Source organism: Triticum urartu, chromosome 2 (genome assembly GCF_003073215.2).
Source record: "Triticum urartu cultivar G1812 chromosome 2, Tu2.1, whole genome shotgun sequence".
Lineage (NCBI taxonomy): Eukaryota > Viridiplantae > Streptophyta > Magnoliopsida > Poales > Poaceae > Triticum > Triticum urartu.
This window is the reverse complement of record NC_053023.1, coordinates 731,689,290-731,761,378: the sequence shown is the minus strand read 5'-3', so window position 1 is coordinate 731,761,378 and position 72,089 is coordinate 731,689,290. Positions and strand designations below refer to the sequence as shown.

The 72,089-nt window shown below is 42.8% G+C and overlaps 1 protein-coding gene, 1 long non-coding RNA gene, 1 other non-coding gene and 1 pseudogene across 3 annotated transcripts in view; all 4 read left to right on the top strand.

Moving 5' to 3' along the window:
- LOC125534474 overlaps positions 1-1,147 on the top strand; it is a 1,922-nt gene extending 775 nt beyond the window's left edge. Inside the window, exon 3 of the long non-coding RNA XR_007294496.1 lies at positions 58-1,147. This is a non-coding gene — a long non-coding RNA (uncharacterized LOC125534474). The remainder of the gene's footprint in view (positions 1-57) is intronic.
- Positions 1,148-1,928: 781 nt separating this feature from the next.
- Positions 1,929-3,353, top strand: LOC125538330 (annotated as a pseudogene).
- A 19,646-nt stretch (positions 3,354-22,999) lies between these two features.
- LOC125540255 lies at positions 23,000-41,700 on the top strand. Its single transcript, XM_048703840.1, has 2 exons — positions 23,000-23,418; positions 39,795-41,700. The coding sequence occupies exons 1-2, from the start codon at positions 23,059-23,061 to the stop codon at positions 41,463-41,465; spliced, it is 2,031 nt and encodes a 676-aa protein (XP_048559797.1). The 5' UTR covers positions 23,000-23,058; the 3' UTR covers positions 41,466-41,700.
- A 796-nt stretch (positions 41,701-42,496) lies between these two features.
- TRNAA-CGC lies at positions 42,497-42,569 on the top strand. The gene has a single exon. It is a non-coding gene; the product is annotated as a tRNA-Ala (tRNA).
- The last annotated feature ends 29,520 nt before the right edge of the window (positions 42,570-72,089 follow it).

The following is a 72,089-nucleotide window of genomic DNA, read 5'->3' as shown; positions in this document are numbered from 1 at the left end:
CACTGCACATGGATTATTGTTCAACTAACTACCTTTATCACTGAAATTAAAATGCAGCACAGAGAGGGACAGGAGGCTGGGATAAGGAAGCGGCTCCGAGAAGTCAATTTTTTGCCATCTTGGTACTCACAATCATGGGTATCTATGGTGCTCTTGATGGGCTCCCAGCCTCAGGCTCCACGCTTCCCTTAGTGTTGAATGGATATTGCAAAACTAACAGGTTGATGGATCTTGGGGCGTCAACGAATTTGGCTTATCAGACAAAAAGACTATTCTCCTGTCCACATCAGGGGCGGAGCCAGAAAATTTGGCCAATGGGTTCACTTGTTAGCTCATTGTGAGGACTGGGTAAAGTCATTGTAACAAATAGAGATATGCTACTCACTCTGAGCCATATTAATTTTGAGAGTACCTAACCATATTAATTGACGCTGGTTTAGTACTCATTGAAGAGTGCAAGACGTACCAGTTTGATGAAATTATAAAGTCACTTGTTTAAATTTTATAAATAGAGTCACGAATATAGCTCCCTAGCTTTAGGACCAACTTCTCAACTTCCAGAAAAGATTAAAAAAAACACATTAGTTTGACAAGTTTCAAGTAAACTACCATGAAGTGAAAGCTGCATGTAAATTTACTCACATTTCAGAGTGCACCCTTCGGATCTTTCATCATCTGAAAAAAATAGTTTATCTATGCATAAAAGGCTTTGGGAGATCATATAAATTAATTCCTCAGAATAGAAGGTTTGGGGGATTAATCAACAGAATTTAACACACCTACATCTGGTGGGTAGGCTTGAAGTCCTTATACATCATTATCTGAATCCGATGATGATCAATTTCTATTTGATAAATATTCGCACCATAGCCTAGGTCAATCAAAGTTCAGATGAAATATAGTTAGAAAACTAGGGCAAAGGTTAATTTCGTGCTAGGATAAGACCTGCACAAGAAGGACGATGTGGTCTCATTACCTTCAGTTTGGATTTCAATTGCCGGTCGCTGCTGACGGCTGACCTGGTGTTCTCAGCTAGTCGGCTTGCCGCTGGCCGTCGGCGATCCGGCGCCGCCATGCGCGAACATAGAGACGAGAGACCAAGAGACGATGTAAATCGGGGAAACGTACTGCGGAAACGAGAGGCGCGTGTCGTGGGTTGCGTACATATTTTTTTTTTGAGACAAACGTGGGTTGCGTACATGATGACATGGAATTGATAGTTAGCCCATCCAGCCTGCTTCGTGGATGGTATGGTATCACATTTACTTACGGGCTTTTTTTAGCTGTACTTACAGGTTTTTTTTCCTATATAAGAAAAACAAGGTGTGAGCTTCTGGTTGGGCTACTGTTATATAAAACATTAATGGGCCAAAAGGCTTCTCGTTCGCATGTTCCAGTTTCGATGGGTTCAACCGTACATTCGTATTGGGTTCATACAAGCGATCGCATCTATACATGTACGTGACGTGAAAAACTCGTTGGGTTCAGTGAACCCAACGGCTACACGCTGGCTCCGCCCCTGGTCCACATTGACATGTGTTGTTGCACTTAAAGAAATGGATTTTTTGCCAGGAGCACATAAGGAGAGGTATAGAAAAATATTCGTTTATTTATTAATGCAGTTTTGCTGCCTTTATTTCAAGGGCTGAAATTCCTTAGTGCGCTGAAAATTATACTATGTAAGACTAAATTTTATTGGAAGAAATTTCTCCATTGTTACGGATGAGTAGATTGCGGCTCCTCTAAGCCTTAATATAATTTCCCCCAGTATGCTAAGCCTTGGCGATGGGATGGGATTCTTCACCTCAGGGGAGATGGAGTGAAAAGGTTTGTTGTCAATGGAAAATATTGCTATGAAATTATATTTCCTCCCTGATTGTGTATTAGGGACAATTACTTTGTAAAGTTAGTGTCTAATATGTATGGGAATGGAGATGTACTTTACGTTGACATTTTCCTTATGATTTTTTAATGCCGGCCAGAATTTTTATGTTAGTCATGTTATCTCTTTTGTTTACCAATAGAATCAGGATGAGAATTTGAGTAACCCTTGTGAGTGACATATCGAAAATCCTCATATTTGACTTAATTAGACAGGCTGGGGAGGAATCTTGTGGTAGAGAAGCATATATGGCATATGTTACCAAAGGGTTAGGAAACCTGCTCGTTTGGAATGCAGTTATGAAGTTCTACAGAAAGAACAGATCGTTTTTTAACTCTCCTTCCAAGACTGCTGCTGTGTTAGTCCACCACTCTGATGATAAAGCCTTCAAGTACCTAGATTTGCTTGCCAGTAAAGTTGTTAGTTCAGGTGGGTCTCTCATACTTTGGAAATAACAATTCTAAATACCATCGCAAAAAAAAACTGCTTCTAAATACTTAATACCAGTAGACGTTTTGTAGTACCAACAGTGTAACTACTAAATATATGCTACCCGCTTTCGGTGGTGGATTTGTTTGAAAATTTTTCTAGTGATATAAAGGGCATCGTAGACATGACATACAGGTTATGTCCGTGAGTAGAAAAATGACATCTGTTTTTAGTAGCTTGTAAACTTTACCGTGTCCTGTTTGTAGCTTCTGGTTACATAGAGACGAGGGAAATCATGCTGGATATTGCGACATGCGCAGTGGCATTTTGTCAGTTACGGATGAATGGATATGATGAATCGTCAGGCACTTAGGCAGGAATTCCCTGTCAATGTTTGATTGATCTTGATTTAACAGTTGAACTAACGATTTCTATTCTTAGCACAGATGCACTGTCTCATGTTGCTGAACACTCCAGTTTCCATAATTCACTTCTAGGATATTTAAGTGATACAAAATCCACATTGGAGTTATTCAAGGCTTCAAAAGAAAGTACATCAGAAAATGAATCAATCCCAGATAGCATTGGCTACTCGGCAGCATATTGACGAAAACGCTGTGCTCTGATGATTTGCAAAGTTTCTCAATCCATGGAGAGGTACGTGCATGAAATTCAATATTCCTACTTCACTTAGCAGTTAATTTGAAGTTCAATTCTGTACTTTCAAACTTTCAGATAGATTATGCTACGTATTAAGTTTCCTTTCTATGCCTCCTTAGAACGTCTAGATCACAAGCAGAACACTGAGTTTTTCTATGCTACCGGTTCTCACAAGCTGAAGACAGAATACATGTAAGATTCTGACTTCTTAAAAAAGAATGGTCCGCCAAATCATATTGTTTAAATGTCAATGCTAAATTGTCAAATATTTTGCTAAATCAGGCCATGCCTTGTCAACCAGGAACTTTTGTCTTTGGCTGTTGGAGATTTCACCTTTTCTCAATCTATTTACCAGGATGAACTACGTCATCTTGATAGGTAATCTGGCTGTTATGTTCACTTGTCACATAAACTTCATTTATTGAAGAGTTCTATTTTTTGTTGTTGCTACAGCTTGTTGGGTGAAAGAGAACAGGTTGGACCAGGATGAACATTGGGATCTAGCAATCAGGCTGGCTAGCAGTGCTGCCGCCACCAAGGTGATCATCAGCTAGGCGGTCTGGACAATGTGCGAGGAGTGGCTGCACTCTGTAGTCTGTAGGCAGTTCTCCTAAGGTAAGGCTGGCTGTATGAACCTGAGCTCCTCTCCTCCTCCTCTCTGAGATCTAATCTACACAATCTCCATCTTTTTGACCGGCCTTCTCGTCTCCTCCGGCCTCCATGATGGGGTAAGGTGAGGGGAACCTTGGATCTAGGGGCGTAGCTAGGCCCCAAGCTACAAGGGCCATGGCCTGGGCTCTGGCAGCTTGATGCTTGGTTTAATGTAGAAACAGTAACACTATTTGCAGGTGTTCATTACTGTAGCAACAAGGTTGGCCTGGCGCATGGCTATAACCTGGCTATCTCTTTTATCGTATCTGTCATTAACGGTTAATAGATAGTATCATAGTAACACGTATACTTCTGCAGACATAGGAAAAAGGAAGGGCATGTCTAGGGTATATCTAGATGTGTCCTAATTATTGCACATCTAAATGATTTAATCAAACTAGAAGCAAAAAAGAAAAAAGACAAAATAAAATGCCCACGCGAATCTTCGTGTAAAATCAATGACATTTTTATTTTTATTTTTTTAGAAATGGAGGAGGACCCCCGGCCTCTGTATCTGGACGATGCATGTAACCACTTTATTAATTATTCATACAAGACCTTACAAAGGCATACAATAGTAAGACTGAAGTCATCGTCTAGGCAACAAAAGTGTCGCTACTCCTATTCAATTGATGAAGGGATGCTGATAGTCTGGGCCTAATACCAAACAGACCACGCAGCCAAACCTAACATCTAAGACCTGAGGTCCCAACCAGGACGCCTGGCGGGTATGGGCACCCACCACTCCGGCGTGCTCCTCAACCAGGACGCCTGCCAGGTATGAGGCCGCCGCAGCCACCTGCCACCAATCCATCTTCAGAACTATACTGCTGCATGAACGTTGCCCGGTCTAGTTGTCGCCGACGCCACCACGACGCCAGACAGCGACGACCTCCTGCGCGAGTCCATCATCGCACATCAGACGCCTAATCTCCAGAGCGCCATGCCATCGAGATCCGACACCATCAATGTGTGTGATGAAGCACCGCTCCTCCTCTTGTCACCTCCAGCCATTACTTGCTCCAAAACGATGCCCCCATGAGGGAAAGCGTTACTAAGAACGTCATCATCGTCCGATCCGGGAGACCTAGATCTAGAGTTTCCCCCGGAGCATCCCGAGCCTGATGACGCCAACTGCAACAACGATGCCTCGACAAGGAGACGACATCAAAGACGCCGCCATCGTTCGCCATGACCATAGTCGGCGCGATTTTCATCGGCAGTTGCGCCACCGGGCGTACGACACCGGCCTCGCTGGTTCCTTCGACCGTAGCAAACTCCAAAACGATGCCCTGAAGAGGGGCTACGGCGCAAGAGCACCGCCATCGCTCGATCCCATGAAGATCTAGGGTTTCCCCCGGAGTTGCCCGGGTTGTCAAGGACCAGACAAAGATGCTGACGTGTCGCACTCGCCATCGCGCCGACCGTGACCTGGAGACCAAGCTCACGCCTAAGCCCAGATCCGGCCGCGCCGCCGCCGATCTGGTCACGCCGCCGTCGTCCCTGGCGACCGTGGCGCCCCAGATCTTGAAGCCGCCTGCCACGGGGAATGGGATCGCCGGAGCGCCGCCAGCCCCCGTCGTGACGTCCGGCCGCACGCCGCGCTCCAACCCGGGGGCGCCGGCCTGCGCCAGCTCCTCACGAGCAGGAGGGCACCTAGTCCCCGCCGCCGCCGGCGATGGCAAGGCTTTGCCTGGCCGCGCCCTTGGGCGGCGGCGAGGGAGGAGGAGGACGAGAGGGGGAGTCGGGGGCGACGGGATCTGGGAGCCTCCCCCAGCCGCCGCACGGGGGCGACTAGGGAGGGACGGGACTCCCTACTTATCATGGCGTATCTAGATGTGCTTTAGCAAAATGGTAGAAAAAAAAAAGGCTGTTGGCTCTATGGTATCCATCAGACTGGTAACATTGGTAACGAGCTGGTGGGGTTGGGTTCTCACAGGCACAAGAGAGTTACGACTTTGAAGTCTAATGGCCGGATACTAATGGCGATTAACAATAAAAAGCTCCCTACTTACCATGGCGTATTATTCTTGGCGTGCTGCTTTAATCGAGTCCATCATGCTAAAGTGTGTACATATGCATGCTTGTTCTCTTTGCGAATGTGTACGGATGCTTGTTGACGATTATTTAATGAATGATGATTTCCTGATGGTTGCTTCTTTATAGGCGATCTGCAGGTGGATGGGGAGAGAGCGAGAGAGAGGGAGATCGAGATGGCACAATGGTGGTGGGAGGGGCGGGAGCTGCGTATCCTCGTCCTAGCCAGCCTCAGCGCCCAATACTTCCTCGTATTATTTGCCGGCGTCCGTAAGTTCCATATCCCGCCATGGCTCCGAGTTTCATTCCGGCTGGCACACATCGGCAGCGACGCTCTGGCCATCTTCACCCTCGCCACGCTCTTCAGCCGCCAAAAGAATGGGCCGAGCTGCAGCTATGCGCGTGGCAGCCATGGTTTGGAGCTGTTATGGGCGCCGATCGTGCTGATGCACCTCGGTGGGCAGGTCGTCATAACCACCTATAAGATTGAAGACAATGAGCAGTGGAGCCGCCACATCCTAACCTCTCTATCCAAGGTCAGTAGGAAAAAAAATTCTAGCCCACTTTTCATTTAGTCATATATATGTCCCAAGAGTTCAGCCGGTGTCCGCATCGCAAACATGTTTTTCTTCGTATACCCTGTTAATTATCCAGGTTTACTAGTGTTCTCTACATACATCATAAATGTGTATATATCCGAACTCTCTCCTCTTGTCCTCTTAAGAGTTGTCGTTTTCGACACCACTCGGTCTCTAAAATACAACCTTGACCATTTTTTTCTTCTGTTAAAAGGCATTGCAAAAATCCAAATAATTATACGATGTGGAGGTACTTTTCGATATAAACTGATATGTATGATTTCCAAGTATCAAATCCAAATACTGGTAAATACATTAGTACTAAAACTCAAACTTGTACTCTATTAAAAGTTTAAAACCATAAATTCTTACAAAAATAATAATTAGGGTTACTTTATTCACTTCAAATATTATTTGTTCTTTACGGAATGCAAAGTACACTCGTGTATAAAGTTGGGCGAAAGCCTATTTAGAGAATGAAGGAGCTTAGGAGAAAGCAAAGTGATTGATCAGTAGTTTCTAAACTTTTCTTAAATTTAAGAATTTCATGATTTTTTTTGTTAGTGGTCGGACAAAACCCAAATGGAGGGAGTAATTTCATGCTTACAACACTAGTATTAATTGGTACTTTAGGAGAGTGGTGCAATTAGGTAGCATCTTGAAAATATGTACATCCTATTAATTGGGTTATATCCACCTTGTCAGGTCGTTGTCGCACTCTATGTGTTTTACAAGTCATGGTCGTCAAATGACAAAAGTTTGTTGGCTGCAACAATTTTGCTTTTCGTCATGGTGATTATCAGATGCTTCCAGAAGGCCCTGGACCTTAAGAGCAGTAGCTTTAATGCCCTACGGAAGGCCAGCTCGTCCGGGATTAGCATCATTCAGGACACCTATGTCACAGAAAAAAGCAGGCTTGACAAATTTATAAAAAAAGCAAGAAAGGTCGTGCACCGTGATGGACCGCGGGGATCATCGGCAGACCTCCCAAGGCTACCATACCAGCTATTTTTGGACTTTCCATGTCTCTACTCTGATCGTGTTGGAATCCTGAATTTCTGGTTGCTTGACCCAAAATCAGCTTATCAAGCAATAGAAGGCGCACTGTCTGCTATGACCAGTTTTCTCTACACCAAAGATGATACTGTCAAACCCTACCTTGGTTCCAAGGAAGCATCAGCAACGGCCGTCTTCCGTCGGTGCACACAAGTACTAGCTTATGCAACGGTAATCGTAGCCATCTGCCTGGTACAGACTAGTAGCCAGAAAAAAGATTATAACAGTGAAGATACCTGGGTTACACTAGTGCTGTTGTGGGGCACTTTTGTGCTGGAGCTGGTTTACTTGGGCGTACAAACAGCTTTCCGGGACAGGTTCTCTGGCAGAGTTCTCCAACATAGTCTTATTGGATTATTAGCCCATAACAGAAGGCACTCGAGGTTGAGGACGATTGCGGGATGGTTGCAATGCAAGGACTTCCTCGACGATTGTTGGCACATGAAGCCTATCTATTCGTGCGAGGAGATTACAGAACTGGTCCGTCAGCATGTCGAGTCATTGTGGAAGCACTGCATCTTGGACAAGGAGGCTTACAGGAGGCATAATGATACCAGAGGCGAATGGACGCTCACGAGTAAGCGATGCCTCGGAGAACTGGGTTGGAGCGTACGGAGGCCATTTGACGAGAGCATTATTCTCTGGCACCTGGCCACAGATCTGTGCTTCCAGGCCATAGATTTAATGTTTCATGGTGAGGTCACGTCTCCTGATGATCGTCAATGTGCCCGTAGGTGCAGAGAAATGTCCAACTACATGATGCATCTCTTGTTTGATAATCCTGAGATGCTAATGCCAGGCAGCAGAAAGAGTTTGTTCGCAAGGGCCTATCAAGAACTCGAAGACATGCTCCGCTATGAGGAGGAGGCACGGCTGAACGAGGACCAGATTACACTGTTAGTATTTGAGAGATGCCACAGAGGCATCACTGGTGATGCTTTGAGGCTTGCTGAAAGTTTGCTGGTTGATGCTTACCATGACGACGCGACCCGAATGTGGAAGGTGATCCAGGGCGTGTGGGTGGAGATGCTCTGCTTTTCTGCCGGCCGGTCTCGTGGATACATGCATGCAGAGACTCTGGGAACGGGGGTGGAGTACCTCTCCTATGTCTGGGCCCTCTTGGCACACGCCGGGATGGAGACATTTCCGGAAAAGCTTCAGAGGGAGGGTCTGTCGGTTGACGGCGATGATCGGGTTTAGCGCGTACCACATTTGTTCTCGAGGAGATTGTGATTGGTTTCGCCGTATGTGTTGTCTCCTTAATTGTTGGTTTTGCCTGCTAGCAGACTCCTCTACTTCTTAACTGAACTACTCCCTTCGTTTCAAATTACTTGTCGTAGATGTAGATGTATCTAGATGTATTTTAATGCTAGATACATTCATTTCTGCGACGAGTAATTTAAAACGGAGGGAGTAGTATATAAGCAGCACCATGTCATTCCATGTCATTCTCCGTGCCCTTCATGTCCGGCTCCGTAAAAATAAGTCGTCAAATGGGTGTGTGCCGCAACTCTCAAAGAGCAGATGATGTGTAAATAACCGACACTTCGGAGAGAACGCATGTCTGTTCGTACTCTTAAGGTACATTGAGCTTCTTGAAGGAAGGACACTGTCAGCATTCTTATGTAAGCACCTATACAAGCAGGTCATTTCTGTGTATGGCTGAGATCGATGCTGATGTTTAAGCACTAGTTTTTTTTTTAGAAGAATGTTGAAGCACTAGGTGGGCAAGACTAGTATAGGATCTGGGCTTTACCTGCGATCAAGTGATTCTGATATATGGTTGTTTAGATGGTATGCATCTAGAATTTTTGTTGTATTTAATTGGATCATCCACCATGTCGGGTTATGGTTGCGCTCTATGTGCTTTACAAGTCATGGTACGCAGATGACAAAAGGTAGCTGGCTGCACCAATTTTGCTTTTCATCCAGGTGAATATCAGATGTTTTCAAGAGGCTTTGGATCTTAAGAGCGGTAGCTTTATAATGCCCTAAGAAAGGCCAGCTCGTCTGACCTTATATAGACAACAATGAACTCAAGAAGTTGCACGGTAGCTCTGGCCTCTACATCAAGCAGTGCACACAACCATCTTTATTATATTATTCAACGAAGCCTTAATGCGCACCGGCACCCGCTCTATATTGGGAGCACCAACCGGTCTAGCATACCCTCAATACGCACCGGCACCCGCTTTATACTCAGTCGTCACTATCTTCCGCCGTCTCATCTTCAGAAGTGATAAATGCATTGACCTTGCCAAACCCTTTTATTGTCGACACCACCATAAGGCCAGACAATACCACCCTCCTATGTGTGCCCATCAACATGCGTCCAGTATCGAGACCCCACTGCACCACACCGCCGAGACCCGCTGCCGTCAACGCTAAAGATGCAACACCACTCCACCTCCTATCTCTTTTAGCCAGCACCTGCTTCAAAACGATGCCTTCGGAAGGGAGAACGACATCAAAGATGTCGTCATCGCCTGATCTGGGAGACCCAGATCTAAGGTTTTTCCTGAAACATCCCGAGTGTGGTAAGGCTGTTAGAATTTTGCTAGTAGGTCTTTGGCCCAAAGCCCAACTAAAATTCTGAAATTCTCTTGGCCCATTCATGCACACATGTGAGTGGAGTGAGTGAGACTAAAGTTTAGTCCCACTCTATGTGGTTTTGCTGCGCATCTGAAGCCGCCCGCCTTTAAGAGGCGCAATATAAGAGGTGGCGCACGAGAGCAGTCTACTGGTTTCAGACCATGGGCTGCTATGACGCCACCAAGGGCAAGCCTGAGGGCGATCTTAATCCATCACAACTGGAAGCTTTTGAGAAGATCGATACTCTCTTTAAAGCCGCTCTTCTGAGTGTTCTGGATGATTCCATTGTGGATTCGTATATGTCGTTTGAAAACGGTAAGGACATGTGGGCTGCGCTCGAGGCCAAGTTTGGTGCCTCGAACGCCGGCAGCGAGTTGTACGTCATGGAGCAATTCTATGACTACAAGATGACTGATGAGCGCTCTGTTGTACAGCAGGCTCATGAGATACAGTCGCTCGCAAAAGAACTTGAGTACTTCAAGTGTGTGTTGCCGGACAAATTTGTTGCCGGAGGCATCATTGCCAAACTTCCACCTTCGTGAAACAATTTTGCTACTTCCCTGAAACACAAGAGACAAGAGTTTTTCGTTGCGGATCTCATTGGTACTCTTGATGTTGAAGAGAAGGCGAGAGGAAAGGATACATGTGCTCGAGTTGCTGAGGGAGCTTCTAGTGCCCACATGGTACAGAAGAAGAACTCCCAGCCCAACAAGTTCAAAAACAACAAGAACAAAACTCAGGGCAAAGGCAAGTTTGATACAAAGAACAAGCCATCACATTCTAGCAACTTCAAGAAGAATTCTCATAAGAAGGGGAAGGGACCTTGCCATGTCTGCGGTGATCCTAATCACTGGGCTCCGAAGTGTCCTAACCGCTTTAAGGAGCGCGAACATGAGAAGAGCGGCAAGTCCGCTAATGTTGTCATCGGTGATATTGATATGAAGGAATCAGGATACGGTATTTTTCCTACCATCCTTTCAGTATTTCAATCCTCTGATTGGTTAATTGACACCGGTGCCAACGTACATGTTTGTGCTGACGCCTCCATGTTTTCTTCTTACCAGGCAACAGGGATTTCACCCGTGCTGATGGGGAACGGGTCACATGCCATCGTTCGAGGTGTTGGTACGGTCGATCTGAAGTTTACTTCGGGGAAGACTGTGCGTCTGAAGAACGTTCATCATGTGCCGTCCATAAATAAAAATCTCGTTAGCGGTTCCCGTTTATGTCAAGATGGTTTTAAGTTGGTTTTCGAATCCAATAAAGTTGTAATTTCTAAGTATGGACAATTTGTTGGAAAAGGCTATGAGAGCAGAGGCTTGTTTCGCCTGTCTTTGTCAGATATTTGCACTAAAGTTATTAATAATGTTTGCCACAATAATGATTCTGATATTTGGCATTCACGACTTTGTCATATTAACTTTGGTTGCATGACACGACTAGCCAATATGAATTTAATTCCGAAAATCTCTACTGTCAAAGGCTCCAAGTGCCAAGTATGCGTGCAAGCTAAGCAACCTCGCAAGTCCCATAAGACTGCAGAGGCAAGAGACTTGGCGCCACTAGAGCTTATACATTCTGATCTTTGTGAGATGAATGACGTGTTGACAAAAGGTGAAAAGAGATACTTCATGATGTTGATTGATGACTCCAGTAGATATTGTTATGTGTATCTTCTGAAATCAAAAGATGAGGCTTTAACTTCCTTCAAAAACTATAAAGCTGAGGCAGAGAACCAACTTGATCAAAAAATTAAACGACTTAGGTACGATCGTGGTGGAGAGCATTTTTCCAATGAATTTGATCTGTTTTGTGCGGAACATGGTATAATCCATGAGAGGACGCCTCCCTACTCACCTCAGTCAAATGGGGTAGCCGAAAGAAAGAACCAAATTCTAACTGATATGCTTAACACCATGTTAGGCACATCGGGTCTTTCCAAGGAATGATGGGGGGCGCTAATGACTGCGTGTCATGTCCTAAACCGAGTTCCCACAAAGTATAAGACCATGACTCCATTTGGGGAATGGGAAAGGAAAAGATTGAAACTCTCTTACCTATGTACTTGGGGCTGTTTGGCGAAAGTCAATATACCAATTCCCCAAAAGCGCAAGCTTGGACCAAAAACCGTGGATTGTGTTCTTCTGGGCTATGCTTTTCATAGCATCGGCTATAGATTTTTGATAATAAAATCTGAGGTATCCGACATGCATGTTGGTACAATTATGGAGTCGAATGATGCAACTTTCTTTGAGGACATATTTCCTATGAAGGATATGTCGAGTTCATCAAATCAGGAGATACCTACTCCATCTACTGAGGAATTCGCTGTAATTCCTGAACCCACCATTGCGATGGAACACATTGAGAATCCTGTTGAGGGTGACAATGGAACTCCTGTGAGGAGAAAGAGACAGAGGACTGCAAAGTCTTTTGGTGATGATTTCATTATGTACCTTGTGGATGACACACCCAGGACTATTTCAGAAGCCTATGCATCTTCTGATGCTGACTACTAGAAGGAAGCTATTCGTAGCGAGATGGATTCCATCTTAGCTAACGGTACCTGGGAAATCACTGACCGTCCTTATGGGTGCAAACCTGTAGGATGTAAGTGAGTGTCCAAGAAGAAGCTTATGCTTGATGGTACGATTGAAAAGTACAAGGCACGACTTGTGGCCAAGGGTTATACGCAGAAAGAAGGTGAAGACTTCTTTGATACTTACTCACCCGTGGCTAGACTGACCACAATTCGGGTGCTACTATCACTGGCTGCCTCACATGGTCTTCTTGTTCATCAAATGGACGTTAAGACAGCTTTCCTTAATGGAGAGTTGAAGGAGGAAATTTACATGGATCAGCCAGATGGTTTTGTAGTACCTGGTCAGGAAGGAAAGGTTTGCAAGTTATTAAAGTCTTTATATGGCCTTAAACAAGCCCCTAATGAGTGGCATGAGAAATTCGAAAGAACATCAACTGCTGCCGGCTTTATAGTAAACGATGGTGACAAGTGCATGTACTATCGCTATGGTGGGGGCGAAGGAGTTATTCTTTGTCTGTATGTCGATGACATACTGATCTTTGGAACCAAACTTGATTTAATCAAGGAGGTTAAGGATTTCTTATCTCGCTGCTTTAAGATGAAGGATCTAGGAGTAGCTGATGTTATCTTAAACATCAAGTTGTTGAGAGATGAGAATGGTGGGATCACACTGCTTCAGTCTCACTATGTGGAAAAGGTCTTGAGTTCTTTTGGGTATAGCCACTGCACGCCTTCTCCAACTCCATATGATGCTAGTGTGTTGCTTCGAAAGAACCGACGGATTGCTAGAGATCAATTGAGGTATTCTCAGATTATTGGCTCACTTATGTATTTGGTGAGTGCCACGATACCTGACATCTCTTTTGCTGTGAGCAAGCTGAGTCGGTTTGTGTCAAAACCGGGAGATGATCATTGGCATGCGCTTGAGAGAGTTATGCGCTACTTGAAAGGCACCGCGAGCTATGGGATTCACTACACCGGGTATCCAAGGGTACTGGAGGGTTATAGTGACTCAAACTGGATATCTGATACTGATGAGATTAAGGCCACAAGTGGTTATGTTTTTACACTTGGTGGTGGCGCTGTTTCCTGGAAGTCTTGCAAGCAGACCATCTTAACGAGGTCAACTATGAAAGCAGAACTCACAACATTAGACACCGCCACTGTTGAAGCAGAGTGGTTCGTGAGCTTTTGATGGACTTACCTATGGTTGAAAAACCAATACCCCCTATCCTGATGAACTGTGATAATCAAACTGTGATCGTCAAGATAAACAGTTCTAAGGACAATATGAAGTCCTCAAGGCATGTGAAGAGGAGACTAAAATCTGTCAGAAAATTGAGGAACTCCGGAGTTATAACGTTGGATTATATCCAAACGTCGAAAAATTTGGCAGATCCCTTCACAAAGGGTCTATCACGTAATATGATAGATAATGCATCGATGGATATGGGTTTGAGACGCACCGCATGATTTTTTCATAGTGGTAACCCACTCTATGTGATCGGAGATCCCGTGAAATAGAAGTGGCAGACAAGCTGGTGGTCAGCTGGGAGGAGAGTATTCCTATATTAACTATCCTACTCCATGAATATGCAATACTCTCCTGATCTGCATGGCAGATTGATACTTATCTTAATGTGTTTCAAGTGGCTTATTCGGGTAAGTAGAGATGTTGTCCTGCAGAACATCTTCTAAGAAACACACCTATATGAGTTTGACTGTTAACGTCGCAGTCTGTGAGAATTGGGTGTTCTCTAATAAATTCATGAAAAGGCCCTGGAGTACGACGTATACGCTCCACCCGCGGGGAAGCCTTGCGGCAGCCCAGTATCGATTAAGAATTTGTGTAAAACTAGTCTCGCAGAAAACTTGTAGTTCAAGGCATAGTCCACTATTCAAGTTGTGATCTAGTGTAGCATAAATCTCTAAGTGGAAGTTCAGCTTCACAGTCTCCGCTAAGCACCGATATATAAACAATGTTTTGGAACTAAATGATGAGATGTGCCAATGAGACTTTGTGGTGGATTGTTGAAATTTTGCTAGTAGGCCTTTGGCCCAAAGCCCAACTAAAATTCTGAAATTCTCTTGGCTCATTCATGCACACATGTGAGTGAAGTGAGTGAGACTAAAGTTTAGTCCCACCCCGAAAGTTGAGAGAGAGTTGCACCTCTTTATAAGGTGAGCTCTTCTACGACTTGTATGAGCATGAGAAGAGGAGACCTACACGCGCGCTCCTTCTCCTCGCTCGCCTCGCCACGCCACGCCCCGCCCCGCCCCGCCTCGAGGACAGAGCTATGCACGTTGTCTATATTTTTGCTGCTCGGAAAAATTAATGAGTCATTAATTAATAACTAAAGGACGCGTTTTCCGATTCTTTTGGATCGTGACGACTCGGATGTGGGGTTTACTCCCACGACCTACCCGCCCCGCACTATATAGTCAGGCAGACATCTACCCTAGCCGCCGCCGTTTCGTATGGTTTCTCACCACCGTTCCAGATCATTGCGCCGCCAAGCAAGTCTTCTGCATCCCTTCTTCCGGCGTGCACCGCGAGAAGGGACAACAGACCTCCAGAACCCCGCTTCTCGTGATCCTGTACGAGAGAGGGGCGATCAGGTTTTTGGGGAGCGCACTCGCGCGACTGCTGGCAGCGACGACTTCGCGAACGACGACTTCTTCCCCGACTTTGGTGACCTCATCCTCGACGACATGGACGACAACGTCAACGCCGGTGGTACTGCTCCCGCTGCACCATATGTGACTCTAGAATTCATGTTTCTAGTGTGCGCCCTAGATGTGATCTACTCATCTGCTATGCTAGTTCGCATGATTAATTTAATCTCTGCTGCTGTAGTCATGATTTGTCTTCTGTTTATCCGGATTAAATCTCGTATTAATTTGCTCATAATTCCAACAAAGGCAACTTGCAACGACGATGCCTCAACGAGAAAGCGATGTCGAAGACCCGTCATCGTCCGTCATTACCTAAGTCGGCACGCTTTTTATCAAAAGTCACACCTCCCCGATCTCGCTGCTGACTGCATCCGCGTGCAGCCCTGCCATGTAGACGTACGTGTCGCCGGAATGCCGGTAGAGAGCCTTCAGCCACCCCACATCGGTCCCATCACGCATCGTTGACGGTCGACCGGTCAAAGCCTCGTGGTGACGGATCTTTCTGGTACGCCAGATCCACGGCCGCCGCGGCCGCCCATCACTCAGCAGGGTAGCTTACCGGATCACCCAGCCGGTCATGCGATTACCCCGCCGTCCATTACACAAAGAAGCTTATAGCGGTGAAGATATTAGAGTCGTATTTGTGTTGTTGTATGGCACTCTTCTGCTGGAGCTGGTTTACTTGGCATACACTCAGCTTTCCAGGACATGTTCTCTGGCAAAATTCTGCAACATAGACTTATTGGATCACTAGTCCATAACAGAAGGAACTCGTGGTTGACGAGCATCGCTGGGTGGTTGCAATGCAAAGACTTGATCAATGATTTTTGGCGCATGGAGCCTATCTATTCATGTAGAGGAGATTACAGAATTGATTTGTTGCCATGTTGAATTTGGGTGGGCGAACTACATAGGGAGTAATGAGAATTACAGGAGGTTTAGGGTGTGTTTGTTTGAGCTTTTTTCGTAGCTTCTCTGACTTCTACCGCCCAAAAGTTGAAGCCCAAACAAAAAAGGCATTTTTTGGGCTGGCTTTCAAAGCATCTCCAACAGGCGCGCTATCTTAGCCGTGTGCTGGAAAAACTGCTTTGTTTGCGAGCGCGGAGCCGAAACGAATGCTCCAGCAGCCGTGGAAAAATCGTGCGCGCGGTATGATAGGTTCAGCTCGCGGAGGAAAACGACATCGCGCGCCGTTTATTTCGTGCGCCTGCTCCCGCGCGCTGGACATTCGAGCGCCCGTGACCAACTGCCGCCAACCTCTCTGGCCGCCCCGCCTTCGCCCCACCCCGAGCCCCCGCCGGCGAAATTCGACCGATGGAAGGCCGCACTGACATCCCCCAACCCCTCCCTACACCCGTGACCCCTCCGCCACCGCAAACCCTAACGCGGTGTTGATCTTCGGCTTCGCCGCCGGCGGCTCTCCTCCAAGCACCGGTCTCGTGCGCGGCCTTTTCATGGCGCCACGAACGACCTCACAGGGTGACGTCGCGCCGCCGCCCGCCGTGAAGCCACGGGCCTCCGTCTCCAAGGCGACCGAATGCGGCGGCGGCGACGGTGTCCCGAAAGAAGAACAAAGCTGCGGACGGCTCTTCTAGGCGCCCGAAGAAGAAACTTGCAAGGCATCCGGCCGCGTCTCCGCCAGCCAAAGCGCCGGAGAGCTCACAATTTGTTGCGCCGACGGCCGATGTGCACAAGGTGTTTGATGAAATGCCCACAAGGTATGATTTCGCCCCCCCCTTTTTTGTTGTTGTTTTTTACATGAATGGATACATATGGTTAGCTTAGTTTTCTTCTACATACTTTGTAGTTTCAGTGATAAGACATATATGTCAATTATGGGTGTTGGCTCCACAATTCTCATTGGTCTCAAACCAATTAAGTGCATGAAGATGATCATGAGTTGGAGGTGGATGAGGATGGTGAGGGTATCGTCGATGCATCGAAAGGAAGAGTGGGTAACTACACCATGGACGAAGACATCTTGCTACGCAATACATGGTTGCATGTGTCTATGGATGCCAACGTTGGAGGGGACCAAAGTAAAGATGCATATTGAAACTGGATAAAGGAACACTTTGATTTACACAACAAGAGTGGATTGACCGCACGGGTAGATCTCTTCGCTCCCGGTGGTCGACAATCAACAAAGATTGTCAAAGGTGGGCGGCGGCAATTAAGGCGGTTGACACGATAAGCCCAAGTAGCACTAATGATAGAGATAGGGTAGGTGTCATTTCTTTTATGTTCCTTCCATGTTCATGCTTCTTTTTTGGTGTTTGAAATGCTAAATTGTTCTTTTGTTTGTAGCTCACTATTGCACAAAACTTATTTCAAGGAGAAGAGAAGAAGACCAAGAAAGGGAGACCATTTGTGTTCACCCATTCCTACAATGTGTTGAAGGATGAAGAGAAATGGAAGCCCCGTGATGACCAAGAGGAGAGCAAGAAAAGCAAGGCAACTATTGATTTGGATGATGATGACGATGAGGTACCATCAAGTGATGGCGGCAAGAGAAGCCCTACACCAAACTCGGCTGCCTACTCCAAGCCAAAAAGACCAAATGGAGGCAAAGAAGAAGAAGAAGAAGAGATGATAAGGTGATTTAAAGAATGCTATGGAAGCTATTGTGAAGGCAAGAAAGGAAGCAAACGAGGTGAGGATGATGGCAAGGAGCCAAGATGTGGCGGCCGAGGAGATGAAGGTGGCATTGGAGGGAAGAAATTGGCAATGAAGGAGCGATCTAGATTGTTGGAATGGGAGAAGTACTTGTTATTCATGGACATATCTACCCTCGACGATAGGCAAAAGGAGTACGTCAATCTTTCCCATGAAGAAGTCTTGGTTCAAAAAAGAGCCATGGCCATGGAAAGCATGGGAGCTACCATGGGAGGCATGTGTGGCTTCGGAGCTACCATGAGAAGCATGAATTGGGTCGGAGCTACCATTGGAGGCATGGGAGACATGAGTTTTGGGTCTCTCATAGGAGGCATGGGGGCACCTCCGGGTGACATGGGTGGACGCGTGTCTTCTGGTGTCCCTCACATACATTCGTATGATGCCGTTGGAGATCTTGCGAACGCCATCCGAGCTCCCGATGACGATGCAGCGCTTCAAAATGAAGAGGAGGAGGACGAATCGTCTTCGGATGAGAAGGAAGAATCGGAGTAAGAAGAGGGCGATGATGATGTGGCGTGATTGTTGATGTGCCATTTGTGTGAACTTTTGTTTGTCATGAACTTGGTAAGGTGATTTTGAACAATGTCGGCAATTGAACTATGCTATATCTTTATTTTGCACATTTAATTAGTGTTGAAACATCAACATATTGTCAAATGGGCATGTTCACGCGTCGGTTGCTCGCGCGTGCTAAATATTAGCGCGCTTGCTGGAGCTGCTCGCGCGCGCTATATTTTGCAGTGACTGCTGGAGCCAGCGCCCTACTGCATGCAAAAAATGCTGCTTCGGCACTGTAAAAAAGTTTTAGCACGTCGCGGGGTTGCGCGCGTGTTGAAAATGCTTTCACGCAGCACATAGTAGGAGCGCGCCTTATAAAATGACCGGAAGCTCAGATTTTGGGCTTCTTCCGGCAGAAGCAGGCTCGAATCGTCAAAGACAAATTTGGAAGCTGTAAGGCGCCAACTAGGAGTTTGGGTGCCCACGCAGCCGCGCTCTTGGGCCGACCCAATACGAGGGCACACGCAAAAGGAAAATAAGGGAAAAAATTGGCGCCCGTAGAATGAATCGAACCTACGACCTCATGTTTCGTGCTAGGTGGGTGTGAATGTTTACATCTTTTCCCTTTCTATATTGTTTTCTTTTTTCCTTTCTTCCTTTTTCCATTTTTTGTTTTCTTTCTTCTTTCTTATTTGATGATTTTTTTTTTCAAATTCATGAACTCTTTTCAAAACGATGACCTTTTTTCATTTTTGATGAACATTTTTCAAATTCAATGAAACTTTGAAAAAAGTCAAATTTGAAGAAAAGTTCATTAGATTTGAAAAAAGTTCATTGGTTTTCAAAAAAAGGTTCATCAAATCTGAAAATTTCATTGAATTTGAAGAAAGTTCATTGAATCTGAAAAAAGTCCCTTTGATCTTGCATGAATATTCGTACAAATTCTTTTTTCAGTTTTTTCTTCTTATGCACTATATCACTTGATTGAGACTTGGTTAAGTCCCAGTCGACTGAGACCTAGACACATCCTACATATATCTGCAATATTCGCCAAGGAGTACAAAGGATCCAAACAACCCAGAAAATAGAGAAACGAAGAACAGAGCCGGTCCAATAACTCGATCGTCATCAGGCATCACTCGCCGTGATCCATTGTCGTTGCCTCCAGATCCAACACTGGTGAACTGCTGGAGCCCAATTCGCCACACAGGGCTACATACACCATAGCAGAAGCTCGCCTCAGGAGGCTAGACAAAAGCCCAGTGTTTAACAACCATCGGTCGGGGACACAGCCCCGAAGGCAACTCACCACAGAACCGTCGCCGGAGCACCGGAAAGCAAGGATTGGAGCACGAACCAGGAGCCCAACAAAGAAACAATCTGGATCCAACACCCCTCCACGCACCAAGCCATGTAAAGGATCAAAAGAGCAGCCACACCGTCGAAGACCAAAGCCGCGGATGCCAGGGCAAGTGAAACGGGCCCGGCTCGACACCACCACCACAGCCACAGCGACGAGTGCAGCGGAGGTCAACGGCGAGCCACAACTCGCAGGACCCATACGCCCAGATCCACGACACTAGAAGGCTCAAGGTCCCTCACCGCCGCCGAGGATGACGACCGACGGGCAAGACGGGACCAGGACCACTTTATTCCAAACGCTACCGCCTCAACACCAAGACGGCTTTCTATTACGGCCTTATTTGTTTGGTCTTTTGCTTTTGCTTTTACAGGTTTTCCACTTTTACCAAAAAGCCATAAAAGCTCCTAAGTAGGTGCTTTTGGAGTTTTTTTTGGCTTTTGACGAATCAATACAACCTATTTGAGCTCCAAAATCCATAAAAGCTCCAAAAGCACCTATTTCGGAGTTTTTATGGCTTTTTGGCCAAAGTGGAAAAGCTGCAACAGCAGAAGCAAAAGCCCAAACAAACAGGACCTACATGGTCAACATTATTTCTATACACATGTATATTTTTCAGATGCTTGATCAACATTTTTAAAATATTTTTAACATATTTTAAATGCTTGATTAACATTTTATACACGATATAAAACTTATGATTTTTTAACACAAGGTCCATATTTTTCTATACACATTTAATATTTTTCAAATACTTGATCAACATTATTTAAATAATTTTTTAAAAAATTCAAATGCTTGATTAGCATTTTTGTAATACATGAGCAATTTTTAATACATTTTCCGTACAGATAATAAACATTTTTAATGTACACATTGAACATTTTTTAATGCTTGGTCAATATTTTTTACAGAGTTTTTTTTGTAAAATATATATTTAGAATATTTTAAAGTATAAAAAATAAATACAGAAAATGTAAAACAAAAACAGAACATGTAAAATAACAGTAAAAGGCGTCAGTGGCCTCGACCGCTCCAGGGTCGGCCCATCTTGGTCTCACATCTCCAAGCCCAGCCATGTCTCAAGAAAAAACATCTCCGAGCCCAGCTAAGGCCCGTGCAAGCAACAGCCAGATGCTCTATTTGGCGCTTGAGGCGTCAAATAGAAGCTAATACTGTATCGGTTCTTCTAGCGTTTTTTTCCTGACGGCCGGTTCTTTGTGTTTTGTTTCTGTCCATTTTCGAAAATTAAAAAAATGATATTTTTTGAAAAATTATAGATGAAAAATGTTCAAATATTTGAATTTTTTCATGATTCCCAAAAATTATTCGTGAATTTAAATAAAAGTTTCACAACTTCAAAAAATGATGGTGATGTTAAAAGTTTTGAAAAATGCTCGTGAATTTTAAAAATATTCGTGAGTTCGAAAATGCTCATGGATGTTAAAAGGTTTGCATAGTCAAAATGTGTTCACTAATTCTGAAAATATACACGAATTTGAACATACAAATACAAAAGACATCCAAAAAAAGAACTAGAAAAAAAGGTGAAAAAAACGTGCCAGAGGAGATTTACACAGGAGATATCTACATGATTTTATTTAATTATTGTTGCAAATATTCATTAGTGTGGCATTATTTTGGGCTCCTTAGTTCATTATCCCAAATCCACCGTGATCTTTACATCTGCACATGCTTTTCCGACTGGACAGATAATTACCTTTTTTGTGGATGTCCTTGCCATTCCAAAGGCATCAGCTGAGCTCGCTTCGTTTTCTTTCAGCACATAGGTTTTTTTCTATGTTCACTTCAAAAACGACGGTTTCTCGGCAATTCTGTTTTGGGAAAAGCAATTCTGATTTCAGATTCATAAAACAATGAAAAGACGAATTCTTATGTTTCAAAATAACGGAAACAAACTCATGCATATAAAAAACGAATGGAAACGAATACAAATAAATTTTGATTACTTACTATGGAAGTATTTTCCGCATGAAAAAGTTACAATGGAACTAGCTGGCAGTGTTTGGAATGGAAGAGGAGCGGCGATGGTTTTGGAATGAACGAGGAACGGCGATAGTTTTGGTTGGAAGAGACGAAGAGGAGCGGTGGTGCGCTGGGAGAGGATAAATCATGATCCCTCCTAATGACTAATTTACCCCTCACTTAAGAAACGACCCCACATAAACTTGAGTATTGACCCCACGTTATGTACTCCCTCGTTCCATCTATATAGGGCTTAACACATTTTTCGAGGCTAACTTTGACCAAATGTTAGAGCAATAAAATATGACATGCAACTTACACAAAGCATACCGTTAAATTCGTATGTGAAAGGAGCTTTCGATGATATAATTTTCACATTATGCATGTCATGTACTATTAATCTTGTCAATAGTCAAAGGTTGTCTTAAAAAATGCATTAGACCCTATATAGATGAAAAGAGGGAGTAGCATTTTTGAGTACTTTCTTGCCAGTGCTATCTAGTACTACTCTTTTATCTACCATTAGATCGAGACCAACAGGCGGCTTATAAAAATGACAACTACCCTAAAACTTGTATTCAAAATAACGGGAAACAAATGCATGCATATAGAAAACAAATGGAAACGCGTACAAATAAATTTCGATTAGTTACAATGGACGTATGTCTACCATTTGGCAGGTAACATGCATTTGTAGTGGGCGCGCCCGGGCATGGGCTCTCGCACGCACGAGAGTTATAACTTTGAAGCCTAGTGACTGGATGCTAATTGCGATCAACAATAAACCGGGAGCACTGATGAGTATTACTAGCTTGTGCTCTTTTTGTCATGGCGCCGATGATTCTTGGCGTGCTGCTTTGATCGACTGCAACATGGCAAAGGTGGCTGTGGATTGTTGATCACGAACCATCGGAGCATATGACAGCCTGTGCGTGCACTGATGCCAAGCAATAGATCTTGTCCTTGCCGGATTCTTTAACGAATGGTGTCCTCGTAAAGAAGTTTGTTTCTTTATTCGAGATCTGGTGGGCAGGCCACAATTAAAGCTATTCATCAAGACACCTTCTGGCCTCTTTTGGTTCATAGGATAGGATTATTATAAAAATAAAAATTTTGTAGAAAATGAGATGGCATGTATCTCAAATCCTATGAGTAGGAATAGGAAATGAGATGTCATTTGATTGACACTAAAGAAATTTTTTCATTGAGTCTAGATTTATTTTTATTTTCCTATGAAATGTGGAGGATAGAAGCCAATCCTATGTAGGAATAAGAATCTATTTCTATGAACCAAAGAACTTTAAAAGAAAAAAATTCTATAAGAATCCTATCCTCTTGATCAGTATTCATGAAGCTATTCCCGCGCATCTGATTAAGAGAAGCCATTGGAGCGCATCACGCTGCAGCTCAATCGTCGCGCGCGCGCGCGAGAGACATGGCGCAATGGTGGGAGGAGTGGGAGCTGCGCACCCTCGTCCTCGCCAGCCTCACCGCCCAATACCTCCTCGTATCGATTGCCGTAGTTCGTAAGTCTAATCTAAAGCCACGCGTCTTCATCATTTTGTTCCGGCTGGCGCACATCGGCAGCGACGCTCTGGCCATCTTCGCCCTCGCCACGCTCTTCAACCGACAAAAGAATGGGCCGGGGTGTCACTATGCGCGTGGCAGCCGTGACTTGGAGCTGCTATGGGCGCCCATCCTGGTGATGCATCTCGGCGGACAGGTCGCCATAACCACCTACAGGATTGAAGACAACGAGCAGTGGGGCCGCCACATGCTAACTTCTCTCTCCAAGGTTAGTGCTAGCGCCACACTTTTCATTTACTCACCATGTCCCATGCCAATACAAACCACCGAGGAGAGGTCATCGCACACCGGCGCTTGGATTGATTTATCTTGAATAGTTGAATGGTTTTACGTCGTCCAACTTTATGCATGTGTCAGTATAATAATATGATGTCCTTGTAGAAGACTCTTAAGCACAACAATATAATATGGCGTATTACTTCTTTCTTTACGGGCCTCGCCAAGAGAGCAGGTTCCTGCAGTTCCATTTTAAAAGAATAGAGGCGATCCAGTTTACAAACAAAAAATGACCAAAATACTCCCTCTGTTTAAAAATGTAAGATTGTTTTTTTGTATCAAAAAATAATTTAGGCCTCATTTGGTTCATAGGGTAGGAAAATCGTAGCGATAGAAAAGTCATAGGAAATGAGATGACATGTATCTTAAATCCTATGAGTAGAAATAGGAAAGGAGATGCCCTTTGATTCACATCATAGGATTTTTTTCCTTTGAGTCTAGGTTAATGTTTATTTTCCTATGAAATATGGAGGATAGAAAGAATTCCTTCATAGGAATATGATTCCATTCCTATAAACCAAAGGGCTTTACAGAAATTTTTTCTATAAAAATCATATCCTATGAAATTCCTACAAGATTCCTCTAAACCAAAGGAGGCCTTAATGTTTTAGGACGGAGGGAGTAGTATACAAGCAAAATTTCTATCTCTACTGCTTAAAAAGCATGTAACGTTCCCATTTCACCTTTCTTCCCACCATCCCTTCGTCCAACCTTCCATGCATATGATAATCAATCATCTTAATTTACTTAGCTTCTGAACCAGTTCTACTTTAATTTACTTACCAAACTTCTAATCAAAATATAAGGTAATTCTCAGTCAGAATTTGATGAACATTTATTTACACAATCACTTTATTAATGTAAATTAGAAGCTAACGTACTAGAATATTTATATCCCGTTGCAATGCACGGGCATTGTTCTAGTTAATTAAAGAAAACCAGAATTAACAACACCAAAACCCATGGCCACAATACCTTCTGGAGCGCTGCCAAACAAAAGAAACACCAGCAAAGAGCACCAAATTCTGGTATTCCCTAGGAATAGAGGTCTAAAAGAGTTCTGGTGTTTTTTTCTCAAGTGGAACTCATGTGTAAGGGTCAAGTCAGGTCGCGGGGTTCCGCATGACACTATCAAAACCGATAGTGATCAATTTTTTTAGGGAACGATTTGATCAAAATTTAGTCTGATGCAGGTTGTCTAACCGCTATTTGGTTATATACCAAGGAACCTACAAGAGGGTGCCACTTTATTTGGTCCAAAATAATTCCGAATTAAAAAACTGTTTGCGAATTTAAAAATTATTCAAAAATTCTAAGCTCCCTAGAAATGTTGGTTCTTGGTGCATATGGGATTTGACGGTCATTAATGGGCCCACCTAAGAGGGTATTTTGCATTTTAGGATATTTGGATTCGTTCTCAGGCTTTCACGCTTCCGACTTCTTAGTTGTGGGAATAGGGAGATCACTTCTCTTTCGCTAGTGCCTGCCAGCCTCAGAGGCTGTTAATTTGTCTCATGCGTCATGATGGTTCCCTACAAACCCATACCAGGAACTGAGTGACGAGTTGTGGTCGTATGGTTCTCTTTGTGTTACGTCTCGAATGTATGTTGTTTGCTTATACTTGATTGTTTTTGTGGGCTATAAAGGAGCTCACATAACCACCACTGACCGCCAACGATACTAAAACGAGTAAAAAAGCATTACTACAGCCCAAAACCAAACAATTCCACCAACATCTCAAAACAGATACCGCATGAAACAACAAGCAAAGCTGTTAACGAAGAAACAAAACACAACCATGCCCAAGATAATTACCCAACATAGAGAAAAGCAAATTGAAACAACTGATCGTAGTAATGAAAAGTTCGAGAGCTCCGATAAACACAAGATAACAAGTAAATGTGCACTATGTCGCGGACCGTGTGGCACTATGTGTGTATTACGCTAGCAATTATTTTTCTCAATCAGTTTTTCCGTCAACCTTTTTTATTTTGGCCGGTTTTCTATTAAAATCCTTTAAAAAGTGATCATGAATTAAAAAAATCACAAATTTTAAAAAATGTTTGTGAATTAGGGATTAATCACAGATTGAAAATTGTTCATGAATATGGATAAACTATTCAGGACTTTGAAAAAATGTTCATGAGTTTTAAAAATAGACTCGAAATTATTAATATAATTATGGTTTTAAAAGAGCTTATTTATATAGTTCCAGCTGTCACCCCATCGTTCCCTCCATCAAATGAGGTATTCATTATATGGAATTTTAGGGGCTTTGGCCACTCTGGCCGCCGCCTATAAAACTTAGAGTACATTCACAGAGAGCATCAAGATTTCATCCGTCTTCAAGAGAGACTTAGACTTAAGATTGATCCCATGGAGAAAAAATTGCGTGGCAATGGTTGCAAGGGCATTCGGGAGGAATCACTAGTGAATTTAAAAATTATTCACTAATATGAAAAAAAATCTTCATCAATCCTAAAAAAATCACAAATATGAATATAATGTAAAGAAAAAATAATTAAAATCAAAATAAATAAAACCAGTAGAAAAAAGAAAAATTCGAATGAAACCTTCCTAAAATTGGAAGTACCGTCCTACATGGCCGTCTCATTAACGCATGCAGGGTCTGCGTTTGCTCGACAGCCTCCGTGGTATGCACATAATATGAATTACCTTAATAACCCTTGGGAAGAAACTAGAATTAATTTCAGAACTGAAGAAAGGCGTGACAAAGCACGCATTGCCCTCTTGTACTTTGTAATACCTTTGTCCGGGTTTATTAGGCCCCCTCTTAGTTTGGGCTAAAGTTTGACTCAAAACTTTAACAAATAAAATATGCAAAACTATATGCCATAAAAAGTATACCATGAAAAATCTCTTTCAAATATAAATGCAATAATATACCTTTTGTATCATATAATTTATATTTTGTTAGTTTTATAGATGGTCAAAGTTTTACCCAAAATATAATGGGCCCAATAAACCCGGACGGAGGGAGTACTTGTTAGATGTAGATGCCATGATTGAAAGGAGCCAGGCCCCAACAAGTAGTGTTTGGGTTTTCCACCGAAGGTATCGACCCCCAAGGGATGAGGAGGTGTTCGGACTCCACTATGATGAGAAAAAAGGGGGATAGTATCGAAGAGATCCGACACTAAAAGTACCGATGGTCGGGCAAGACTTCCGCTTGAATCCATGAACATAGTAGTCGAACTATCTAAGGGTATCTACAGCCAGACTACGCTAATTTGGTCCCTCAAACGTCCCCGGAGATGCCCGGTCAGTGTTCGGGCATGTACGTTTTGACTCCCTATTTGTCGGTGCACGCAGTCATGTCCCTCACTTTTTCCCTATACATCCAGTCACATGCATCTGATTGGTGAAGAAGAGAGAGAAAAAAAGAAATAATAAAGAAACAAAAAAGATGTTCTATGGTGGGCCAATCCTATGTGGCAGACGCAGGACCACTGATCGGACACTTCTCATACTCATCTCATATATGAGGAGTGTCGGACAGTCCGAGCATTTAAAGAGGCTTTGAGGGGTCCGATTGGGTCAACATTTTCCTTCTCTCCCCTGTCCAGTGAGTGGTCCTGCACCCGCCCGCTCAATTTGGGGAGTCCATTTGTACATGCTCTAGCCCAACATTTTGTGCATTTCATCTAAGACACTACTTATGTGGAGGTGTCAAGGCTACACTACGAATCCACCAAGGAGCAAATAGTGCAGAAGAGCACCACCACTGTCGTCAGCCCCGATACAATAGGGCACAATTATCTCTCAAAGCCATGAACACCAGCATGGTTTAACTGTCATGAAATGTGACGCCCCCGATTCAATCATACACTAATCATATACGCAAACATGTACGATCAAAATCAGAGACTCACGAAAAGATATCACAACACAACTCTAAAAATAAATAAGTCATACAAATATCATAATACAAGTCAGGGGCCTCGAGGGCTTGAATACATGTGCTCGATCATACATGTGCTCGAATACAAGCCAGGGACCATCACTCTCAATTGTATTGCTCACTATCACCTAGTCCGATGCAGTCAATATTCTAGCAACGGAAGAGGTACTAAATCCACGAGTGTGAAGTTGTGGCTGCCGGGCTCCTTGGATCCCATTTTTTTCCAAAAAAAGAGAAGAAGTTTGAAAAAGCATAGTTAAAAGTTTCAATAAATATGCATGAATACTTGTATTTGTTCAGTATGAATTTGTAATATAAAATGATTTGTAAGCTACACCAAAAACCAAAATCTTAGACCAACAACAACAAAAATGGCCCTTTTATAAGCTCATTTGTCCTTTTCCATGCCAAGTATGAAAGTATATTATTATAAATTTCACACACATATAGTCTACATATATATGTGTATGTATATATTTTTTGTTTTTTAGTTGCATATGTATATTGAGAAACAGGCTCTATGGAGCCCGTCCTTTTCTCAGAAAGGAGGATTACCCCCTTTAAAAAAAGAGGAGCCCCTCCTCTATATAGCCTTTTCGGTAAATCAACGTGATCGTAGGCCAGTGTGGATGGGGTGATTGCACTTATTATTATGGCGGAGCTGCAAAATTAGTATTTAAGGGGTACCCCTTGTAAATAACAATTCCCTTTCGTCTAGTGGTGACAACTGGCGCATTCCATGTGCGATACTTGTCGCAACCTAAAGAGTTTTGTGCTTTTTCTGTAGATTCATTTTTTCAAAATATTTTATCTCCGGAACTGTGTGTCCAAATCACGAACCGTTTTCATGTTGCGTTTCTTGGGTCCAGATCTTCAAAACTAAATCCCATATTAATAAATTAGGAAGAACCTTTTTCTGAAAAATATATAAATAAATAAAAAGAAATCAAAAAATCATAAAACACATTTTGTGTTTTTCACTTTTCGGCTTGAAGCACAACCGTGATTTTTTACTTTACCAGAAGCACAGTTGTGCTTCATTGTGAAGCATAATCGTGCCTTTCACTCTTCGGGAAGCACAACTGTGCTTCACCGCAAAGCATATCATGCTTTTCACTTTTAGTCGTGGAGCATAATTGTGCCTTTTACCTTACCTTTTGGGAAGCACGGGTGTGCTTCATCATGAAGCATAATTATGTTTTTCACACGGTGCGTTTCACGCGAAATAAACAACAATAGATTTTTCTTACAAAACCAAGAAAACACTAAACAAAATTAGAAAACCCAAAAAAGAACCAGGAAAAATACCAAAAATAATAAAAAACATGTAGAAAACAGAAAAAAAAATTGTGTTGCCAGAGGTGCGCAAGCGCACTACATGTGGCGACGGTTGGATGCACCATGCCCCTGCCCGCCCGCTAGAAGGCGTTGCAAGGGTACCCACTGATTAGTCTTTTTTTGAGACATTTTTTTGAGACATACCCACTGATTAGTCAATCTTGCAGAGTTGGCTCCTAGGGCCCATGCCCGGTGCATTTGATTTTTCTTTAACTATTAACATCAATTTATATATGGGCCCAGGGTTTAGCCTGCCAAAATATAACCCAGGCCTAACTCTCCCTAGGATCTTCAATATTCTTGATCACAATTCGTGAATTGCTCTCCATGATGAATTCAAAATCACTAATTCAGGAGTACTCATTACAAATATCATTTCCCCCTTCCCTGGTTGTGATAATTGGTGCCCCGTATGTGCGTCACTTGTCGCAACCTGAGAGTTTTCCCTTTTTTCATAGATCCATTTATTTAAAACGTTTTATCTCTTAAACCGTGCGCCCAAATCTCAAACCGTTTTCAACGTTGAATTTCTTACATCGAGATCTCCAAAACTAGATCTCATATTGATAGTTTTTACGAACCTTTTCTCATGAAAAAACCATGCCTCTCGTGGAAGACAAAAATAAAACGTGTTTTTTCATTTCGGGGAAGCACGGTCGTGCCTCTCACGAAAAAAACCGTGCCTCTCACGGAAGAAAAAAAAGGAAACATTTTTTTTCGTTTCCGAGAAGCACGTTCGTGCCTCTCGCGAAAGCAAAACTGTTCCTCTCACGGAAGGAAAAGAAAAGAGAAAATGCATATTTTTTTGTTTCCGAGAGGCACGACCGTTTCTCTCACGGAAGGAAAAAAACAGAAAACACGCTTTTCCCGTTTCTGATAGGCATGGTCATGCCTCTCACAGGAGCAAAACCATGCCTCTCACGGAAGGAAAAAAAACCCATTTTTTTTCTTTTCAAGAGGCACGGCCATGCCTCTCACACAAGCAAAAACCGTGCCTCTCGTGAAAGCAAAATTAATGCATTTTTTTCTTGAGACCGGTGGGAAACCAGCCAAAAATACCAGGAAAAATCGTCTAAAAAACCGAAAACGCGTGCAGAAAAATAAAAAAATGCGCAGAAAACACCCAGAGCGCGACACGTGGCGGCGGCTAAGAGCATGCTCTCAGCCCACCCCAAGTGATTGCTGGGAGACTCCGAAAGGAGCGATTGTTAAATACTTGCGCTCAGATGAAGTGATGAATCTGTCTTCAGAGAAGCGAACCACCAGATTCAGACCTATGGCACATATTATCAGAAAAACAATTGGCTTGAGGTTCTATTCAGTCGTGGCTCTGCCACTAAGGGCATTTCCAACCGATCCACTAAAATTAGCGGAGTATTCCACAGCGTAAAACCTTAGTGGAGTATATATACTCCACAAAAATGTCGTCGGACCTAGTCGATTCCCCATATATAACGGAGTAAAATTCTTTTTTCATATGTGTCACGTTTTCGGCCACTGAAACACGTTTTCTCACTTCTTTGTTTCATTCAATGACTTTAGAGTACATAATTCATCAACTCTTCGCCACGAGAGCAAGACCAAAGAAAATAAGAACCACAATTAGATATTTTAGAAGATATTCAATTTCCCTAACTGCCCCCACTAGTTGGATCAATATCTTATCTATGACTTTGTTGTTGATCTGCGGATTCTTGAGCTTCAAACTTCTTCGATTCTAAAGTAGATGTTGCTTCGCATCTAATCTTATCTCTAGGCTCAACTCTAGCAACAAGTGCACGAACATCTATCAATTTTCCTGCTATCAATGGATCGATGTATTCTTCTTCCCAATACCAAAACTTGCATCCATCCTACACACATAGATGAACAAACAATGAGCTACCGATGCGCCGAATCCGGGGAAGAACCAAATGAAAACAAGCACATACCCCACCATTTGTGCACTTGAAGAACACCCATCTAGAATGTTGGGGCGTGGTAGAGAATCGGCGCACCAACTGTCACGTGCAGTCGTCGCACTTATGCCCGGCAACGGTGATCCGTTGTGCTAGCGCCGAGTCCAGGTGATGACCATGCGTATATTTGCTGGTGAAACTTCGAAGGGAGATATTTGACTGGCTAGGAGCCGGTACCTGCATGCAGCCCGGAGGCGTTGCCGAGGCTGTGCGGTTCGCTTCCCGGCCAATTCATGGCAAGACGCAGCCGCCGGCAACCGGAAGCGCCAAATCCGGCGGCGGCTGGAGCAGTAGCAGATTCACCACTTCTTCGCTACCGATAGGAGTAGGAGGCGCAAATCGAAGTGGTAGAGGACAGCGGCGGAGCCTATGGAGGGGCGGCAGTTGGCGGGTGCTGGCGGGGGGGTGGGAGGGGCGGCTTGGGCGCAAATGCTGTGTGGGAGGGGAGGGAGGAAGCAGGGGAGGGGAGGTAATTCCTGCTTGTCCTCGAGTAGGTAAATTTCAAAAACAAAATTTTTATGTGAAATGCTACTTATCAGATTCATCATATAATCTTTTTTTGTGGCATGGACATTTGAACTCAAGTGATTCAAAGCAATAGTCTATACTTTGACATGAAGATATAAATATTCAAGCATACTAACAAGCAACCATGTCTTTAAAAATATCAATGCTAAAATAAGTTATCACTAGCCCACCATGCTCAGTCATTGATTCATTTATGAAACACACTCAATATTAATAACTACACCCAATGCACAAGTATGACAATACTGCTCTCTAGTTGTTGCTTTATAAGAGAAGATGGAGACTCAAAATAAAAATAAAAATGCATAAAACTAAAATAGATAGCCCTTCACAGAAGAAAACAGAGATTTGCATAGGTGCGAGAGCTCAAAGTGTAAAATAGAGATAAATTTATTTTTGGGATGCATGCTTTTTTTGTCAATGTTACGACCGAAAGTTTCCAATATTTCCCATGCTAGACACATTATAGGCAGTTCCCAAACATAAAATAAAGTATATTTTATTTTCCACCATTCTTTCACAATCCATGCCTAGCTGTATCCACGGGTGCCTTCCAAAATTTCAACTTTCAAAAAAATTTATCATTATTATTTTCATTTCGGGACCGGGCATCCCCATTACCGGCCATTTTCTGGTGCAATGACAAGTGAATAAACACTTATCTTAAGAATAACCCATCTAGCATGAAAGCTATTGACCACCCCCTGTCGCTTCATGAGCAGTACGGGCGTACGAAATGGAAAAGTTTTTTGAATGACTAGAGTTGGCACATGCAAATTACTTGGAACGACATGTAAATACCGCATATAGCTAGATATATTGGACTCATTTGGTACATTTTTGGTTTTAAGGAATTGGATTCACAAGGAGTATTCCCGCTTAGTACAAATGAAGGCTAGCAAATATATTGAGAAGCAACCAACCAGAAAATAAAAACGGTCATAATTATGCATTGAGAATAATTAACACTAAATAATGCACCATAAGTAGGATGTAACTTCGTTGCATAACTATGACTTTACGTGCATGCATAGGGAACCACAAATCTTGACACCAATATTCTTACTAAATCACAATTACTCACTAGCATAACTCACATATTATGATCTCCATATCGCAAAACTTTTGCAAGTCAAACTTATCATATCCGATCTACATGAACGTTTTTATTATATCCTTCTTGAATATTCATCACATTGGGACCAAATTCATATCTTGTGCAAATTACCATTACTACTATCAACCCTCAAAAAGATATAAGTTAAGCACGAGTGTTATCTACTTCTTCAAAATATAATCACCGACGTGCTCAAAAAGATATAAGTGAAGCACTAGAGCAACTATCTAGCTCAAAAGATATAAGTGAAGCACATAGAGTATTCTAACAAATCATGAAAGGTGTGTGTCCCTCTCAAATAAGTGTATCCAGTAAAGATGGTTGTGAAGAAGTAAGAAAGCAAACAAAACAAAGACTAATATAATACACGACTCTCCAAGCAAAACTCATATAATGTGATGAATAAAAATATAGCTCCAAGTAATATTACCAATTGTCCGTAGAAGAAAGAGGGGATGCCTTCTGGGGCATCCTTCCCCTCTTCTAGGGCATACCCAACCTTAGTTTGTCGGGAATCCTTGAATATTACCTTGGGGGTGCCTCGGGCATCCCCAAGCTTAGACTCTTGCCACTCCTTATTCCTTCATTCATCATGATCTCACTCAAAACTTGAAAACTTCAACACATAAAACTCAACAAAACCTTCGTGAGATTCATTAGTATAATAAAGCAAATCACTACTTTAAGTACTTCTGCAAACCCATTCATATTTTATTATTGCATTATACCTGTTGTATTCTAACTTCACCATGGCTTATACCCCCCGATACAATCTATAGATTCATCAAAACAAGCAAACAACGCAACGAAAACATAATCTTTCAAAAATAGAACAGTCTGTAGCAATTCAAACAATGACCATACTTCTGTAACTCCAAAAGTTATGAAACATTAGGAGAACGTGGGCAATTTGTATATCAATCATGTGTAAAACATTCATAATTTTATCACGCTCTAGGAAATGTCAACAATTCTTCTACTGGACGCAAAAGTTTCCGTTTTCGCACAGAGTCAAAGCAACTATCGTCCAAGTCATCCCAAAGGCTTTACTTGGAACAACCACTAATTAAAATACAAAACACAACCATGACAGTAGCATAATTGTGTGCACATAAAAAAAGAAAATTAAACATGGAAATTAAGATAACTATTGGGTTCACTCCCAACTAGCGCTATCATTTTACGTCCCTAGCTAGGCATAACGCATAGTTTCAAGTGTTGTCATCTTTCAAATTAACTCCATAGGTTTCCCTCATAATAGATTCATATGGTGTCTTAATTATTTTTCTAGGAAAGTGTTCCATACCCTTCTTTAACTGAAACCGAAATTTTCTATTCCCTTCTTTCATATCAATAACAACACATATGGTTCGTAAGAACGATCTACTAAGTATTATGGGAAAAGACATATTGCATTCAATATCAAGCGTAATGAAATCAATAGGTACATAATTTTTATTTGCAAGAATAAAAACATCATTTATTCTACCAAAAGGTTTCTTAATAATAGAGTCCGCTAAGTGCAAATTAAGAGAACATTCATCCAAATTGGTAAAACCTAGCACATCACATAGCAATTTTGCTATTGTGGAAGCGCTAGCACCCAAAATCACAGAAATCATTGCATTCGTAATTTTTAATTTTAACTTTAATGGTGGGTTCCCACTCATTATATAATTTCCTAGCTATTGAAACCTCCAATTCTAGCTTTTTTCTAAAAGTTTCATCATCGCTTCCACAATATGTTTAGTAAAAGCCTTATTTTGTTCATGACCATTAGGTGAATTTAGAAAGGATTGTAACAAAGTAATACATTCAATTAAAGAACAACTATCATAATTAAAATCTTTGTTATCCAAGATAGTGGGCACATCACTATTTAAAGTGTTTACCTCTCCAAACTCACTTTTATCCAATTTTTTGTTAAGATTTTCACCCTCCAAACTATGGGGACGCCTTCTAGCTAAAGTTGACTATTCTTCAGTCCCCTTTTCATGAAGTTTTACATTGCTAAATAAAGATTCAATAGATGAAACACCAATCATTTTAATATCTTCATCATTACTACAATAAAAATCGGGCGGAATCGCTTTTTCTTAGAATTCTCGCTTAGCCCTCAACCTAGCGGTTCTTTATTTACTTTCATCCATGGAGACATAAAGAGCTTTAATTGATTCATTAATATCAAGCTTGGGTGGCAAAATTTTAGATTTAAGATTTTCCACATCATGAACGATTCTATCCATATTCCTAGACATACCATCAAGTTTACTCAAATTTTCTTTTATGGTAGTGTTGAAAACCTTTTTTAGAATTAATAATTTTTTAATATTACTTTCAAGATCAAAGGGCATCCTATCATTATTATAAGAATTACCATAGAAATTGCGATAATTATTAGAGGAATTACCAGGGAACGACATAGGATTAAAACTACCTCCATAAGCATTTCAATTAAAATTGTTTCACGAGACAAAATTCACATTTATGGGATCTTTATTTTTCTCAATAAAAGTGTGGACAATGGCACATCATTAGGATCAATAGGAGAATTTTTACTAGCAGCTAGTTTCATAAGTGCATCAACTTTATCACTCAGAGTACTAATTTCTTCAATCAAATTCACTTTTTTACTAGTAGGAGTTATTTTAGTATGCCATTGTGAATATTTTCCATAACATTATCAAGAAATTTGGTGTCCTCACAAAGCGTAATTTCCATAAAACTACCACCCGTAGCGGAATCTAAAATATTTCTAGAAACAAAGTTAAATCTCGCATAAATTTTTTGTATGATCATCCATAAATTTAAACCATGAGTAGGACAATTTTCTATCATTGATTTCATCATCTCCCAAGATTGGGCAACATGTTCATGCTCAAGTTGCTTGAAATCCATAATTTGATTTCTAAGAGAAATAATTTTCACGGGAGGAAAATACATGGTAATAAAAGCATTTGTACACCTATCCTAAAAATCAATTCTATTTCGTGGCAGAGATGAAAACCAAATTTTAGCGCGATCTCTCAATGAGAACGGAACTAATTTTGATTTGACAATATCGTTATCCACATCTTTTTTCTTTTGCATATCACACAATTCTATGAAAGTGTTAAGATGGGATGCAACATCTTCATTAGGACTACCAGAAAATTGTTCTTTCATAACAAGATTTAACAAAGCGGCATTAATATCACAAGTCTCTACATTAGTGGCGGGAGGAGCAATCGGAGTACTAATAAAATAATTATTATTAGTATTGGAAAAATCACACAATTTTGTATTTTCTTGAGACATCATGACTAGCAAATAAGATAACAAGCAAACAAAAGGCAAAATGGAGAAAAGGGCAAACAGAAAATATTTTTGTAATTTTTGTAAAACCTTTTTAAAAGTGGGGGAGATGAAAACGAGAGGCAAATAACAAGTAATGTAAATGCAAGGATGTGAAATTTTATGCGTAGGTACTTGATAGATGTTGATGATGTCTTCTCGACAACGGCGCCAGAAATTATTTCTGCTACTTGTGAGCTACGTTGGGATTTCCCCGAAGAGGAGGGGGTGATGCAATACAGTACAGATAAGTATTTCCCTCAGTTAAGAACCAAGGTTATCAATCCAGTAGGAGACTCACACAACACCTCGTTAGTAGTACCTGCACACAAAATAATAAATACTTTTGCACCTAACGCGAACAATGGGTTGTCAATCCCTTGACGATTACTTGCAAGATTAGATTTTGTAGTGATAGATAGATAAAACACAAAATAAAATAAGTAAAGAAAAATCGCAGCAATGTATATTTGGATTTTAATATATGATAAAAGTAGACCCAGGGGGCCATAATTTTCATTAGAGGCTTCTCTCTTGAAAATAGCATACGGTGGGTAACAAATTACTGTTGGGCAATTGATAGAAAAGCGAATAATCATGACGATATCCAAGGCAATGATCGTGTATATAGGCATCACATCCGATACAAGTAGACCGACTCCTGCCAGCATCTACTCCTATTACTTCACACATCGATCGCTATCCAACATGCATCTATAGTATTAAGTTCATAAAGAACGGAAACGTTTTAAGCAAGATGACATGATGTAGAAAAAGTAAACTCACGCATAAGTAAACCCCATCTTTTTATCCTTAACGGCAACAATACAAATACATGTCATGTCCCTTTCTGTCACTAGGATTGAGCACCGCAAAATCGATCGAACCCATAACAAAGCACCTCTCCCATTGCAAGAAAAATCAATCTAGTTGGCCAAACCAAATCAATAGATCGGAGAGAAATACAAAGCTATAATAACCATGCATAAAAGAGTTTAGAGAAGACTCAAATAATATTCATGGATAATCTGAGCATAAACTCACAATTGATCGAATCCTAACAAACACACCGCAAAAAATGATTACATCGAATAGAACTCCAAGAACGGAGAACATTGTATTGAAGATCTGAGAGAGAGAGAGACTCATCTAGCTACTAAATATGGACCCGTAGTTCTGTGGTAAACTACTCACACATCATCAAAATGGCTGTAAGGTTGATGTAGAGCCCCTCCGTGATTGATCCCCTCCCCCCGGAGAGCCCTGGTGGCTCGTGGCCACCTCCTTCGTCTTATGGCCCTCTCTCAAAGCTTCTAGTGTCTCATTTCTCCACAAAAAATCTCTAAAAAGTTTCGTGGCATTTGGACTTCGTTTGCTACTGATATTCTGAAAAAAAACAAAAACTGACAAAAAATAGCAAACTGACACTGGGCACTGAATTAATAGGTTAGTCCCAAAAAATAATATATAATTACTTGTAAATGCATATAAAATATCCAAGATTGATACTATAATGGGATGAAACAATCAAAAATTGTTCATACGTTGGAGACGTATGAGGAGGCGCGGCTTTGACTCAGCCACCTCGCGGTGGAATAAATATAAGGAGATTTTTAGGGGCAGTGTAAAGTTACTCCCTTATGCCAGTTAAGGGATTGGCTAGGTCCCGTTTAGAGGAGTAAAACCACATTTTTATTTCTCTAGCCGGTTATAAGGGATTTATTAGAAATGCCCTAACTTGTTAGGCTAGGTTGGCACAATACTGAAGCTAGGTCCTTAATCGGCTCAGGCGAGACTACTACCATCACAATACAAATAACTTCACCATTTTCGCTCGCATCTTGTTTTTAAAAAATCATCTTCATATTTTGTTTGTTTGTTTTGCCAACACTTCATTTTTAGAAACTTTTTATTGTTTTTATTCCAATAGCATGGCTAAGCATATTACTACTTTGTGTCTCTAAGGGGCTATTTGGATTGTGACTATCTTTGCCCTATATTGCCACATTATTTTTGCCATACTTGCCTTACTTGAGTTGTTCAAATTATTAGCCACATTTTAGTTTGCCTAAGGGAATCTTGCCATTCACCGGGGTTGTAATCAGTTGGTATATATGTTAGGCTGATAATTGTGTGGTATTGGCTATTATCAATATTTTGCACCAAGGGACATAGGGCATAGAAAAATTCTACCATTAAATTAAATAACCATTTCTAGGAAATTAATAATTGTTTTTAGTCAAAGGAAATATATCTCATACAATTATGGGCTCAAAATTATCAAAGTTGGTGCTTATCTGACTCAAAATGGTCGAGGTACTACTCTAATCTCTTTTTTTGAACACAACAGACCCAAGCGCTCATATATGCACACCCTAACTCTATGAGCACCTCTGAGAGAATGAGCCAGCATATCATCTTGTGATCGCCGAAAATCCTAAAATAAATCCAGGATAAATACGAGCACCGGGACTTGAACCCTGATGGGTTGATCATACGACTCTCCACCTAACCATCCAACCGCGGGTTGGTTCGCGCTGCTCTAATCTTTCAGTGAATTATTAAAGTGATGCTTGCGGGAGATTCACAATAACACCACCAAGTAAGAAAAAAGGGTCCCCGAAGGTGTCGCCCATCATGGTTGCCAACAATGCTTTCGTCTAGTTCAAAAAAAAAAACAAGGCTTTCGCCTCAAGCATCGCAGCTCGGAACACTCTGCACCACGTCGGTCGTCGAGTCAAGGAAATCATAGGAGCGCGAGACCTCACGACCCTCCTTCAACTCGGTGAGCATCCTCGCAGGAGCTAATAAGAGAGCACCACTGTTGTCGCAGCCACTCACCACAAGCACTAGCGCCGATGGGATCGAACATCGGTTGGATCCTATTCGACCTGTGCGTGCATCAAGGAGCCGCGGCTTTGCTAAAGCGAAGTGAGCGGCGGCACCAGAAAGACCGGCCCACTTCTAGAAGGTTCCCTGAACATGTTTTTTCCTGTTAGTTTTTTTCATTTTCTTTGCTTTCTTCATGATTTTAATTTTTCGTTTCCTTTTTATTTTCTGTTTTTTCTGCTTATTTCTTATTTTCCTTTTTCATCTTTTTCTATTTGTGTTTTTTCATACATTCATAATTTTTCGTAACTCAAGTTTTAAAAATCTGTGTAAATTTTCAAAAGATGCTTGAAATGCCAATTTTGTTCATGATACAGAAAATTGTTCATAATTTTTGAATTTTTTTACCTTTCAAAAGAAAATCACAATATTGAAAAATGTGTTCACAGTACATTGAAAAATGTTTGTATAGAAAATTTGTTCAACGTGCATGTTGAAAAACAATTCACCGTATTGTTTCAAAAATGTTTAGCATGTATGTGAGTAATGTCCACCGTGTAATAAGAAAATGTTCAGTATATATTTTGAATTCACTTCTTTGAAAAAATGTTCACTTTTCAAAAAAATTGTTTGGAATTAGAAATTTATTTGCAATTTCTGAAAATGTTCACATTAAAAAAAATGTTCAGGTTTTTCAAATTTGTTCACTTTTAAAATTTGTTCCCAATTCAAAAAAATGTGTGGAATTCAAAATTAGTTCGTAATTTTGAAAAATGTTTGAAATTGAACTGCAAATGCAAATTAGCCGGCCCAATCGGATCGTCATCTTTATGCTCCACCTCTAGCCCACCAGGCCCAGATCCAACATGTGCGAGCCCACAAGCGGTCCACCGTCGATGCACGTCCTGGACGGGACCACCGGACTCGGCCAGCTAGGCACCTTCCCTGGGCACGCACGGACTTCGCCGGGGTCCCTTGCGGCGACGGTGATGCGGGGAAGGTAGGAACGGGAGCTGCCTGAGGGCGACGCGGGGGACGTGAGTGGAATTTTGCAGGAAGAGAGTAATTTCACACTGATAGCACAGGCATTGGTATTTCTGTAGCATTGTACTGTAACTAGGTAGCCATGGTGTCCACTAGTTGAGAAACTCCGTCCCCTAATATAAGATCTTATTATATCCAATATACTAATTGGATGAAATAAGATGTTATATTATGGGTTAGAGGGTGTGTATATCTTGATTTTGTTTGCATCTTATTAACTAGATTATCAACGGTGTCAGGTTACAATTGCACTCTATGTGCTTTACAAGTCATGGTCGGCAGATGACAAGCGGTTGTTGGCTGCAACAATTCTGCTCTTTGTCCTAGTGATTATCAGATCCTTCCAGAAGGCACTAGATCTTAAGAGCAGCAGCTTTGATGCCCTGCGGCAGGCCAGCTTGACCGAGGAGCACGTCATTCGGGGCAGCGCTGTCACGGAGGAAGGAAGTCTTGCCAACTTTATAATAGAAGCAAAACAATTCATAGATGGGAGGGTAGAGCGGCGATCATGCGAAGAAGACCAACAAGACCTCCCAGGGCTATCGTACCAGCTCTTTTTGGACTTCCCAAGTCCCTATCCTGAGCGTGTCAAAATCTTGAAGAAATTCTGGCCGCTCGACCCCGGATCAGCTTATGAAGCAATAGGGCGCGCGCTGTGTGCTATGACCAGCTTCCTCTACACCAAAGATGACAGCGCGCTCTTAGCTATGATCAGCTTCATCCGCACCGGGGGTTATCACCGACCACTTGTTGATTTCAAGAATGCGCTACCATCATTCATCTGCCGTCGGCGGACGCACGCACTAGCTTATGCAACGCTAGTGGCAGCCATCTGCCTGGTGCACACGAGTAGCCACAGCAAAGCTCATAGCGGTGAAGATACCCGGGTTACACTTGTGCTCTTGTACGGTGCTCTCGTGCTGGAGCTGATTTACTTCTGCGTACAAGCAGTTAGACCGGACGGCTTCTCCGGCGTAATTCTCCAACACAGTATTATAGGACAGTTAGCCAATAACAGATGGCGCCCCAACATGTTGATGCTGAGGAGGGTCGCCGGAAGGTTTAACTGCAAGGATTTGGTGGACCAATACTTTACCTACATGGAATCTAGCCATTCGTGTGAGGAGATTACAGAATTGGTCCGCCAGCATGTTGAATCGGGGTGGAAGTACATACATGACAATGAGACTTACAGGAGGTTTAATGATGCCAGGGGCGAATGGACGCTCGGCCGTAAGAAATGTCTCCCGAGACTGGGTTGGAGCATAAAGAGGCCATTTGACGAGACCATTATTCTCTGGCACCTCGCCACTGATTTATGCTTCCAGTATATGGACAGGTCTCGTGATGATGGTCATTGTGCCAGCCGCTGCAAAGTAATATCCAACTACATGATGCATCTCTTGGTAGCTAATCCTGAGATGCTAATGCCAGGCAGCAGAAAGAGCTTGTTCACAAAGGCCTACCACGAGCTCAAGAACATCAGCACCGAACCCCAGGACGAGATAGAGTTTATACAAGCGGCAGTTCACAAATGCAACCAAGGTTATAGTGACAAATCTTTTATTCAGGACGCGTGGGAGCTCGCTGAATTCTTGTTGGGTGATGAACTTGGTGGTGAAGTCACCAGGAGGTGGGAGCTGATCCAAGACGTGTGGGTGGAGATGCTCTGTTTTTCTGCAGGCAGGTGCCGAGGATACTTGCACGCCCAGACTCTGGGAGGTGGTGTGGAGTACCTCTCCTATGTCTGGGTCCTGCTGACATACGCCGGGATGGAGACATTTCCGGAGAAGCTTCAGAGGAGGGAGGGTCAGACGGTTGACGGCTACTACGAGTCTTTGGCTCCTCGTGGAAGAGAAGACCCTGCTGCTGCTGCTACATCTGCTTCTGAAACTGAAGACTATGTATGAGCTCGAGGATTGATATTCTGTTGAGTCCTTCCATGTGTTATCTCCTTACTTGTTTGCCTTGTCTGTTAATAGGCGCCTCTACTTTTTAACCACTGATAAGCAGTGCCATGTCTGTATCTAATTAATACTATGTTGTCACTCCAGTCTTTCTCACTGTTCGGTGCAAGATATATACTAGTATGACTAATGTAACTGCAACCCATCTAAGACGACTGAAATGTATGTCTTCGTTTCATTAGCCTGTCCATGCGTCCAGGTTCTGCTGCTACTGTTTGCACTGAGCTTAAATTTCTTGTTTCAAATCATCCATGCTGTCACTATCGCAAATGCTATTGCAATGCAAGCTTTGAATACAGAAGCCCCTGACAGCAGAAGTAGGTTCCTTGTTTCGAATCGTCCAAGGTGTCACTCTTGAATGTAGGAGCTCCACTGCGTGTAGCTGTTTGTATTCCGTTCTTGAATGTGTAGCCCAGCCTCTTGTGCCTGAAGAGCAGATGATAAATAGCCGACATTTCAGAGACGGCATCAGCTTGTAGTCTGCGGATAAAGAGTAAATTTGAGACTGTAGCCCAAAACTGACACAACGAACCTCCTTGGTAAGATGGTCATGCATTGCGTTGGTCCGCCATCGTGACTGTGGACTCCATTCGCCACAGATTTTCGCCCGAAGCTGCGTCATGGTTCTGTAATGTGGAGCGGAACTTTTCATTCTTTTGCCATGTGCTCAGCCGCGGCATTAGCTGGTGCTCTTCCTGAGTGCCGCCTTGTTCGCATGATCTCGTTTTACTATGTTTCCTTTCACGTATTTTGGTTGTGGTCTTGTAGAAACTTAACAGAAACCGGGGGCCAAGTCCTTGCTTTTAAAAAAGGCTAACTGAAAGAGAGAATTGGGCAGAGCAAGACGAGCTCCAACACTCTGCACATGGATGGTATTAAACCGAGAGTCGCCCCATCGTTCTCATTTCTAGTCACAGCAGTGTGGATCAAACAATCCATAATGGATACAATTAACAGTGAGTGATAGCCAGTTCGGGGGTGTAGCTCATATGGTAGAGCGCTCGCTTCGCATGCGAGAGGCACGGGGTTCGATTCCCCGCACCTCCATCCTCTTTTTTAATTTATAAAGATAAGAATGAGGAAATGATTCTTTTTTTTATCGTTTTTGCGGGGACTGTGAGAAGGAAATAGTTCGCTCGGGGCACGACAACTACTCGTTTCCGGCCTTGCGATGTTTTGCTGTCATCTCTAAGGCCCAGCTAAGCCCCGTGCAAACAACACACGCACAAAGGCCGACAACTAACTGCAGAAGGTGGATCCTACTGAACGCGGCTATAGGTCGCCTACAACGCCCGGGAGACATGTACCGGCCACCGGCCGAACACAGCGCTCAACCTATTTGTTTTTGTTCATATAATAGCACGTCCGTACGTACTAGTTTTTGTTCTTTTTTTATATTTTTAAATACTCCAAATAAATATGCATCAAAATTTAATATAGATATTTTAATTTTAAAACGTCCATGTCACATTAAAAAAATGTTAACACATGTTCATACCATTAGAAAAAAAATGTCCGTAACACTAGAAAATATACAAGAATTTCAAACGATGTTTGTGCCATTTGTAAAGATATTTTTACAATTTTGAAAAATGTTGCGTAAATTTTGAAAAATGTTTGTACCAATAATTTTTAGACATTTCTAAAAAATGTTCATACGTTAGCAAAATGTGTTAGTGACATTTAGAAAATGTTAGTATGATGTTAAAATGTTCAAATTATATAGGAAAATGTTTATCATTTGTTCAAAAAACATGTCCAAACATGTATTTAGAAAAATGTACATCATGTACTTAAAAAATGTTAAAAGTGTATGAAATAAATGTTACGCGTCTATAACAAAATAAAGTCGACATCTATTTGAAAAATAAGGGGGAAAATACAAAGAAAAGGAGAAGAAGAAAAACACATGAAAGTTTCTAAAACTGGTCCAAACCAGTCCATGACCTTCCCGAAAGAGCTTTGCAACTTGCTATCTAGCTTGGAGGTGGCTTGCCCTCGGTCTGGTAAGGTGATTGCGTGCATCTTGAGTGAGAAGGTTAACAAAAGACAAGATCAAGAAGGTGATGAAGTCTCTCAAAAACAAAAATAAGAAGAGTGATGCCATAGAGAAGGCATCTGCGGCTGCTTAATGGTTGCTCCTCGGTCTTTTGGGTCATCCTCATGGTTTATCTTATCATCCTGGTTTTGATGGGATCAATTGTCCACATCTGAGGCATCCTTATTGGGGATTCCTTCACGATATAAATGTGTGACGGTTTGGGACTCTTGCATGTTGGGAATGCCTATAGGGTTGATGGTTCTGTCAAGGGGTTTCAGACCTTGGGAGTAGTCTGTATGTGGTATTGTAATTGTTTTCAACCGGTTTTCCATTAGTTAACTGGACAACTCTCTTCTACTTAATTAATCGATGAGGTAAATCTTTTGCCTCCGTTTCAAAAAAAAAATACTCCAGGTACTATAGTTGTCGTGGAATTGTCAAGGCAGGTGTCCTTAGTGTCAGGACTTAGTCGTGAGGCCAACGCATCTATGTAGTAGTTTGGAGGGGTTGGTCGGAATCGAGAGATGCGAGGTTTTACCTAGGTTCAGCCCCTCACGGTGGAGATAAAAGCCTAGATCCTGCTTCATTGATATTGATGATGATGATCACGATTAGAAGGGTGCTCTATCTCGAGAGCTATTGACTTGTATATCTAAACATAACTTGTGAAACCTGTGAAACTTGTCCCTCTTGGGGTGCCCTGCCCCTCCTTATATATGTTGAAGGGGTGGCTTACATGACTAGTCCTATTAGGATTAGGATTACTCTATTACAAGTGGAGTCCTAATCTTTCTTACTTTGTAAGGGAATATTCCTTATGCTTTCCTCTTAAGCCGGCCCGCCATAGCTTGAGTCGGACTTCCATGAACTGCCTTCTGGGCCATCGGGTCTTGTCGCTCCTCTAACCCGCCTGTCAGGTCACCAATGAGTCACCTGACTTGGCTGGGTCATCAGTGAGTGGAGAGATCCAGGCGGGTCACTTAGTGAGTCGCCAAGTCAGGACGAGTCACCAGTGAGTCGCCAACTTCGGCCGGGTCATACATCCGGCTGAGTCATACTGCGGGGTATATCCCCAACATTAGCCCCAGTTTAATTTGGATTTATCCATATTAAACTTATCCTGCAAAATAAACACAAGAACAAATTTGACAGGAGCCTCATAATCAATTTGCTGTCACTGATTTTTAGCCGGCTTGAAGATGTAAAACTTGCCGGTTTATCATTACCAAAATTGTCGGGTTATAAAGCAGACGATGCCGGGTCATAATTGTTGTTGACACCGGGTCATGTAATTGATCTTTCTGATTTACTCAAAACTGATAATTTGAAGACGTTCCCCCTTTATATGCATAATACCTGTAGCCCCCAAGTCTTAAGAGGATAACATAGTGATAGCTTAAGACTTGCTCCAGTATAAGTGTTGCAACCTTGAAGAAATCCTGGTTGTTCATCTCAGTCATTAGTCATAAACTGAATATTCCACATATGTAGCCCCCAAGTGTCAGGTTGTCATGCTTGCAGCAACCTGGGACTTGTAATTGCCTGATGCCCATAAAAACTTCAACCAGTGTAGCCCCCAAGGGCCGGGTCATTATGCAATAATGAGCAGGGACTTTGTAGATATAATCATGTAAATTTGAGTAGCAACATGTAGCCCCCAAGGGCCAGCTCAGTAAGATAATATTGAGCCGGGACTTTTTATATATATACTTAAATTCTTGACAGGAGCAATTGGTAGCCCCGAAGGGCCGTCTCATTTACAATGTGATGACTCGGGTCTTCAATAGGGTGAGAAAAAAAAATGATGTTGCATTAGCCCCCAAATGCCATGGTGCATGCTGGCAGTGACATGGGACTTGCATATTTGATGTAATCTTCAACTTGAATAATGTAGCCCCCAAGTGCCGGGTCGTAAGCTTGCAGCGACTCGGGACTATTCATTCCATTGTATAATAAATTATATCCATTGCGCTGAAGCGACTTTGAAAACCTCAATCATAACATTGGTTATTGATAACCATAATAAAAATCCAGCCATATTGGCTATTAAAGATTTGAATAATATAAGCCGGTTTGAAACCTCAATCATTCAATATCATCATGAAAATTCAGCCAAGTTGGGCTATTATCATATACTGGCGACTTAGAGTCTGCCATCCTGGCGGGTTGCAAAGACCCGAAGATGCTTCAAATATGAACCGTAAACAGGGCAGCTGGGCCCGACTTATAAAAACCGGAAAGCAGCGAAAAACTCAAATACGAATAAGAAATCAAAAGAAATTCAAGGCTTTTGTAGACTGTCAAATTAAAGTGTCTTCTTCAATGAAACTAGTCGGAGCCACTAGATTGTTCGTGCTGCCATGATCCTGACTCATAGTGTGCCCAATCTACATTTGGACCCTAGATAAGTCTGGTCTTGCTCAAAGACTTATGAGGAGTACGCGGGGCCAGAGTAACAGTATCATGGGCCGATTTATCCACGTTTCAAGGAAGGCGGCTTATGAAGCCTGGATCCATCTGACTTTGTAAACCGTACTCTCACATGACAAGCCGTCGTTTGAACCTTAATCGAGCTCAGATCTTGGTCGAATACGCCGTAAAGACTGATTGTTAAGAGTTCGGCGGGTCAATCAGGATGACCTGATGGAGTTGAAGCAGCTGGTGTTACAGGTAGGACGACCCGGTCAGAGTTTGTTCTCTTCGATCGAATACGCCTATGTTTGGAAAAACCTGGTCAAGAGGGTAGTAACGCTATGTTCTCTTTGGTCGAATACGCCTATGTTTGAACAGGAAGCCCCCAAGTGACATGCTTACAAGCATGGCGTTGAGAAGATCAAAAGGGTACTGACAGCTATGTTCTCTTTGGTGAATACACCTATGTTTGAACAGGAAGCCCCCAAGTGATCATATAAACTTTTGGCCTTGCGCCGATCAAGAGGGTACCGACAGCTATGCTCGATGAGCAGGAAGCCCCCAAGTGATCACAAGTTTTGGCATTGCGTCAATGAAGAGGGTAGCAACAGCTATGCTCGATGAGCAGGAAGCCCCCAAATGATCACAATAAGATAAGCCATGTTTGAACCGCGCATCATGACAGCAAGTTCTCTTTGGCAACCTTTAATTTTTCTGAGAACTCGAACTTGCGAGAGATGGATATTCTTCTTGAGCCGGTGTTTTAAACCGGATTTGAGAGCTTCAGAGCTTTTTGGGAGATAGTTTCCTCTTAAAACGGATTTTGAACCGGATATTGAGAGCTTCAGTGCTGTGTGGGAGATGTGATTCCCTTGACCGGATTGTAAACTGGAAGCATCATTGTGAGCCGGAATTTTTCTGATGGCCTTTTAAATTTTCATCGATATAGTAGTAATCTCCGGGGCCGGGTTATTTTTCCCTCCAATGTCCTGGGGTTCTTGAATTTACTGAAATTGGTAAGACTTGCTGAGTCATATCATTGTAGCCCCCGGGTCTTAAGACGACTCGAGGAGTTGTCTTGAGATTCTCCGTATTTGACCATAGTAGAAAGTGTATATCATTGGCGTTGATAGCGCGATGTGAATCGACAGAATGTTGAGGTGACTGCGGCGGGTTATAAATGATCTCGTATGAGCCGTGTTAGCAACTCGGCCAATGATTCCTTCCAACTGGCTGTTTGAAGTTAACCAAACTGTAGTGGCGGCGGCTTGTGCGCATGCCCATTGAGCCATCAAGTGAAGATGGCGGCTGAGAATACATGATATTTTGCCTCCAATTTGTTGGAAGAAAACCGGGCTACCCAAGCAGTGACTGCTCATACTCAATAAACAGCTCATGCATATAGGTGCGGCCCAGTGTGTTGATATATACCAGGCCGCGAGAGACAGACGGAAAAGATGACCGCATCATCAGAGGCGGCTCAGACAGATGAATCGGTCGCGACGTTGTAAGCCGGCGGACGGGGGAGTCAATCGCAGGCGCGGTAAGCCGCGCGGACGGGCGAGTCAACCACGTCTTGTTGATGTAGTGAACAATTGTCTGATTGTTCGGATGACGGATGATCCGTTCAACGCAACAGAGACGGCTCGACGCAGATCGGCAACTCTGTATAACCCAGCGGCTCAGGCAGACCGGCGACGCAATTAGCCCCGACGGCTCAGGTAAACCAGCGACCTGGGGCGTAACCACGACAACGGTAGAGGGTCCTAGCAGAAAGTCGCGGAAGCGAGCAACAAGGTAGGTCAACAAGGCGGGCCACAGCGGAGGCGGCGCTCGGTGACCCAGTGCTTAGAGCTACGGGTCCAAGGCACGTGAGGCGAGCAGAGGTGCTCTGGAGGAATCCTGACACGGATGTACCGGCGTGGACCAGCTTCGGCAGCACACGCTGGCATGAAAATACAGCCCAGTTCAACCATAGCATCTCGTGCTTCTTCAGTCCACTCACTGTTCAATTACCCTTTAAATGCTTCAATAAGAAAATCCATGCAATATCCATGATGACTGTCAGGCAACACCGATGGTACTTCACCTTGTAATCCATTTTTCTCCATTAGTAACTGGATGCATGGCTCATTATACGTGCCATAAAATTCTCTCTGAACAATTGATCTTCCACGTCCCGAATCTGTGATATCAGTTAGAGAGCTTGGTAAGTTTAAGCTAGAACATGGCCTTATTAGGCATGCGATTTTTGCTGGTCCTAAAAGCTACTTCACACCTGCGAGTAATTTAGGGATAGTCCATACTCCAGTTGGAGATCACATTCCATATCTCTTGGCCTAAAATATGGGCTATCATGTAACTTTTCCTTAATAACATTAGCAACCCATCGTTGTGTCCCCAAATGATGACCTTTCACGGTTTCAGCTTCACAGGTGTGTTTCAGACAGGCAGGGCCGGCAAAGACCGGCGGCTAGATGCGCATCCACCACGGAGGCGTGCGGAGAACGGCCTCAACGGCTGGTCAACCACTTGGCGGCAGTGGCTCACGATGGACGCGGGCAGCTCAAGGCCGGAACGTCGTGTGCCAACAACGGCTCATAGCGGACGCACCCGACCATGGCAGAGGCGAGAGACCGTGGAAAAGGCTCTCTAACACGGCATGTCAGGGGAGGCGCTTAGAGGCGGAGGACCCGGCCGGGTGGGTCGTGAAGGAAATATGCCCTAGAGGCAATAATAAAGTTATTATTTATTTCCTTATATCATGATAAATGTTTATTATTCATGCTAGAATTGTATTAACCGGAAACATAATACATGTCTGAATACATAGACAAACAGTATGTCACTAGTATGCCTCTACTTGACTAGCTTGTTGAATCAAAGATGGTTAAGTTTCCTAGCCATAGACATGAGTTGTCATTTGATTAATGGGATCACATCATTAGAGAATGATGTGATTGACTTGACCCATTCCGTTAGCATAGCACTTGATCGTTTAGTTTGTTGCTATTGCTTTCTTCATGACTTATACATGTTCCTATGACTATGAGATTATGCAACTCCCGTTTACCGGAGGAACACTTTGTGTGCTACCAAACGTCACAACGTAACTGGGTGATTATAAAGGTGCTCTACAGTGTCTCCGAAGGTACTTGTTGGGTTGGCGTATTTCGAGATTAGGATTTGTCACTCCGATTGCCGGAGAGGTATCTCTGGGCCCTCTCGATAATGCACATCACATAAGCCTTGCAAGCATTGCAACTAATAAGTTAGTTGCGGGATGATGTATTACAGAACGAGTAAAGATACTTGCCGGTAACGAGATTGAACTAGGTATTGAGATACCGACGATCAAATCTCGGGCAAGTAACATACCGATGACAAAGGGAACAACGTATGTTGTTATGCGGTCTGACCGATAAAAGATCTTCGTAGAATATGTAGGAGCCAATATGAGCATCCAGGTTCCGCTATTGGTTATTGACCGGAGACGTGTCTCGGTCATGTCTACATTGTTCTCGAACCCGTAGGGTCCGCACGCTTAACGTTACGATGACAGTTTCATTATGAGTTTATATATTTTGATGTACCGAAGGTTGTTCGGAGTCCCGGATGTGAACACGGACATAACGAGGAGTCTCGAAATAGTCGAGACATAAAGATTGATATATTGGACGACTATATTCGGACACAGGAATGGTTCCGGGAGTTATCGGATATAAAACGGAGTACCGGGGGTTACCGTAACCCCCCGGGGGGGTTAATGGGCCTCATGGGCCCAAAGTGCAGCAGAGGAGGGGCGGCCAGGGCAGGCTGTGCGCCCCCTCCCCCTCTAGCCCGAATTGGACAAGGAGGGAGGGGCGGCGCCCCCCCCTTTCCGTTCTATCCTCTCCCCTTCCTTCCCCCTCTCCTAGTTGGACAAGGAAAGGAGGGAGTCCTACTCCCGGTAGGAGTAGGACTCCTCCCTGGCGCACCTCTTCCTGGCCGGCCGCCCCTCCCCCTTGCTCCTTTATATACGGGGGTAAGGGGGCACCTCCAGACACAACAATTGACCTATTGATCTCTTAGCCGTGTGTGGTGCCCCCCTCCACCATAATCCTCGATAATATTGTAGCGGTGCTTAGGCGAAGCCCTGCGATGGTAGAACATCAAGATCGTCACCATGTCGTCGTGCTGACGGAACTCTTCCCCGACATTCTGTTGGATCGGAGTCCGGGGATCGTCATCGAGCTGAACGTGTGCTAGAACTCAGAGGTGCTATAGTTTCGGTGCTTGATTGGTCGGGCCGTGAAGACGTACGACTACATCAATCGTGTTGTGCTAACGCTTCCGCTTCCGGTCTACGAGGGTACGTAGACAACACTCTCCCCTCTCGTTGCTATGCATCACCATGATCTTGCGTGTGCATAGGAATTTTTTTGAAATTACTACGTTCCCCAATAGTGGAATCTGAGCCTAGGTTTTATGCGTTGATGTTATGCACGAGTAGAACACAAGTGAGTTGTGGGCGATATAAGTCATACTACTTACCAGCATGTCATACTTTGGTTCGGCGGTATTGTTGGATGAAGCGGCCTGGACCGACATTACGCGTACGCTTACGTGAGACTGGTTCTACCGACGTGCTTTGCACACAGGTGGCTGGTGGGTGTCAGTTTCTCCAACTTTAGTTGAACCAAGTGTGGCTACGCTCGATCCTTGCGAAGGTTAAAACAGCACCAACTTGACAAACTATCGTTGTGGTTTTGATGCGTAGGTAAGAACGGTTCTTGCTAAGCCCGTAGCAGCCACGCAAAACTTGCAACAACAAAGTAGAGAACGTCTAACTTGTTTTTGCAGGGCATGTTGTGATGTGATATGGTCAAGACATGATGCTAAATTTTATTGTATGAGATGATCATGTTTTGTAACCGAGTTATCGGCAACTGGCAGGAGCCATATGGTTGTCGCTTTATTGTATGTAATGCAATTGCGCTGTAATGCTTTACTTTATCACTAAGCGGTAGCGATAGTCGTGGAAGCATAAGATTGGCGAGACGACAATGATGCTACGATGGTGATCAAGGTGTCGCGCCAGTGACGATGGTGATCATGACGGTGCTTCGAAGATGGAGATCACAAGCACAAGATGATGATGGCCATATCATATCACTTATATTGGTTGCATGTGATGTTTATCTTTTATGCATCTTATCTTGCTTTGATTGATGGTAGCATTATAAGATGATCCCTCACTAAATTATCAAAGTATAAGTGTTCTCCGTGAGTATGCACCGTTGCGAAAGTTCTTCGTGCTGAGACACCACGTGATGATCGGGTGTGATAGGCTCTACGTTCAAATACAACGGGTGCAAAACAGTTGCACACGCGGAATACTCAGGTTAAACTTGACAAGCCTAGCATATAGCAGATATGGCCTCGGAACACGGAGACCGAAAGGTCGAGCGTGAATCATATAATAGATATGATCAACATAGTGATGTTCACCATTGAAACTACTCCATCTCACGTGATGATCGGACATGGTTTAGTTGATTTGGATCACGTGATCACTTAGAGGATTAGAGAGATGTCTATCTAAGTGGGAGTTCTTAAGTAATATGATTAATTGAACTTTAATTTATCATGAACTTAGTCCTGGTAGTATTAGCATATCTATGTTGTAGATCAATAGCTCGCGTTTAGCTCCCCTGTTTTTATTTTTGATATGTTCCTAGAGAAAACTAAGTTGAAAGATGTTAGTAGCAATGATGTGGATTGGATCCGTGATCTGAGGTTTATCCTCATTGCTGCACAGAAGAATTATGTCTTTGATGCACCGCTAGGTGACAAACCTATTGCAGGAGCAGATGCAGATGTTATGAACATTTGGCTAGCTCAATATGATGACTACTTGATAGTTTAGTGCACCATACTTAAACGGCTTAGAATCGGGACTTCAAAGACGTTTTGAACGTCATGGACCATATGAGATGTTCTAGGAGTTAAAGTTAATATTTCAAGCAAATACCCGAGTTGAGAGATATGAAGTCTCCAACAAGTTCTATAGCTAAAAGATGGAGGAGAATAGCTCAAGCAGTGAGCATGTGCTCAGATTGTCTGGGTACTACAATCGCTTGAATCAAGTGGGAGTTAATCTTCTAGATAAAATAGTGATTGACAGAATTCTCTAGTCACCATCACCAAGTTAGTAGAACTTCGTGATGAACTATGATATGCAAGGGATAACGGAAACGATTCCCAAGCTCTTCGTAATGCTGAAATCGACGAAGGTAGAAATCAAGAAAAATATCAAGTGTTGATGGTAGACAAGACCACTAGTTTCAAGAAAAGGGCAAAGGGAAGAAGGGGAACTTCAAGAAGAACGGCAAGCAAGTTGCTGCTCAAGTGAAGAAGCCCAAGTCTGGTCCTAAGCCTGATACTAAGTGCTTCTACTGCAAAGGGACTGGTCACTGGAAGCGGAACTGCCCCAAGTATTTGGCGGATAAGAAGGATGTCAAAGTGAACAAAGGTATATTTGATATACAGATTATTGATGTGTATTTTACTAGTGTTCATAGCAACCCCTTGGTATTTGATACTGGTTCAGTTGCTAAGAGTAGCAACTCAAAATGGGAGTTGCAGAATGAACATAGACTAGTTAAGGGTGAAGTGATGATGTGTGTTGGAAGTGGTTCCAAGATTGATATGATCATCATTGCACACTCCCTATACTTTTGGGATTAGTGTTGAACCTAAATATGTGTTATTTGGTGTTTGCGTTGAGCATGAATATGATTTGATCATGTTTATTGCAATACGGTTATTCTTTAAGTAAGAGAATAAATTGTTGTTCTGTTTACATGAACTAGTAAGCTTGCACGTGCAATGCACGTCTTAGCTACAATACATTAATTCTAGGCAAACGATTTTACCCGGCCGACCGACAGAGTCAGCCGGTCGTGCGCGAGGTCGTCGGATCGTGAGAGATCATGTCTCCCGTCATGTCCCGATTCACCATATCTCTTGTCCTCTTGTTTTGCTTGCTCTCACCATCTCATCCTCCCTTGTTCACCCATTCCCCTCCCCTGGCTCCACACCTCCCCCCTAGAGCTGCAAGCAGGTAGGGGCGAGGTATACACAGGCGGAGGCAGGGGACGCATGGGGAAGCGGGACACGGAGGGTAGGGGCAGAGTCAATCCCATGCACGGGGGAGGCGGGCGAAACAGGGATGCGAAATCCATGGTTGCAATCGCTGAAATCAGGCGGCTGGACGGTGACCTGCCCAAATTTGGGCCGATCGTCCCTTAGTTCTATCATTAAATAGACCTAATTTTTTGAAAATTTTGAATATCATACAGAGTACGTATAATACCTAATTTTAGAGTCATAAAAATGACTGGAAATGGTGCGTTTAGGAATTAAGATGCCCACGTCCACTGCTTAGCAACTATGAAGAGCATTGACTAACTGGTACTCCCTCTGTCCCACAATATAAGAACGTTTTTCAAGCTCTTGAAAAACGTTCTTATATTGTGGGATGGAGGGAGTAGAATATCAATTCCATGTTTCAGCAGGCAGTATATGACATCATAAATCTATGAGCCAATCTATCTGGATCCCAAACTAAAATCCAAGTACATACAAATGTTTTACATAGGCAGATCAAGGAACAAATCCTAAGATGGGTGCTCGTTATGCTCTAGCTGTAAACTATACAGCTAAAAGTATATGATCTACATGTCAAAAAATGAACTACCTCCGATCCAAATTAGTTGTAGCTCAAACGGATGTATCTAACACTGAAATACGTCTAGATACATCCGTTTCAGCGACAAGTAATATGGATCGGAGGGAGTACATGACCTGAAGACATGGACTACAAACTGATTGAGAACGACAATTGAACAAAGACAGTCGGGGATCAAAGGGTTTACCTTGATGGAAAAGGGAATCAAAGAACATGAATGGTTGAGCGCAAGATGGTTCCTGGCCTGGACAAGAAGAAATCAAAGGAGAAAAAAATGTGTTTTCTCGGCTGAGCTATCCATCTAAATTTTATCTCACTTTTGTAAGTGTTGCATCTAAAATATGTGAAGGTGGCTTAAATTGGGTAGCGAACCTTTTGATAGCTATCGACAAACAAATATCACTCCATAGATGAGAGGTTTACCAATTCTGCAATCGATAGAGATATACTGGGCATTCAGTCGTTCACCAGAATCATCACCAAAATCCTTCATAGCCACTGACTCTGTTAACCTGACCAGGTAGCTGACATGGAGAAAAGCAGAGTGTTTATGAAACCAGATGTAAAGTGTGTAGGGTAAAAGATTATTAAATCATGCTTTGCATCATCACAACAAAATCTTTTGTAGTACCTCATGAATACACAATGCATAAAAATATGAAACACATGAGGATACGGTTGCAAGTAATTTTATTTGAACAGAAATAAAGATCCCCAACTTACACTATTGTTCCAAACATAGAAGTCCCAAAGAGGAAGATTTTGGCCCAATCCTCCACCTCTTATGCCAAACTGATTCGAGCAGGAACTGGAGTACTGTATCTCTAGCACAATCAACAGCTAATAAAAAAATTGAACTATAGAGTCAGAGTGCTCAATCACAAATTAGTGCATGTCTGCAGCTGCACAATTTCCAAAAAAATATGGTGGAGAGATGAGTTACCTTCTTGCTGCTTAACTACTGAGCATTGTACCAACTTTCTGTTTCCGTGGTGCTTCCCAAACCCCAGCTTGAGGTCTGTACATGGAGATAAGCATGGAAAGTGAAGGGGACAATTGGAGGTAAAGAAATCAAAAGGATAAATAGTTCACCTGGGCTTGGGGCGACGATGGCATGGCCATGGAGAAGAGATCGAGCAATAGGCTCTAAAAAATCCCATATATTTACATGACAACAGGACCTGGCTAGATACATCTCCTCTTGGAAAAGATCTCTTGATTTGGTGAAGCAATGAAACTGACACCATAATATTTTGAATTAAAATCAGAAATCATTTTCCTCTTTTGGCTAAGTAAAAGGAATGTAAAACAGTTATTTTTTAACTGATATCATCAAGAAACCTTTGTTTCTATCATGTTTTCACCTGTATATATGATGCATAGCAGTACACCATTACATAATAACCAGAGCTTGAATTTACATGAGTTCATTACTCTCCAGATCTAGCAATGGCTCCTATAAGTATGCAATTCCTACAATGCAGTTATATTCTAGACAAGGTCCTGATAAAGAACTTGATTACTACCAGGATAAGAAGATGCTAATGATTAAAAATAGAAGGTTCCAGTGAACTAAAATAATAGAAGGTGCTAATGCTTTCATGTTTCTGAACTAAAATGCAAAAGTTGAAACAACCTTTTCAGTCGAGCATTGGCGCAAACACTTTTTTTTGCAGGGAGGCGCAAACTCTTGTTGGGCACACATACAACAAATCTGATTACCCTAGTCAACACGCACGCACAACACACATGTCTGTCGGCCGGCCGGCCGCACGTGCCCTTAGTAATCCATCCAACACGCATACCACGTCGGCAGCATCATGCACAGACAAGCCAGAATTTTTAGGGGGCATTGGACACTGAGGCGGCCATTACAACGACGATCGAATGATTAGAGTCAGCCTGCTATAATGTGCCCCAGAAATCGGGCTTGCTCTACAGTTCCTATTGTATAGTGAGTCGTGCATAAACAAAATCCCATGCGCAAAACCCTAATGTATAGGATTGAGAACCGTAAGGCATGAACAAAATCCCCTGTACAGTTCAGCAATAGGAAATCCCCTGAACAAAATCCCCTGCCCTTTGGTTGGAAGTGCAAAAGAAAATCAGTTTGGTATGTTGCAGATTGGTATGTCACACACTATGGCAATACTTTTACTCAGTTTATTTAGTTATCAAATCTTACTTGAAAGAACACCTAAATTTATACTCCTTCATCTTCTTCATGCAAGGCATATTTTGATTGCTCAAATCCAAGTGCTGACTAATAGTACAGTGGGGTTCATTTAACACAACGGTGAACATTTTCATGCCCCGGTGATCTGATACTTCTATCTCTGCTACAGTTTTACCGTGATTCAAATAGGACCTTGAGGCATTAGGCATTACCAAAAAAAGATAGAGAACTGCCATAATTTACAACTGGCTTTTGGTTTCTGAAACTCTATTGCATTAAGTGGGTTCCAAAAAAGAAACAAAGAAGAATTTACTAACTTTGAGTTGTAGATGAAGAGTGCAGACCAAAGTGTAGTTGCCATGCACGTAGTATTAAGTTCACTTGTCAGGGATTGCCAGCCAGGTAACGATTATCAAATCAACTGATCTCCAATTTCACAAGTTAGTTCGGCGAGGCATCGATCCACCCAAATTTAACAGAAGTTAAAAGCCTGAAAACAAAAAAAAATTAGAGTCGTGAAACAAGTGAATCTTCTAACCATACAAGTAAATCTTAAATTATGCTACACACTTGGTTTTGACACCATAAACAAAGTTTCAGACAGCTACATGAAAATATTCTTTCTCTTTCAAATTTCAATAGCCATGATTTATTAAATATACAATTGTTACAAATAATATCAGTATTAGCTTACTTATAATTACTACTGTAGCCTTGACAGCCCATAGCTCATAGATGAATCCATTGGTGACACTCAACTACCATTGATGAATCCCTTAGGAGTGTGCCTGCTGAATCAGCACATCTTGCCATGATCGTCCAGTTCTCTGCTAACATAGATTCCAATGCTTGTAGTAGGTTGAGTTCTTCCTAGAGGCATCTGGCAAAAAGAAACTTACTTGCGATGGAGGCGGAGTGGCGGCGAGGCGGAGGCCAAGCTGCGACTCCGGAGGCGGCGAAGGGCGCGGCCGGGTGGCTCCGGCAGCTGGGGTGGCGGCGACCCGCGGCGGGGCGGCTCCCGCGGCTGGGGAGGCGGCGACACGTGGCGCCGTGGGAGGTGGCGAAGGGCACGACGGGGCGGCTCCCGCGGGTGGGGAGGGGCGACCCGTGACGGCTCCCGTGGCTCCGGCGGCGCGAGGCGACGGTGAAGGGCGCGGCTTCCCATGGCTCGGGGCGAGCCTGTGGCGAAGGACATGGTTGCGGGAGGCGAACGGCGCGGGAGGAGGAGGAGGAGATCATGCGGGGGAAGGAGGAGGTCGTGCGAGCGAACGTTTTTTTTACTGCAGGGCAGATTAGCGATCGATCGATTGTGCCTTATTGCGTGGTTGGTAGCGTTAAACACAGAAGGATTAAGGGCCATTAGATTTTGATGATGGATGGGTGTGATTGTTTGGATCTTCCCCTCTCTTCCTTTTATAGTGGTAGTAGATGGCATGGTGGGTAATTAAAGCGTAAAAGACGTTTAGTATGCTGGAAGAATGTAGACCATCAGATTGCAGGTTTCGATGGATAGGATGATCTGGTTCTCCGCCCTCTCTTTCTTTTATAGTGGTAGTAGATAAAACCTTATATGGTTACACACCCAATGAAAATGATTCGTTGGATCTCGATCGTAGTGATACACATATTCATAATATTGAAACCAAAAGATGCAAAGTTAATAATGATAGTGCAACTTATTTGTGGCACTGCCGTTTAGGTCATATTGGTGTAAAGCGCATGAAGAAAATCCATGATGATGGGCTTTTTGGAATCACTTGATTATGAATCAGTTGATGCTTGCGAACCATGCCTCATGGGCAAGATGACTAAGACTCCGTTCTTCGGAACAATGGAGCGAGCAACAGATTTGTTGGAAATCATACATACTGATGTATGTGGTCCGATGAATATTGAGGCTCGCGGTAGGTATCATTATTTTCTGATCTTCACAGATGATTTGAGCAGATATGAGTATATCTACTTGATGAAACACAAGTCTGAAACATTTGAAAATTTTAAAGAATTTCAGAGTGAAGTGGAGAATCATCGTAACAAAAATAAAAGTTTCTACGATATGATCGCAGAAGTAAAATATTTGAGTTACGAGTTTGGCCTTCAGTTAAAAACAATGTGAAATAGTTTCACTACTCACTCCACCTGGAACACCACAGTGTAATGGTGTGTCTGAACGTCATAACTGTACTTTATTAGATATGGTGCGATCTATGATGTCTCTTACCGATCTACCACTATCGTTTTGGGGTTATGCATTAGAGACAGCTGCATTCATGTTAAATAGGGCACCATCTAAATCCGTTGAGACGACACCGTATGAACTATGGTTTGGCAAGAAACCTAAGCTGTCGTTTCTTCAAGTTTGAGGTTGCAATGCTTATGTAAAAAAGTTTCAACCTGATAAGCTCAAACCCAAATCGGAGAAGTGTGTCTTCATAGGATACCCAAAAGAAAATGTTGGGTACACCTTCTATCACAGATCCGAAGGCAAGATATTCGTTGCTTTGAATGGATCCTTTCTAGAGAAGGAGTTTCTCTCGAAAGAAGTGAGTGGGAGGAAAGTAGAACTTGATGAGGTAACTGTACCTGCTCCCTTATTGGAAAGTAGTTCACCACAGAAATCTGTTCCTTTGACTACTACACCAATTAGTGAGGAAGCTAATGATGATGATCATGTAACTTCAGATCAAGTTACTACCGAACCTCGTAGGTAAACCAGAGTGAGATCCGCACCAGAGTGGTACGGTAATCCTGTTCTGGAGGTCATGTTACTTGACCATGATGAGCCTACGAACTATGAGGAAGCGATGATGAGCCCAGATTCCGCGAAATGGCTTGAGGCCATGAAATCTGAGATGAGATCCATGTATGAGAACAAAGTATGGACTTTGATTGACTTGCCCAAAGATCGGCGAGCCATTGAGATTAAATGGATCTTCAAGAGGAAGACGGACGTTGATAGTAGTGTTACTATCTACAAAGCTAGAATTGTCGCAAAAGGTTTTCGACAAGTTCAAGGTGTTGACTACGCTGAGAGTTACTCACTCGTATCTATGCTTAAGTCTGTCCGAATCATGTTAGCAATTGCCACATTTTATGAAATCTGGCAAATGGATAAACAAAACTGCATTCCTTAATGTATTTATTAAAGAAGAGTTGTATATGATGCAACCAGAAGGTTTTGTCAATCCTAAAGGTGCTAACAAAATATGCAAGCTCCAGCAATCCATGTATGGACTGGTGCAAGCATCTCGGAGTTGGAATATACGCTTTGATAAGTTGATCAAAGCATATAGTCTTATACAGACTTGCGGTGAAGCCTGTATTTACAAGAAAGTGAGTGGGAGCACTACATCATTTCTAATAAGTATATGTGAATGACATATTGTTGATCGGAGATAATGTAGAATTATTCTGCAAAGCATAAAGGAGTGTTTGAAAGGAGTTTTTCAAAGAAAGACCTCGGTAAAGCTGCTTACATATTGAGCATCAAGATCTATAGAGATAGATCAAGACTCTTGATAAGTTTTTCAATGAGCACATACCTTGACAAGATTTTGAAGTAGTTCAAAATGGAATAGTCAAAGAAAGAGTTCTTGCCTGTGTTACAAGGTGTGAAACTAAGTAAGACTCAAAGCCCAACCACGACAGAAGATAGAAAGAGAATGAAACTCATTCCCTATGCCTTGGCCATAGGTTCTATAAAATATGTCATGTTGTGTACCAGATCTATTGTATACCCTACACTGTTTTTGGCAAGGGAGTACAATAGTGATCTAGGAGTAGATCACTGGACAGCAGTCAAAATTATCCTTAGTGGAATAAGGATATGTTTCTCGATTATGGAGGTGACAAAAAGGTTCATCGTAAAGGGTTACGTCGATGCAAATTTTGACACTGATCCAGATGACTCTAAATCTCAATCTGGATACATACTGAAAGTGGGAGCTATTAGCTAGAGTAGCTCCGTGCAGAGCATTGTTGACATAGAAATTTGCAAAATACGTACGGATCTAAATATGGCAGACCCGTTGACTAAACTTCTCTCACAAGAAAAACATGATCACACCTTAGTACTCTTTGGGTGTTAATCACATAGCGATGTGAACTAGATTATTGACTCTAGTAAACCCTTTGGGTGTTGGTCACATGAGGATGTGAACTATGGGTGTTAATCACATGGTGATGTGAACTATTGATGTTAAATCACATGGCGATGTGAACTAGATTATTGACTCTAGTGCAAGTGGGAGACTGAAGGAAATATGCCCTAGAGGCAATAATAAAGTTATTATTTATTTCCTTATATCATGATAAATGTTTATTATTCATGCTAGAATTGTATTAACCGAAAACATAATACATGTGTGAATACATAGACAAACAGTATGTCACTAGTATGCCTTTACTTGACTAGCTCGTTGAATCAAAGATGGTTAAGTTTCCTAGCCATAGACATGAGTTGTCATTTGATTAATGGGATCACATCATTAATCAAATGATGTGATTGACTTGACCCATTCCGTTAGCATAGCACTTGATCGTTTAGTTTGTTGCTATTGCTTTCTTCATGACTTATACATGTTCCTATGACTATGAGATTATGCATCTCCCGTTTACCAGAGGAACACTTTGTGTGCTACCAAACGTCACAACGTAACTGGGTGATTATAAAGGTGCTCTACAGGTGTCTCCGAAGGTACTTGTTGGGTTGGCGTATTTCGAGATTAGGATTTGTCACTCCGATTGTCAGAGAGGTACCTCTAGGCCCTCTCGGTAATGCACATCACATAAGCCTTGCAAGCATTGCAACTAATAAGTTAGTTGCGGGATGATGTATTACGGAACAAGTAAAGAGACTTGCCGGTAACGAGATTGAACTAGGTATTGAGATATCGACGATCAAATCTTGGGCAAGTAACATACCGATGACAAAGGGAACAACGTGTGTTGTTATGCGGTCTGACCGATAAAAGATCTTCGTAGAATATGTAGGAGCCAATATGAGCATCCAGGTTCCACTATTGGTTATTGACCGGAGACGTGTCTCGGTCATGTCTACATTGTTCTCGAACCCGTAGGGTCCGCACGCTTAACGTTGCGATGACAGTTTCATTATGATTTTATATATTTTGATGTACCGAAGGTTGTTCGCAGTCCCGGATGTGATCACGGACATAACGAGGAGTCTCAAAATAGTTGAGACATAAAGATTGATATATTGGACGACTATATTCGGACACAGGAATGGTTCCGGGAGTTATCGGATATAAAACGGAGTACCGGGGGTTAACGGAACCCCCCCCCCCGGGGGGGGGGGTTAATGGGCCTCATGAGCCCAAAGTGGAGCAGAGGAGGGGCGGCCAGGGTAGGCTGTGCGCCCCCTCCCCCTCTAGCCCGAATTGGACAAGGAGGGAGGGGCGGCGCCCCCCCCTTCCTTTCTCTCCTCTCTCCCTTCCTTCCCCCTCTCCTAGTTGGACTAGGAAAGGAGGGAGTCCTACTCCCGGTAGGAGTAGGACTCCTCCCTGGCGCGCCTCTTCCTGGCCGGCCGCCCCTTTCCCTTGCTCCTTTATATACGGGGGCAAGGGGGCACCTCTAGACACAACAATTGATCTATTGATCTCTTAGCCGTGTGCGGTGCCCCCTCCACCATAATCCTCGATAATATTGTAGCGGTGCTTAGGCGAAGCCCTGCGATGGTAGAACATCAAGATCGTCACCATGCCGTCGTGCTGACGGAACTCTTCCCCGACATTCTGCTGGATCGGAGTCTGGGTATCGTCATCGAGCTGAACGTGTGCTAGAACTCGGAGGTGCCGTAGTTTCGGTGCTTGATCGGTCGGGCCGTGAAGACGTACGACTACATCAATCGCGTTGTGCTAACGCTTCCGCTTCTGGTCTACGAGGGTACGTAGACAACGCTCTCCCCTCTCGTTGCTATGCATCACCATGATCTTGCGTGTGCGTAGGAAATTTTTTGAAATTACTACGTTCCCCAACAGTGGCATCCAAGCCTAGGTTTTATGCGTTGATGTTATGCACGAGTAGAACACAAGTGAGTTGTGGGCGATATAAGTCATACTGCTTACCAGCATGTCATACTTTGGTTCGGCGGTATTGTTGGATGAAGCGGCCCGGACCGACATTACGCGTACGCTTACGTGAGACTGGTTCTACCGACGTGCTTTGCACACAGGTGGCTGGCGGGTGTCAGTTTCTCCAACTTTAGTTGAACCAAGTGTGGCTACGCCCGGTCCTTGCGAAGGTTAAAACAGCACCAACTTGACAAACTATCGTTGTGGTTTCACTAGGTTTCACTAGTGGCTTCTCTCAAGAGCATAAGTATTCTACAGTGGGTGTACAAATTACTGTTGAGCAATTGACAGAATTGAGCATAGTTATGAGAATATCTAGGTATGATTATGTATATAGGCATCACGTCCGAGACAAGTAGACCGACTCCTGCCTGCATCTACTACTATTACTCCATTCATCGACCGCTATCCAGCATGCATCTAGAGTATTAAGTTAAAAACAGAGTAACGCCTTAAGCAAGATGACATGATGTAGAGAGATAGTTTCATGCAATATGATAAAAAAAACCATCTTGTTATCCTCGATGGCAACGATACAATACGTGCCTTGCTGCCCCTTCTGTCACTGGGAAAGGACACCGCAAGATCGAATCCAAAGCTAAGCACTTCTCCCATGGCAAGAAAAACCAATCTATTAGGCCAAACCAAACTGATAATTCGAAGAGACTTGCAAAGATAAACTGGATCATAAACCCACAATTCATCGGTCTCAACAAACGCACCGCAAAAAGAAGATTACATCGAATAGATCTCCCCGAGAGAGGGGGAGAACATTGTATTGAGATCCAAAAAGAGAGAAGAAGCCATCTAGCTACTAACTATGGACCTGTAGGTCTGAAGTAAACTACTCACACTTCATCAGAGGGGCCTGGATGATGATGTAGAAGCCCTCCGTGATCGATGCCTCCTCCGGCAGAGCTCCGGAACAGGCCCCAAGATGGGATCTCGTGGATACAGAAAGTTGCGGCGGTGGAATTAGGTTTTTGGCTCTATCCCCGATTGTTTGGGGATACGTAGGTATATATAGGAGGAAGAAGTACATCGGTGGTGCTTCGAGGGGCCCACGAGGTAGGGGCGCGCCCTACGGGGGGGCGCCCTCCTCCCTCGTGACCGCCTCGTGGCTTTCTTGACGGAGAGTCCAAGTCTCCTGGATCTTATCTGATGAGAAAATCACGTTTCCGAAGGTTTCATTCTGTTTGGACTCCATTTGATATTCTGTTTCTCCGAAACACTAAAATAGGCAAAAAAACAGCAATTCTGGGTTGGGCCTCCGGTTAATAGGTTAGTCCCAAAAATAACATAAAAGTGGAAAATAAAGCCCAATATAGTCCAAAAGAGTAGATAATATAGCATGGAGCAATCAAAAATTATAGATATGTTGGAGACGTATCAAGCATCCCCAAGCTTAATTCCTGCTCGCCCTCGAGTAGGTAAATGATAAAAAGAGAATTTTTGATGCGGAGTGCTACTTGGCATAATTTTAATGTAATTCTTCTTAATTGTGATATGAATATTCAGATCTGAAATATTCAAGACAAAAGTTCATATTGACATATAAATGATAATACTTCAAGCATACTAACTAAGCAATTATGTCTTCACAAAATAACATGGCCAAAGAAAGTTCATCCCTACAAAATCATATAGTTTAGTCATGTTTCATTTTCGTCACACAAGAATGCTCTCGTCATGCACAACCCCGATGACAAGTCAAGCAATTGTTTCATACTTTAGTAATCTCAAACCTATAAACTTTCACGCAATATATGAGCGCGAGCCATGGACATAGCACTATGGGTGGAATAGAATATAATGAGGGGGTTATGTGGAGAAGACAAAAAAAGGAGTCTCACATCAACAAGGCTAATCAATGGGCTATGGAGATGCCCACCGATTGATGTTAATGCAAGGAGTAGGGATTGCCATGCAACGGATGCACTAGAGCTATAAATGTATGAAAGCTCAACAAAAGAAACTAGTGGGTGTGCATCCAACTTGCTTGCTCACGAAGACCTAGGGCACTTGAGGAGGCCCATTGTTGGAATATACAAGCCAAGTTCTATAATGAAAAATTCCCACTAGTATATAAAAGTGATAACATGAGAGACTCTCTACTATGAAGGTCATGGTGCTACTTTGAAGCACAAGTGTGGTAAAAGGATAGTAACATTGTCCCTTCTCTCTTTTTCTCTCATTTTTTTGGGCCTTTTCTTTTTTTATGGCCTTTCTCTTTTTTGGGGCCTTCTCTTTTTTTATGGCCTTTCTTTTTTTTAATTCCTCACTTGGGACAATGCTCTAATAATGATGATCATCACACTTCTATTTATTTACAACTCAATGATTACAACTCGATACTAGAACAAAGATGACTATATGAATGCCTCCGGCGGTGTATCGGGATATGCAATGAACCAATAGTGACATGTATGAAAGAATTATGAACGGTGGCTTTGCCACAAATACTATGTCAACTACATGATCATGCTAAGCAATATGACAATGATGAATGTGTCATGATGAACGGTATGATGGAAAGTTGCATGGCAATATATCTCGGAATGGCTATGGCAATGCCATAATAGGTAGGTATGGTGGCTGTCTTGAGGAAGATATAAGGAGGTTTATGTGTGAAAGAGCGTATCATATCACGGGGTTTGGATCCACCGGCGAAGTTTGCGCCAACTCTCAATGTGAGAAAGGGCAATGCACGGTACCGAAGATGCTAGCAAGGATGGAAGGGTGAGAATGCGTATAATCCATGGACTCAACATTAGTCATAAAGAACTCACATACTTATTGCAAAAATCTACAAGTCATCAAAAACCTCGGCACTACGCGCATGCTCTTAGGGGGATAGATTGGTAGGAAAAGATCATCGCTCGTCCCCGACCGCCACTCATAAGAAGGACAATCAAATAACACCTCATGTTTCAAATTGGTTGCATAACGTTTACCATACGTGCATGCTACGGGACTTTCAAACTTCAACACAAGTATTTCTCAATTTCACAACTACTCAACTAGCATGACTTTGACATTATTACCTCCATATCTCAAAACAATCATCAAGCATCAAACTTTTCTTAGTATTCAACACACTCATAAGAAAGTTTTATTATTAATCTTGCATACCAAGCATATTAGAATTTTAAGCAAATTACCATGCTATTAAGACTCTCAAAATAATCTAAGTGAAGCGTGAGAGATCAATAGTTTCTATAAAACAAATCCACCACCGTGCTCTAAAAGATATAAGTGAAGCACTAGAGCAAAACTATAAAGCTCAAAAGATATAAGTGAAGCACATAGAGTATTCTATCAAATTCCAAATCATGTATGGCTCTCTCAAAAGGTGTGTACAGCAAGGATGATTGTGGTATACTAACAAGCAAAGACTCATATCATAAAAGACGCTCCAAGCAAAACACATATCATGTGGTGAATAAAAATATAGCTCCAAGTAAAGTTACCGATAGAAGTAGACAAAAGAGGGGATGCCTTCCGGGGCATCCCCAAGCTTTGGCTTTTAGGTGTCCTTAGATTGTCTTGGGGGTTCCATGGGCATCCCCAAGCTTAGGCTCTTGCCACTCCTTGTTCCATAATCCATCAAATCTTTACCCAAAACTTGAAAACTTCACAACACAAAACTTAAAGTAGAAAATCTCGTGAGCTCCGTTAGCGAAAGAAAACAAAAGACCACTTCAAGGTACTGTAATGAACTCATTATTTATTTATATTGGTGTTATACCTACTTTTTCCAAATTCTCTATGGATTATAAACTATTTTACTATCCATAGATTCATCAAAATAAGCAAACAACACACGAAAAACAGAATCTGTCAAAAACAGAACAGTCTGTAGTAATCTGTAGCTAGCGCAAGATCTGGAACCCCAAAAAAATTCTAAAATAAATTTCTGGACGTGAGTAATTTATCTATTAATTATCTGCAAAAAGAATTAATTAAATAGCACTTTCCAAATAAAAATGACAGCAGTTCTCGTGAGCGCTAAAGTTTCTGTTTTTTACAGCAAGTTCAACAAGACTTTCCCCAAGTCTTCCCAACGGTTTTACTTGGCACAAACACTAATTAAACACAAAAATACAACCAAAACAGAGTCTAAATAATTTATTTATTACTAAACAGGAGCAAAAAGCAAGGAATAAAAATAAAATTGGTTTGCCTCCCAACAAACGCTATCGTTTAACGCCCCTAGCTAGGCATAACAAGCAAGAATAGATCTAGGTATTGCCATCTTTGGTAGGCAATTCTTCAATGAGGCATCTATCTCCCTTAGGAATTTCTTTATTTCTAGTGATTATCAAACTCTTAGGTACAAGATCGAAAAATTCATTTGTAGCAATTGGTTCCTTAATGATAGCAAAAAGATTGGGATGAATACTTATAGATTTAAGATCCGCGGTTTCCTTACTAGATGATTCACCCTTATTTTTAGGAACATACATGAGCTTGGAAATTTTAGTAGGAGGACTTGGAGTATTCTTTACGGAATAAAAAGCGGTTCCCAAGTTCGTAATGATACCCTCAAGTTTATCGATTCTAGTGGAATCTAGATTTATTTTCTCATTAACTATGGGTTCATTTTCCTTGATATTTTTCAAAGTCATTCCTACCTTAGATCCATATTGGGTAATTTGATTGTGGATCTTTTTATCTAGATTTTCAATTAATTCAATAGTAGCAACTTTAGTTTCAATAATTTCAAGTCTTTGCATAACATGCTCCAAAGTTAATATAGTTCCATTAACCAAAAGAGGTGGCGAGCCAAATAAATCTAACATAGCGTTATAAGAATCAAAAGTATGGCTACCCAAGAAATTCCCTCCGGTAATGGTATCAAGGATATATCTATACCAAGGACTAGCACCTACATAAAAATTGCGGAGAAGAACTGAAGTAGATTGCTTCCTGGTAGATCTATTTTGAGCATTGCAAATTCTATACCAAGCATCTTTTAGATTTTCTCCCTCCCTTTGTTTAAAATTTAGAACTTCATTCTCGGGAGACAACGGAGAAGATATGAGACTAGCCATAACGACAAGCAAGCAAACAAAAGGCAAACAGGCAAAAAGAGGCAAATAGAGAAAGAGAGGGAGGATAGAGAGGGGGGCGAATAAAACGGCAAGGGTGAAGTGGGGGAGAGGAAAACGAGAGGCAAATGGCAAATAATGTAATGCGGGAGATAGAAATTGTGATGGGTACTTGGTATGTTGACTATTGCGCAGACTCCCCGGCAACGGCGCTAGAAATTCTTCTTGCTACCTCTTGAGCATTGCGTTGGATTTCCCCGAAGAGGAGAGGATGATGCAGCAAATTAGCGTAAGTATTTCCCTCAGTTTTTGAGAACCAAGGTATCAATCTAGTAGGAGGCTACGCGCAAGTCCCTCGTACCTACACAAAAACAATAGCTCAACGCAACCAACGCGCTTAGGGGTTGTCAATCCCTTCACGGTCACTTACAAAAGTGAGATCTGATAGAGATGATAAATAATATTTTTGGTATTTTTGGTATAGAGATGCAAAGTGAAAAGTAAAAGGCAAAGTAATAAGCAAAGCAATAATAAAGTGATGGAGATTGATATGATGAGAAAGAGACCCGGGGGCCATAGGTTTCACTAGTGGCTTCTCTCAAGAGCATAAGTATTCTACGGTGGGTGAACAAATTTGACGGTGGGTGAACAAGAAAAAAACTGATGTTGCATTAGCCCCCAAATGCCATGGTGCATGCTGGCAGTGACATGGGACTTGCATATTTGATGTAATCTTCAACTTGAATAATGTAGCCCCAAGTGCCGGATCGTAAGCTTGCAGCGACTCGGGACTATTCATTCCATTGTATAATAAATTATATCCATTGCGCTGAAGCGACTTTGAAAACCTCAATCATAACATTGGTTATTGATAACCATAATAAAAATCCAGCCATATTGGCTATTAAAGATTTGAATAATATAAGCCGGTTTGAAACCTCAATCATTCAATATCATCATGAAAATTTAGCCAAGTTGGGCTATTATCATATACTGGCGACTTAGAGTCTGCAATCCTGGCGGGTTGCAAAGACCCGAAGATGCTTCAAATATGAACTGTAAACAGGGCAGCTGGGCCCGACTTATAAAAACCGGAAAGCAGCGAAAAACTCAAATACGAATAAGAAATCAAAAGAAATTCAAGGCTTTTGTAGACTGTCAAATTAAAGTGTCTTCTTCAATGAAACTAGCCGGAGCCACTAGATTGTTCGTGCTTCCATGATCCTGACTCATAGTGTGCCCAATCGACATTTGGACCCTAGATAAGTCTGGTCTTGCTCAAAGACTTATGAGGAGTACGCGGGGCCAGAGTAACAGTATCATGGGCCGATTTATCCACGTTTCAAGGAAGGCGGCTTATGAAGCCTGGATCCATCTGACTTTGTAAACCGTACTCTCACATGACAAGCCATCGTTTGAACCTTAATCGAGCTCAGATCTTGGTCGAATACGCCGTAAAGACTGATTGTTAAGAGTTCGGCGGGTCAATCAGGATGACCTGATGGAGTTGAAGCAGCTGGTGTTACAGGTAGGACGACCCGGTCAGAGTTTGTTCTCTTCGATCGAATACGCCTATGTTTGGAAAAACCTGGTCAAGAGGGTAGTAACGCTATGTTCTCTTTGGTCGAATACGCCTATGTTTGAACAAGAAGCCCCCAAGTGACATGCTTACAAGCGTGGCGTTGAGAAGATCAAAAGGGTACTGACATCTATGTTCTCTTTGGTGAATACACCTATGTTTGAACAGGAAGCCCCCAAGTGATCATATAAACTTTTGGCCTTGCGCCGATCAAGAGGGTACCGACAGCTATGCTCGATGAGCAGGAAGCCCCCAAGTGATCATATAAACTTTTGGCCTTGCGCCGATCAAGAGGGTACCGACAGCTATGCTCGATGAGCAGGAAGCCCCCAAGTGATCATATAAACTTTTGGCCTTGCGCCGATCAAGAGGGTACCGACAGCTATGCTCGATGAGCAGGAAGCCCCCAAGTGATCATATAAACTTTTGGCCTTGCGCCGATCAAGAGGGTACCGACAGCTATGCTCGATGAGCAGGAAGCCCCCAAGTGATCACAAGTTTTGGCATTGCGTCAATGAAGAGGGTAGCGACAGCTATGCTCGATGAGCAGGAAGCCCCCAAATGATCATAATAAGATAAGCCGTAAGGCAGGATACCCATGTTTGAACCGCGCATCATGACAGCAAGTTCTCTTTGGCAACCTTCAATTTTTCTGAGAACTCAAACTTGCGAGAGATGGATATTCTTCTTGAGCCGGTGTTTTAAACCGGATTTGAGAGCTTCAGAGCTTTGTGGGAGACAGTTTCCTCTTAAAACGGATTTTGAACCGGATATTGAGAGCTTCAGCGCTGTGTGGGAGATGTGATTTCCCTTGACCGGATTGTAAACTGGAAGCATCATTGTGAGCCGGAATTTTTCTGATGGCCTTTTAAATTTTCATCGATATAGTAGTAATCTCCGGGGCCGGGTTATTTTTTCCCTCCAATGTCCTGGGGTTCTTGAATTTACTGAAATTGGTAAGACTTGCCGAGTCATATCATTGTAGCCCCCGGGTCTTAAGACGACTCGAGGAGTTGTCTTGAGATTCTCCGTATTTGACCATAGTAGAAAGTGTATATCATTGGCGTTGATAGCGCGATGTGAATCGACAGAATTTTGAGGTGACTGCGGCGGGTTATAAATGATCTCGTATGAGCCGTGTCAGCAACTCGGCCAATGATTCCTTCCAACTGGCTGTTTGAAGTTAACCAAACTGTAGTGGCGGCGGCTTGTGCACATGCCCATTGAGCCATCAAGTGAAGATGGCGGCTGAGAATACATGATATTTTGCCTCCAATTTGTTGGAAGAAAACCGGGCTACCCAAGCAGTGACTGCTCATACTCAATAAATAGCTCATGCAGATAGGTGCGGCCCAGTGTGTTGATATAGACCAGGCCGCGAGAGACGGACGGAAAAGATGACCGCCTCATCAGAGGCGGCTCAGACAGATGAATCGGCCGCGGCGTTGTAAGCCGGCGGACGGGGGAGTCAATCGCAGGCGCGGTAAGACGTGCGGACGGGCGAGTCAACCACGTCTTGTTGATGTAGTGAACAATTGTCTGATTGTTCGGATGACGGATGATCCGTTCAACGCGACAGAGACGGCTCAACTCGTATCGGCAACTCTGTATAACCCGGCGGCTCAGGAAGACCAGCGACGCAATTAGCCTCGACGGCTCAGGTAAACCAGCGACCTGGGGCGTAACCACGGCAACGGTAGAGGGTCCTAGCAGAAAGTCGCGGAAGCGAGCAACAAGGCAGGTCAACAAGGCAGGCCATAGTGGAGGCGGAGCTCGGTGACCCAGTGCTTAGAGCTACGGGTCCGAGGCAGGTGAGGCGAGCAGAGGCGCTCTGGAGGAACCCCGACACGGATGTACCGGCGTGGACCAGCTTCGGCAGCACACGCTGGCATGAAAATACAGCCCAGTTCAACCATAGCATCTCGTGCTTCTTCAGTCCACTCACTGTTCAATTACCCTTTAAATGCTTCAATAAGAAAATCCATGCAATATCCATGATGACTGTCAGGCAACACCGATGGTACTTCACCTCGTAATCCATTTTTCTCCATTAGTAACTGGATGCATGGCTCATTATACGTGCCATAAAATTCTCTCTAAACAATTGATCTTCCACGTCCCGAATCTGTGATATCAGTTAGAGAGCTTGGTAAGTTTAAGCTAGAACACGACCTTATTAGGCATGCGATTTTTGCTGGTCCTAAAAGCTACTTCACACCTGCGAGTCATTTAGGGACAGTCCATACTCCAGTTGGAGATCACATGCCATATCTCTTGGCCTAAAATATGGGCTATCATGTAACTTTTCCTTAATAACATTAGCAACCCATCGCTGTGTCCCCAAATGATGACCTTTCACGGTTTCAGCTTCACAGGTGTGTTTCAGACAGGCCCGGCGGTTCGGCGTACAGTGACCCAACGTGATTCGAGAGCAGGGGCAGGGGCGCAGGGCCGGCAAAGACCGGCGGCTAGATGTGCATCCACCGCGAAGGCGTGCGGGGAACGGCCTCAACGGCTGGTCAACCACTTGGCGGCGGCGGCTCACGATGGACGCGGGCAGCTCAAGGCCGGAACGTCGTGTGCCAACAACGGCTCATAGCGGACGCACCCGACCATGGCAGAGGCGAGAGACCGTGGAAAAGGCTCTCTAACACGGCATGGCAGGGGAGGCGCTCAGAGGCGGAGGACCCGGTCGGGTGGGTCGTGAAGGAAATATGCCCTAGAGGCAATAATAAAGTTATTATTTATTTCCTTATATCATGATAAATTTTAATTATTCATGCTAGAATTGTATTAACCGGAAACATAATACATGTGTGAATACATAGACAAACAGTATGTCACTAGTATGCCTCTACTTGACTAGCTTGTTGAATCAAAGATGGTTAAGTTTCCTAGCCATTGACATGAGTTGTCATTTGATTAACGGGATCACATCATTAGAGAATGATGTGATTGACTTGACCCATTCCGTTAGCATAGCACTTGATCGTTTAGTTTGTTGCTATTGCTTTCTTCATGACTTATACATGTTCCTATGACTATGAGATTATGCAACTCCCGTTTACCAGAGGAACACTTTGTGTGCTACCAAATGTCACAACATAACTGGATGATTATAAAGGTGCTCTACAGTGTCTCCGAAGGTACTTGTTGGGTTGGCGTATTTCGAGATTAGGATTTGTCACTCCGATTGTCGGAGAGGTATCTCTGCGCCCTCTCGGTAATGCACATCACATAAGCCTTGCAAGCATTGCAACTAATAAGTTAGTTGTGGGATGATGTATTACAGAATGAGTAGATACTTGCCGGTAACGAGATTGAACTAGGTATTGAGATACCGACGATCAAATCTTGGGAAAGTAACATACCGATGACAAAGGGAACAACGTATGTTGTTATGCGGTCTGACCGATAAAAGATCTTCGTAGAATATGTAGGAGCCAATATGAGCATCCAGGTTCCGCTATTGGTTATTGACCGG

Coding starts and splice junctions, on each gene's coding strand:
- LOC125540255 (XM_048703840.1), top strand. CDS start 23,059: ATGGCGCAATGGTGGGAGGAGTGGGAGCTGCGCACCCTCGTCCTCGCC. Junction 23,419..39,794: donor TGCTAACTTCTCTCTCCAAG/GTTAGTGCTAGC, acceptor CAACGGTGTCAG/GTTACAATTGCACTCTATGT.